The following is a 53,473-nucleotide window of genomic DNA, read 5'->3' on the forward strand; positions in this document are numbered from 1 at the left end:
CTGAGTATTCATTGGAAGGACTGATGTTGAAGCTGAAATTCCAATACTTTGGCCACCTGATGTGAAGAACTGACTCATTGGGAAAGACCTTGATGCTGGGAAAGATTGAAGGTGGGAGGAGAAAGGGCCGACAGAGGATGAGATGGCTGGATGGCATCACTGACTCAATGGACATGAGTTTGGGTAAACTCTGGGAGTTGGTGACGGACAGGGAGGTCTGGGGTGCTGCAGTCCCTAGGGTCACAAAGAGTCGGACATGACTGAGCGACTGAACTAAACTGAACTTCATGTGTAGGTCCATGGTTTTGGTGAATGCATACGATTATGAATCCACCATTATAGTGTCACACAGCATAGTTTCCTAAAACTCTATTCTAATAGAATAGTGCCCTAAGAATCCCCTGTGGTTTGCCTAGTCAGCCCTTCCTTCTTTCTCCCAAAACCCTTGCATCCAGGGGCACTGAGATTTTTAAAAGTTTCACCAGGTGAATTTATTGTAGTCAAAGTTGAGATCCACGGCACTGGATGGAATATTTTGACTAAGATCCACAGAAGTTGAGGAGTGAGGTTGGGATTTAAAAGAGTTGACCCCAATTTACTCCTGTTACACCTCCTCCTTTTGCTGACAATTATCTGATCATTCCAGCACCCAGTTGGAGCCATTCCATCATAACTCCTCCAGATAGATGAGTCCTGGGAGCAATGGAAGCTTTTACTTATTTGTAGAAGGACAATCAGCATACAAGAAGCATTTTAGGACCCTGGAGACAGGTAGAAGCATTTTGGAGGTTAGAGGGAGTGGGAGCCCTGCCTAACTCTCCTGCCTGCATTTGTGCAGAAGGCCAAGGTCACTTGGCCCAAGTGATCCCAAGGGCTGGGGTCCTGGAGCTGGACCAGAGCAGAGGCTAAGTGTGCCCCAAGCCCATGGTAATGTGTGCTCCTGAGCTGTGATCCTCTCATCTCCCTCCCACATCCTAGCTGCTATCACTTTGCAACTTAATCCTCACTAAAGAGGTAAAAAAAATCTTTCATTTCAATTTCATAAAAAAGGTAGAAACCTTTGGATCTCAGCGTTTTATCCCTTTGAAGGTTCCTGTTTTTGGCGCTAGTGTTAAGGAATCCACCTGCCAATGCAGCAGATGTGGGTTCAATCCCTGGGTCGGGAAGATCCCCTGGAGAAGGAAATGGCAAACCACTCCAGTATCCTTGCCTGGGAAATCCCATGGACAGAGGAGCCTGAAGGGCTACAGTCCATGGGTCACAAATAGTCAGACATGACTGAGCACACAGACACACAGACACACATCTTTGGTGTGTGTCCACTCTCCCCGTGGTCCTAACATTTCTCCCCTGGGGCTATCCCAGCTGAAGGTGGGCTGCCAAGCCCCTGCCGAGGTCTGAGTGGGAGGGCAGGCTCTCCAGAAACCTTTGTATAGTGTGCTGGCCTTTTGTCGCCTAAGAAATCACCACTTCACTGAAGACTCACACAGTCTGTGCTTCACTGGTATAATCCTTAACCCCAAATGAGTCACTTTGGCCCCACTGGTTCCCACCATCTGTTTCTGGGAGTGCCCAGGAGTGCCCTGCATTCACTTGCAATGATCCCCTGCTAATTTATTTTTCTTCTACTGGGTGACTACGGGCCAGCCCTGTGGGGTGGTGAGGAAGAGGAGAGCCTCTGCTCTAGGGCCCCAAGTGGGTACGGCTCAGCCCAGGCGTCCTTCAGAGATTTCAGTGAGAGCTGCTCTCTTTCAGGCATTATTCTCATCTCTCTTTTTTTTTTCTCTCTTGCTCTCGTTCTTGCTCTCACTCTCTCTGGGATGCAGAGGGAAGTCAGTGGAGGCCTGGGCTGGGGAAGAACCTGGCATCAGTGGTACACAGTGATTCTGGAAATTCTCCTCCACTTCTGTTGCTTCTGTTTTCTATTCCGCTTCTGAAATTCTACTCCACCTCTGTCACTGGTCTGATGACTCTCACTTTCTCTTTCCTTGAGAGTGTTCCCTTCTGGGAAACGCATCAGTTCCTCAAATAAACAGACTCTTGGCCTCTCCCCCTCCAGGTTGCCTCCCTGCAGCACAAGCCTGGGCTTGGACTGACTGCAGCTTGGGTGTGCCCAGCCCGGTCCCCAGACACACCCCAGGAATTGCCTGTGACTGAGAGGGGCTGTCAGCCCATCTGTTCACTGAGGCTGTATCTTCATCACTCCAGCAAAATGGAGGGCTGAAAAGTTTACTGAAGGATGAAATTAGATGGAGAAGACTTAGTAACGCCAGCTTCATTCTTCCAGCTGCTCTGACTGAAACTTTGGCGTTGTCTCTGCCTCCTCTCCCATCCCTTAGTCTGCTGCTGCTGCTGCTAAGTAGCGTCAGTCGTGTCCGACTCTGTGCGACCCCATAGATGGAAGCCCACCAGGCTTCCCTGTCCCTTAGTCTACCAGCCTGCAAATCCTGAGGGTTCTACCTTTAAAACACAGGCAGAGTCTGACCGTTTCTTGCCACCTATACTGCTTCCACTCTACTCCAACACCATTGTCTCTTTCAAAGCTCCTGACACCTCCCTTCTTCCACCTTTGCTGCTCTGTGGTCTAATCTGTGCAGCAAAGTGATGCTGCCAAAAGCAGATCAGATGTGTTATTCCTCTGCTTAGAACTTTCCCTCCAATGGTTTTCCACTCTTACCAAGCAAAGGGCTCCCTGCCCCACGTGATGTGCATAGAAGCCAATGCTATGGCACTGGCTTTTGAGAAAAGAGAGTGTTTTATTGCAAGGTCAGTGAGCTAGGAGACAGGAGGCAGGACTCAAATCCGTCTCCCTGATCTGGGGTTCGCTCACACCTCTGTGAGTTAGGGGACGAGGACTGGGATGCTGAAGCACTAGCAGAGCAGGTGTGGTAGGAGGGTTTTGGAACCTGGCCTTTCACAGTGAGGATGGTAAAGGGGTCTTCCTGGACAACAGACCCTTTGCTTCTGAAAGGGTTCCCATGTTCAGGTACCAGTTCTGTGAAGGGGAAGAAACTTTGGTTCTGGCTGTGGAGATTAATATTATCTCCTCTGTGCGTGCCTCACCTGCATGACTTGTGCTTTTGATCCGGTGTCTCTGAAAAGAAACTCAGTATCTTGTTAGAAACAGGATAAGGCCAGTTTGGGTCTGGTTGGCTTCCCAGCTGGTGCTAGTGGTAAAGAACCCATCTGACAATGCAGGAGATGTAACAGACTCTGTGATCCCTGGGTCAAGAAGATCCCCTGGAGGAGGAAATGGCAACCCGCTCCAGTATTCTTGCCTGGAGAATCCCAAGGACAAAGGAGCCTGGTGGGCTGCAGTCCACAGGGCTGCAAAGAGTTGAACATGACTGAAGTGATTTAGCATGCAGGCACTGTGGTTATGCAACTTCGCTGAGAGTAAAATCGGTCTTTACAATGGCTGCAAGGCCCTGTGGAATAGGTGACCTGGGGTTTCTCTGAACGACTATCTGCGCCTTTCCTGTGACCCATTCCACTCCAGCCCCAGGGCCTTTTGCTTGTTTCTTCCTTTGCCTGGAACACTCTTCTCCCAAATACACACAGAGCTCAAAGCCTTTGGGCTTTGCTCAAACAGTTAATTGTTCAGTTGCTGTGCATTGCATTGAATTCTAAATCCAGGTATTTGACTTTAAAACTTTGTTTCTCATTCATGAGTTAAACCTATATGTAAAAGGGGGAAATTGGCCCAAATCCGCACAGACAGTTCCCCCCGCCTTTTTTTTAATATATTCATGTAATTTATTTATTTTAATCGGAGGCTAATTACTTTACAATGTTGTAGTGGTTTTTGCCATACATTGACATAAATCAGCCATGGGTGTACATGTGTCCCCCATCCTGAACCCCCTTCCCACCTCCCTCCCCATCCCATCCCTCACAGTTGTCCCAGGTGCTTTGAGTGCCCTGTTTCATGCATCAAACTTGGACTAGTGATCTATTTCACATATGGTAATATACATGTTTCAACGCTATTCTGTCAAATCATCGTACCCTCGCCTTCTCCCACAGAGTCCAAAAGTCTGTTCTTTATGTCTCTTGCTGTCTCGCATATAGGGTTATTGTTACCATCTTTCTAAATTCCATATATATGCATTAATATACTGTATTGGTGTTTTTCTTTCTGACTTACTTCACTCTGTATAATAGGCTCCAGTTTCATCCACCTCATTAGAACTGATTCAAATGCATTCTTTTTAATGGCTGAGTAATACTCCATTATGTATATGTACCACAGCTTTCTTATCCATTTGTCTGCTGTTGGACATCTAGGTTGCTTCCATGTCCTGGCTATTATAAACAGTGCTGCAATGAACATTGGGGTACACGTGTCTCTTTCAATTCTGGTTTCCTTGGTGTGTATGCCCAGCAGTGGGATTGCTGGGTCGTATGGCAGTTATATTTCCAGTTTTTCAAGGAATCTCCACACTGTTCTCCATAGTGGCTGTACTAGTTGGCATCCCACCAACAGTGTAAGAGGGTTCCCTTTTCTCCACACCCTCTCCAGCATTTATTGCTTGTAGACTTTTGGATTGCAGCCATTCTGACTAGCATGACAAGGTACCTCATTGTGGTTTTGATTTGCATTTCTCTGATAATGAGTGATGTTGAGCATCTTTTCATGTGTTTGTTAGCCATCTGTATGTCTTCTTTGGAGAATTTTTCATTAAGATATGACACAATAATGCACACACACACACACACACACATAGATGCTATTTTGTATTTGGCCACATGTGGGCTATATCTTATGGCATATGAAAAAAATCTATCCACTCACTAATAAGTCTATCCCAAAGGAATATCTAGATGAACCCAGGGCAAGTTCTGACAACCATTTATGACTCCTGAGAACCAAGTGAAGTGTGAATTTACTTTGAAAAATAGCTGTTAGTAATGAAAATGTCAAGCAAACTCTGACTTTCTGCAACCAGAGTTAGATGGATTCACCTTTTCACAAAGCTTCAGCATGTAAAACAGGTTCTGATCTTTCACCGGGATAAAAATCTATTCAAGTCTCTCTGGCTGGAAGCCCTTGTAGCAGTAGCTCAGGGAAGAATTTAATGGATATTAAAGAATGATTTGGATGCTTCTAAATTATTCTCTGAACCTGGGTAGGGCTAGCCTGACTATTTGAATATGTTAATTTTCAAGTAGGAATATTTTGCCAGTTGGCTGCAACATGGAAATTTAAAAAAATTCATATACATATGTCAGGTATGTATTTCTGTGCCATCTCAACTTGTGACTGTCTATATAATACATGATCCATCTATGATTAAGCAAGAAGAAATTTAGAAAACACTGACTTGGTGCCAGCTTGAATTACAGATGCTAAGCTAAGGCAGAGTTTAAAACTCAAATTGTTTTGGAGCAAACCTATTTTTTACCTAGTAGTTGGGGGTTTGTATATGTTTCTTCAATTACTTACATCGCCTCAAAATCTGTGCTCTGACAGGTCTTCAGAATTTGGTGCTAGAATTTGAATTTATGATGGCTTATTTTTATGTATCAGGTAAAATGGAAAAAACAAAAACAAAAACAAACACCCAACTGCTGTGTGTTTGTATAACCTAAAGCAGTGAATAAACACCTGATTTAGCTTATCTTCACTTAGTGGTGCCCTGTAGTTACTCAGGTATTTAATCAGTCTTACAAAGCTGCACCTTAAAAAGGAAGAAAATTTTAAAGCTTTTTGCATTTGTTTTATACCCTTCCTACTACACATCAGACATCCTTTGATATAGCAGTCATGCTGCCAACAGAGATTTGTTTGAGAAAGAACACATACCATCCTCTTTAGGATAAACTATGTTAAATGAAAGGGCCAACTGCTTGCCTCTGACTAAGCTGAGAAGAGAGGAAGTTTAAACTGTAGTTGTTTTTCTAACCTCATCTAATTCTATCTCACCTCTTTTTTGTTGTTGTTCTACGTTTTTGGCTTTTCCCTATCTTCTTCTAAAGAGGGATGAACATGGGAGAGGCTTGAAGTAAGCTGAGAAGTCAGGGGTACTAAAAATCTGAAACTCGAAAGAAAAGGAGATCTGGCATGGAAATACTACCTTTCAGTTTATTTTGAAATCATCTCTATGCCCCTTTGCTTAGTTTTCTTTCAAATTCAGTTAGCATCATCATTTCTGTCACCCAGTATGTCCCAGGCCTATGTTAATCACGGTAGATGTTGAAAAATAAGACAGGACTCCCCTCTGTCCCCGCCGCCCGAGAGGGACTCATCATAATGTGGGGGTGTACAGGTAAGCAATCATTGCAACATAGTAAGTCACTAAAGTCACTGAAGACTCATGAAATTACAATTTTATTTTATTCCCATAGTTTAAAAATATTCTATAGTGAGAGGTAAAATGACAATTTCAACACACTACTAAGAATTAAAAATTCTCAGTGATTCCACACTTTTCACATGGTCCATCCCTGGGCTGGGAAGATCCCCTGGAGAAGGAAATGGAAACCCACTCCAGTATTCTTGCCTGAGAAATCCCATGGAAAGAGAAGCCTGCCTGGTGGGCTATATATATAGTCCATGGGGTCACAAAAGAGTGACGCATAACTTAGTGACTAATCAACAATATAAGTAAAGCTATGTATTCACAAGACCCTAAGACCATCCCAAATTTCTACAGTTTGCTAGGAGAACTCCCAGGACTCAGCAGATTGTCGTACTCATGGCTAAAATTTATTTCAGTGGAAAGGTATAGAACAGGATCAACAAAGGCAGAAGGTTCATGGTACAAAGTCTGGGAGCAACCAGGCACAAGCTTCTAGGGTCCTCTCCTAGTACAATCACACAGTCCCTGCCTAATTCCCCTGCAAGGAGTTGTGAAATGTTGTCCACTAGTGGAGCTCTTCAGACATTCATCATCCAGGGTTTTTACTGGGGGCTGGTTACATAGGTAGCCCGAAGAATTGATGCTTTTGAACTGTGGTGTTGGAGAAGACTCTTGAGAGTCCCTTGGACTTCAAGGAGATCCAACCAGTCCATTCTGAAGGAGATCAGCCCTGGGATTTCTTTGGAAGGAATGATGCTAAAGCTGAAACTCCAGTACTTTGGCCACCTCATGCTAAGAGTTGACTCATTGGAAAAGACTCTGATGCTGGGAGGGATTGGGGGCAGGAGGAGAAGGGGAGGACAGAGGATGAGATGGCTGGATGGCATCACTGACTCGATGGACGTGAGTCTGAGTGAACTCCGGGAGTTGGTGATGGACAGAGAGGCCTGGCATGTCGCGATTCATGGGGTCGTAAAAAGTCGGACACGACTGAGCGACTGAACTGAGAAGGTATATCCTAAAATTTCAGACTCCCAGAAGGAAAACAAGTGCTTAGCACAAACCATTTTGTTTTAACAAAGAGTGTAGGAATGGTGACCCATCTTTTGTATCAGAAATGGTGTGAACTCTCCTGAAGTCCAAGTTCCTAGATACCCACCAAGAGCCAACCTTTTAAGTAGGATTTTCAAAGGATTACAGTTGGGCCTGCTGAATTAGCTTTCCTACACTGTTCACATAACGTATATATTTTGTACAACATGCTCTGTTTATATATATTCTGCTGTTGCCTGTATGCAGTTTTTGAAGATAATACTATCATGGATATCTCTCCATGCCAGTTCATGTAGGTCTACTTCTTTATCACAGTTACACGGTCTTCCATTTGTAGACAAACAATTTCTTTAATCATTCCTGTACAAAGTGATATTTGGTTTGTTTGCAATTTTTGGTATTATAAATTATGATGCAAAGAATATCATGTATTCTCCATGTATTCATGCCTATTGTTTTGTGACATAGGCTTCCAGTTTCTGCTGTGTAAGCATCTAGAAACAGTATTCCTGGTATCATTCAATTTGGAAAGGAAGATCATTGTGTTGGAATTCTACTGGAAGTATTAGAATGTAGAGGGTTTATTGGAAAAGAGGACAGTTAGAAGACTATTAAAATATCCAGGTGATAACTGATCAGGGGCCCAACTAAACTGTGTCAGGGAGCTTGGAAAGGAGCAGAAATGGTGCGGATTTAGTTTTCTATACAACAGTCTCTGATTGTGGATGACTAGTGGAGAGTGAGAAAAGGGGAGTTCAGGGTGACTCCCACTTACTTGATCTGGTGGACGGCAACAATGTGGGATGCAAAAGAGAGCGATTAGAAAGCAGTGATAACAGTTCACGGAAGAAATGATGGGGACTCAGGTTTTCAAGTGTTCATTCCTTCACATATATTGAGCATCTTGCTATGTATCAGCCACTCCATTCAGTTAGTGTTGGTGCAATTTTTTTGTTTTTTTTCTTTTGCTAAAAACATTGAGAGAGAAATCTTATGAAATAAAGATTTCAACTAATTTGGCCATTAACTAACATCATTGCTATTCTTTTGTAAATGATACAAAACTTAAAAAAAAAAAAAAAGCTATAGAGAGATTGATGGTGAATCAGGTCCCAGATGTTTGAAAAAATGTGCACACACTTTTGAGTAAAAATCTGAGGAGGGAGGGAGGGGAAAAAGAATCATGAAAGCAAATAAGATCCCTTTTGTGTCTAGGTTTGAAGCAGACCCTCTCTCACACACCCATTTCAGACAAATAGCTTCAACAAATGTGAGCAGGAAATCCTCCTTCCCCGGCTTGCAAAAAACATCCCCCACCTCTACAGTTTAGAGTATCACTTGTGTGGGCCTCAAGTGGGGTGTGAAAGAGAGAAGCCAGGAAGCAGTTCTTTTTATTCTTCTCACTGAATTGCTATTCTAAATTTGCGCTCCCCCCTTCCATCCCTCCCTCCCTACTCCATGACCCTAAAGTGCAGCTTCTCATCTCCTGAGCCCAGATACTTACCAATTATAATTTGAATGACAGGGGGAGTTTTATTTTTTTTAATGCATCCTTCAGTAGAAATTGATGTGTTTTAATACATTTTATTTCATAACTTTTTTGAATTATATTGAATCAGCCTTCTGAATAAGTTTATTTGACTAGGCAGAAAAATCGCATTCTGCATCCATTTGAACCCAATATACATAAAAAATGTGACCCAATACATTCAAAAAAATTTTTTTCAAACTCTCTGAAGCTTATATGAGGAGGGATAGGGAGTCATATTTTTTTCTTCCTACCGACTTAAGTCTCTTTGTTTTAAAGATTCCTGTAAAAAGTCATTACATTACCCAAAGAAGATACACAAATGGCTAATAAGCACATGAACAGATGTTCATCACTAATCATTAGGGAATCACAAATCAAAATGAGATGCCACCTCATCCCCAATAGGATGGCTATTATTGAAAAAAAGAAAATAACAGGTATTAGAGAGGATGTAGAGTAATTGGAACCTTTGTGCACTGTTGATGGGAATGTAAAATGATACAGGCAGTGTGAAAAACAACATGGAGTTTCTTCAAAAAATTAAACCTAAAATCACTATGTCATTCAATGATTCTACTTCTAGGTAGAATTTTTCTACCCCAAAGAACTGAAAGCAGGGGTTGAACAACCATTCATACACCAATGTTCACAGTAGCATTATTTGCCATAGCCGAAATGTATAAGCAACACAAGTTGAAGTTTTAAATTCAACACAGATGAATTTTTTAAAAAGTGGTATGTATGTACATTCAGTGGAATACAAGTCAGCCTTAAAAAGGAATAGCATTCTCACACACATGCTACAACACAGATGAGCCTTGAAGACATTAAGCCGAGTGGCATAAGCCGGACACAGAAGAACAAATAACTGTGTGATTCCACTTACCTAAGGTACCTAGAGTAGCCAGATTCACAGACACAGTAAAATGATGATACCTACAGGCTGGGGGAGGGGGAAGTGGAGAGTTACTGTGCAATGAAATGGAGTTTCAGTTTGGAAAGATGTAGAAGTTCTGGATGGTGGTGATGGTTATATAACAATGTGCATGTACTTAATGCCACTGAACTGTACATTTAAAAATAATTAAAATGGTAAATTCTTTCCTGGGTATATTTTACCACAATATTAAAAATAAAGAAGTCAAGCAATATGCTGCTGCCTGGGCAAATCTGTATTTCTCTCTGTAACATCTCTCTGATATTTTTCCTCCCTTTGAGGGATTTTCTTTTCCCCTTTTTCATCCCAGCTTCCTCTCTGCTCTACTGTATTTAGCACTCTTCCTCATTTACAAAAATTTCACTAAAGACAGACTGTGAGATGGTCAATGACTCCCTATAGGTAGCATTTGAGCCAGTATTATAGCTTTCCCTGGTCTGGTGGCTCATCAGTAAAGAACCTGCATGAAAAAGCAGGAGACTTAAGAGATGTGGATTTGATCCCTGGGTCAGGAAGATCACCGGGAGGAGGTCATGGTGACTCACTCCTGTATTCTTGCCTGGAGAATCCCATGGACAGAGCAGCCTGGCGGGCTATAGTTCAGGGGGTCACAAAGAATCAGACACAACTAAAGTGACTTAGCAGACATGGTGTATTTTCATTATAAGGGTTATCTCTAATGGGAAATATAAGGTCATATTTCCTGGCGAAGATGGCCCTCTGAGCCCCCTACGATCTGTATACCTTGGCCCCTGCACCTCAGAGGACTGATGGACTGGTCATGGATTCAGTTGGGAAAACGAAAGTCACTATAGGTATTTCAAACACAGTGAAATTTAATATAGGGAGTGAAGTTTCCTAGTTGTTGGAAGGGAAGGAGCAAAACTACAGATGGTGACAGTGATGCTACCCAGAGATCCAGCTCTGCAGTCAGTCGCTGTAACTCTGTAGGAACCTACTTGAGCCCACAGGACTCAAATAGCCTTGCAGTTCTTCTCAGGCCAGCAGGAACCAGCCACTGTCCTGCAGGGTTCCGCTGCTGCTAGCTCTGTCTCTGCAGGAGGGCTAGGCTGCCTCCCAGTCTGGAGCCAGAGAAACAGTTTCCCTCTCTGCCTCCTGCTCTGGTGCAAAAGCCTTCCAAAGGCAGAGTCTAAACTGGAACCTTGCTGGCAGGGGGCATCTGAGAGACATAGTTTTCAGGCCTCTAGCCCTTGTGGTTTGGGGAGCACCGAGAGGTTGGTGCTGAGCACAGCAGGCAACACCCACGCAGACCAGTGTTGTGGGGGAGTTGAAATGAGCTCCTCCACATAGATAGGCTGCCCTGCAGTGTGAGTCTGCCTCAGGCTCCCACATCAGTCAGGCCTGTCTGACTGCTCTGGGATCCTGGGCCATAATAGCAAGAACTATTTACCAGGTCGTTCAGGAAGCAGAGAGCTCTGTGAAGGGCTTTAAACCTCACAGCAACAAGCCTGTAGGTAGGTGTCATAATTTCAGTTTCACAGATTAAAGGCTAGAGTTGGGGGTGGGGGTGGGAGGATGGGTGTCAGGTCACCTGGTCACTGAATGGGGGAGCTGGAATTCAAACCCAAATCTGAGTGACTCTTCTCTTGGGCTGAATGCTGAGCTTCCATTTCCATCTCACAGGACTGCTGGAGATTTGCCGAGACCCTGGACATACACCTCTGGTCTTCTGCTTCAGCCCTTATCCCCTGTGGCAAGCATGCCTGTGTGGTCGGCCTCCCTTTGAAACTCTGCACGATGGGTGTACACAGAATGGGGGCTGGTCAATTCCACCTCTGTCCTGTTCTGGCAAATGAACCCTGTCCTGAACTTTCCCCGAAGAGGGAAGTCAGAAGACTAGGAGGTGTTTCTGCCTCTGGGCAACTTTTCCATTGCAGCCTGCATTAGTTTCCAATGATGGCCGAAAACAATGGAAATGTATGGGAATTCCCTGGCGGTCCAGTGGTTAGGATTCTGTGCTTTGACTGCCATGGGCCTGGGTCTATCCCAGATCTGGGAACTAAGATCCTGTGTGGCACAGTCAAAAAAACAAACAAAGGAAACCAAAGGAAATGCATTCTCCCACAGGTTGGGAGGGCAGAAGTCTGAAATCGAGGTGTTGGGAGGGCCGAGCTTCCCACAGAGGCTCTGGGGTGAATCCATCCTCACCTCTTACAGGTTTTGGCAGCTCCAGACCTTGTTTCTCGTAAGGCCACGTGGCTCTAAGCTCCGCCTCTGTCTTCACACTGACTGCTCTTCTGAGTGTCCTTTCACTCTCCCTCCGTCTCACTCTTTCCAGGTGACCTGTGATGGCGTTTAGGTCCCACTCTGATGATCCAGGATGCTCTCCTCATCTCAAGGCCCTTCACTTAGCCCTCTTCACAAGGACCCATTTCCTGCCTCAGGTAATATTCACAGGTTCCATGCATTAGGACGTGGTCGTATCTTTGGGGGCACCATTCAGCCCACCTCACCTCCCTCCCAGGGGAGGCAGGATGAAGCACAGAGGAGCTTTGTGACTCCTCCTCTTGGGAGCACATCCTGGGATCTGGGCCTTGCTCCCTCATTCTGCAGCATCTTCCTCCACCTTCTGGGCCAAGCTACAGAAGAGGCAGAAACCTGGAGGCACATCCCAAACAGGAGGATACTCACAGACACAACCTTGCGGTCTTGGGAGTTGAGCACCATGAATAGACTCAGCCAGGCCTTCGTATTTCCAGCTCAGGCCAGGTAGCACTCTCTGGAGCTCCCAGCCTCGGGAGTCAAAAATTCCTTTATGGTTCTCACCTCAAAGAAACTGCTCACATCAGCCTTTCTCCTTTCTGGCCTTCTGCTCTGCACAGAAAAGGAAGAGAAGGTTCTCCAACTAACTTCCTGCCCTCTGGTTTCTTCTCTCTAGATTTATTTCACTAAAAAGCCTCATCAGTACCCCCTCCTTGATTGCTGAATCGAGTCACATGAACCCTTCATGTGGGATTGGCCAAACTCCCAGCTTCCTTCCTCCCACATCTCCACCCATCCCCTCTCCACCCAATATTCACCACATTTTCATTTCTGACTGTCTTCCCCAGCAGCTATTAGTGATGATGACTCAACGACATGCTCCTGGTCCAGAAAGAAAGGGAGTGATCCCTCTCGATTCTGGTACAGATTTGGGAGAAGGGGTTTCCTTTTTTCTAAAACCTCAATGAGCTGCTGTCTCTACCTGGGGTAAGTGCCTGGGTCAGTAGACTCACCTCCACTGTTGGGTCGATTCTGGGTGAAGCAGACCTGCAGATGGTTATCCAAGTTGGCTCCGCATCCTAGGCAGGGGTTCCTCACAGCTCTGTTCACCATTTGGTGGATGTTCTCATTCCCTATATCCTGGGGTCTGCCCTTCTGAGTCTCATCCATCCTCTAAACACCAGCTGAAGAGCTTCCATGTGTACAGCATGCCCAGTGATGTAGAACTTCCCACACAGCGTCTTTTGATCCTGAAAACAAACCAGTGTCACAGCTGGCTGGCTGGCCCTGGTCGCCTTGCACAGACGAAGAGGCTGTGGTGATAGGATTGTCCTGAGTCACCAGGCTGCATGTGGCAAAGCTGAGAGTCCAGCAGAGGAACTTGGTTGTGAAGGCAGTTTGCTTTCTGCTCCTGGACTTTTCCTCTTATTCTTTTCTTTTCTGTCTCTTTTCATCTTCTCTATGCCCCTGACTCAGCTCCTTACTACTTATCTTCCTCGCTATTCTAACTATTTCTGCCACTCACCTAGACCTGAACTTCAATACTAGCTTTGCTACTACAAACTTTGTGATCTTGTGCACATTTCTCAACCTCTCTGAGCTTTGATTTCTTCAGCTGAGCACAGTGGTAATACTAACTCCCACACATGATGGAGGTTTAAGAAGGTTATAAATAGAAAGAGAGAGAGAGAGACGAAGGAAGGAAGAAAGAAAGAACGAAGAAAAGAAAGAAGAAAGTCAGTCTCTGGCTCTTGGCAGTCAGCAGTCATCTCTGTCCTCCACTTTTTAAATTTTGTGGATACATGGCTAAGACTGTACACTTTTGTCCCCCATTCACCTGTGTCATCCTTATCATAGAACTGTTGGGTTTGATTTATCAGGAGACCCTGGCTGCGCTTCTGTGACTATGAGCCGTGGCCAAAAGAGAAGAACCTGATGGATGTGGCCGGCGTGATTAATAGCAGCCTGTCTGAGAGTGGCGAGTGACGGATCGCCCCAGCTCCACTTTGAATTCTGTGTTGTTACAGGCAGCTGTTTGGCCAAGCAGAGGCACGGTGTTCACAGCGCAGAGTCTGGCTGCAAGCTCTGGATTTCCTGGGTCACCAAACCCGATTCTCTGAGTGGAAAAGGGAAGAAAGCCAGGGCAATGGCACATACCCAGAGCAGGGTGTGAGCCCAAGGAGCAGGTGTGGCTGTGCTTCTCTCTCTGACGGGACAAGCAGAGCACAGACAAGGCCCACCTGTGCAGGTCTCACCCCACCCCCCACTTTCTGCAATGCCACTGTCTGGTGCTTTCCCAGGGAGAAATTCATCATCAGGACAGCACGCCAGAAGCACCCAGAAGAGAGATGTGTGTCACTTTGAGACGTTCTGCTGACCTTCAACTGTTTTCTGCAAATGAGAAAGCATTGTTTTGGGAGCCATGCAATTTCCTCCTATTCTGCAGCTCTCCAACCACCTCAGCATGAGGAGCTTTAAACAGAAAGAAACTTGCATTGTATCCCTGTTCCCTACTTAGAGTTAGGATTTGCTCACCCCATCTGCATGTCTTAAGCATTGCTGTCAGGGGCTGGAAATTAATCTTGAGGCAGAGCATTCACTGACTCCATTCAAGGGGAATGCAACAGTGAATATGTCTTGTTTTTGCCAAGCTGGTTATCCATTTCTTAAAAAATTCTTCTAGGACTGTAATCAGTCAGGAACAGGAAAGCTGGGGTCCTGGTCTGCTCCTGATCTCTGCCTAGCTCTGGAGTTGGAGGAAACCTTGCAGCTCCTATTCAAATTTTACACTTGGATGATGTTTCTCTTGGCTTCGACTATAAAGGCTGGTGCCCAGAGCCAATCTTTGGCAAAGCAGAGAAGTTTGAAGCTTTTTTCCCCCCCTAGAATATTCCCAGTATTCCTCTTAAACACTTTTGTCTTTAGTCCTCGCTGAGTTCTCAGACACTTCTTTCTTCCTGTACTGCAGCCACATGTGAGCTCTGAGACATATATTCTGTACATGTAAGTGGTTGATAATATGTAGAAGAGCACTTTGGAGAAGGGCACAGCAACCCACTCCAGTATTCTGGCCTGGAGAACCCCAAGGACAGAGGAGCCTGGTGGGCTACAGTCCATGCCGTGGAAAAGAGTGGGACACGACTGAGTGACACTCAGGGCAGCACAGAAGAGTGCCTCACAGAGTTCAAGTGTGTGTGCATCTCCCACAGTGCTAAGTTGCAGAGTTTGGATCAGCGGCCCTGGAATGGGGCTAAGATTCTACATCTCTCATACGCTCCCAGGTCATGCTGGTGTGTGGCTGGTCTGTGGGTGGAATTTTGAACTGTATGTTGAAACAACCTCCAGTCCTCCTCCTATGTTTCTCCTTTACCCTTACACTCCTAGCACACTCAAAACATTTCTGACATCAGATGTGTGAGTTTACCCCACACCAAGCAACTCTGTGACACCAGCTAGGTGTCCTACGATTCAGCAGAATTCTGACACTATCAACCAGCACATAGCATCAGGCCCCCACCAGGTTAAGAGCCCAGTTCCACGAGACGGCCCTCCTGCCCCAACTCTGGATTTGGATCACAAGTGGCAGGTCTCCAGGTTACCCACATCTTCTGTCCAACTGGTCTACAAATTGAAGGTTCCCATGAGCTCCTTCACCTTGGATTCAATGTTTTTGCAAATAGCTCATAGAACTGAGAGAAACACTTATGCGTGTGTGTGTGTGTGTGTGTGCGCTCAGTCACTCAGTCGTGTCTGGCTCTTTGCGACCCCATGGACTGTAGCCCACCAGGATCCTCTGTCCATTAGATTTCCCAGGCAAGAATATTAGAGTTGAGTTGCCATTTCCTTCTCCAAGGATCTTCCTCAGGTATTGAACCTGAGTGTTCTGCATTAGCAGGTGGATTCTTTACCACTGTGCCCCCTGGGAAGACTTTACTTATATTTACCAGTTTTTCAAAAGATATGATAAAGAATGCATATGAACAGTCAGATGAAGAGATACATAGGGTGAGGTGTGCAGGAGGGTCCCGGGTAAAGGCACTTCTGTCCACATGGAGTTGAGGTGCATCACCCACCCACCCCCTGCATATGTGGATATGTTCACCAACCTGGAAGCTCCCTGAATCCTATATTTTGGGGCTTCTTATGGAAACTTTATCACATTGGCATAATCAGTTATTAACTCCATTTCCAGCCCCTTCCTCTCTCTGGAGATGGGAAGGTGGGGCTGAAGATTTCAAGCTTCTAGTTGTGACTGGGTCTTTCCGGTGACCAGTGTCCTTTGGGGAGCCCACTCAGTCTCCTCATTAGAACAAAGATGCTCCTAATGCTCCTATCACTTAAGCATTTATGAGTTTCAGGAGCTCCATGTTGGGAACTGCGATGGGGGTGGAGTTGGGAGGGCGGGGGGTGGGGTGGGGCAGAGACCAATGTATAAATTTCTTGCTATTTCACAAGTTGCCAAGCTTTAAGCCAATTCTAAAGGGAGAAAATGGGAGTGGGAAAGATCCCTCCTTTTCTCTCTGGTTTAGGGAAGTGTGTGTGTGTGTGCACAGCTGTGTGTGTGTGTGTGTGGTTCCCACATTTCTTAGTGACTAGCTTTATCCTTGTGCTCTCTTCAGATCCTACATGATTATTGGTTTGCTTTATCAAAATTTTAAATTAATTGCTCAAGTATCAGTTCTCACTGATGCACAGTTATGATCAATACAATTTTCATTATTTTTGCCAATAGAAACTTGTATTTTCTCAAAATACCCTGCTCTCTCATTTTGGTAAAAATCAATCCATTTAAATTGAGTCTTACAACCTTTTTCTCTACAGTGTGTTTAAAGACAGAAGTGATTTCGGGTGAGTCCAGGATCAGGCCAAGGAGACGGCTCTGCTTATGTCTGCACCGCCGCTGGAGGCTATCACCTAGCAGACTGCCAGAAGAAACGATTTGTCTGAGAAACTGAAGAGCTGGAAGATGGGAACTCCTCACAGAGGGCATAGCACAGCTGACTCACCAGACCCAAGTCTAAATCTTCAGTTCTCAGTAAAGATGGGTCTTTATCCCAACCTTCAGTTCGGTTCAGTTCAGTCGCTCAGTCGTGTCCAACTCTTTGTGACCGCATGAACTGCAGCACACCAGGCCTCCCTGTCCATCACCAACTCCTGGAGTCCACCCAAACCCATGTCCATTGAGTCGGTGATGCCATCCAACCATCTCATCCACTGTCGTTCCCTTCTCCTCCTGCCCTCAATCTTTCCCAGCATCAGGGTCTTTTCCAATGAGTCAGCTCTTCACATCAGGTGGCCAAAGTATTGGAGTTTCAGCTTCAACATCAGTCCTTCCAATAAACACCCAGGACTGATCTCCTTTAGGACGGACTGGTTGGATCTCCTTGCAGTCCAAGGGACTCTCAAGAGTCTTCTCCAACACCACAGTTCAAAAGCATCACTTCTTTGGTGCTCAGCTCCCAACCTTATATTGACTCAATTTTCAGGTCCTGAGAGAAAGAAGTCTGTAAGCAAACATAACAGGGCTATTTTCATGAATGATTCTCTCAGAAAAGAGCTTGCATTGGTATCCTTTGAGCAGAAGGAATGCATAAAGGAGACTGGTCAATGTCAGGGTCCCCCCATGTTTACTGCACTAGCTGAGCTGTGCCTGCAAGGGGTGGCAGCTGTGCCCAGCAAAGGCAGCAGCAGAGCCTGCGGGATTTGGGAGCATCCTGCATGGAGTCAGAAGGGCAGCAAGGGTAGAGAGAGGGGGAAACAGAGTGGAGACCACACACAAGACCCGTGTGGGGAACTGAATGATTTCACTCATGAGCTACTCAGAGAAACTCTCTGGAGCCTTCCAAAAGTATCAGGGGAAGGGGTGCCTATAAAGGGGGATTTGCTGGGTGCTGAGGCTCCATGTCACAGATAAGAATTAAAGCCTAGGCTACACGCATAATTCAATCAAAATGCCATGTATTTAGGAGAAGGCAATGGCACCCCACTCCAGTACTCTTGTCTGGAAAATCCCATGGACGGAGGAGCCTGGTAGGCTGCGGTCCATGGGGTTGCAGAGAGTCAGACACGACTGAAGTGACTTAGCAGTAGCAGCAGCCATGTAGACATCCACTCTGTAATAAAATCACAGCACAAGACAGAATGAGTGGCTGTGGTCTACACTTCCATTTCAGCCTGAGTGGCTCTGTTTCTTCTTTCTTATGGGGTGTCCACATATGATTTCATTTGAGGAAAAGGATCCTGAGCTAAAATCCCTGAGTGGGCTGTTCTCCAAGGGCCATGGCCACCACTAGGACCCATGGCTCTTCCTCTGTGAGTTAGGAAGCAGTGGTAGATGCTATGATAAGTTTTAAGAACACAGCTTCTTGGACCTTCGAGGCTGTGGTCTGGGAGGGGGTACCTGAAGTCTGAGTGCTTCATACTTCAGTAGTTCTGAGTGCTGACAAAGTCCAATCCCTGTAGATAGCAAGGCCATCAGGACAGCTGTGGCAGTGTTTAGGGCAGGGAGATGATCCTTGCAATGAGGGCTGAAATTCCTGGAGGAAATGGAGGTGGGCAAGGCCCCAGACCTCGCAGGCTATTCTGAGCCAGGAATTAGGAAGATGTTGCTCAAATTCCCAGCGTTGCAGTGTTCACATTCAGTCTGTATCACCAGCTGGCCTTAGCATCTCTCAATGTCCCCAGGGAAGGAGGCCATTTCTAAACTAACCAGAACCCAAATCAGAGACCTCATTCTACCATGATTGAAGTGTTCCGAGTAATGGGATTTTGAATAAATTAGTTATTCATCATGGGAGAGGTATTATAGATAAATACCATTCCTCATTGCTATTCTGAGCTGTCCACCAGTCATCTCCTTTAAGGAGAAAAATAGAAGAATTAATGTGGTTCTGAACAGTGATCTGCTTAATGATTTCAAGGTTTTTATCTGGAGAGGATTTCAATAAACTACTTTAAAAGAAGTGGAATGCAAAAAAGAAAAAATGTGTGAAGGGCCTATATAATTGCTGAAAGGTAAGTTCTGTAAGGCTAGAAATCAACGGAAAGGGTGAATGTTATGGAAAGATTTTTAAGTACTTATTCAGAAGAAACTAAATAGAAAATCAATCAGGAAAATAAAAAATTCATAAACCCAATTGCTTCTAATTGGCTCAGAACATAGTACAGAATTCAAAAAATGTTTTCCTCTGAACAGCTCTGTCTCTCGAAATTATAACTCTTATCACAGGAAAGAGTATTCAGGTTACTTTTTTTTTCTATCAAAGAAAATTTATCAAGGCCAAAGCAATCCTACAAATGTCTCAAGCTGAAAAACTCTTCATTATGGATATTTATGGAGAAATTCCTACTAAAGTTTTACTCAAGCCAGAAAGAACGTATTTTTCTTTCAAGTCTTTAAAGATGTATTAAGCCCCTACTATGTACACAGTATTAAGCAGGACATCATGGGAAATGCACAGATTAATGAGCTGTGATTCCTGAGTATTCCCAACTTAGAAGGGGAGTCAAGTGAATGCCTAATTAACTTTAGGACAAATACTAATGCAATAAGGGCTTAATAGTAGAGACATCACCACATGGTATGAGAAAAATAAAGGGTATAGGTGATTTCCGACTTAAGAGATCTACACAGTTTCCCCCAGGGAGGTAAAATCTGTATCAAAAGGTTAGAGGATATTCCACCCAAAGGGAAGACTTGGAGCTAATGTCCAGCAGAAATGTGAGCTAGGCTTGGGGAGAGAAGAGTATTTTATAATAACTTAGAAGAGTTGGCACAAGGTGAAATCCTGAAGACCATGACAATTATATTTAGTACTATAAGCTCTGCCTCTGTATCTCAAACTTTGGTGGGCGCCCATAATTTATGTGCTGCCCTCATTTCTCTTGTTCGAATGAAAATCTCCTGATAAATATATACACTCCTAAGTATTACTCGGAGAAGGCAATGGCACCCCACTCCAGTACTCTTGCCTGGAAAATCCCATGGATGGAGGAGCCTGGTAGGCTGCAGTCCATGGGGTCGCTAAGAGTCGGACACGACTGAGCGACTTCACTTTCACTTTTCACTTTCATGCATTGGAGAAGGAAATGGCAACCCACTCCAGTGTTCTTGCCTGGAGAATTCCAGGGACGGGGGAGCCTGGTGGGCCGCCGTCTATGGGGTTGCACAGAGTCGGACACCACTGAAGCGACTTAGCAGCAGCAAGTATTACTGATTTCATAGGTGACCTCTACCAAGGAGTATCTGCTTTTTTAAATTAAAAAAATTTTTTTTGGTTTAGTTGCGACATGCAGGATCTTCGATTTTCATTGCTTTTGTTAGTTGTAGCGTACAAGCTCTGAGTTGCAGCACTTGGGATCTAGTTCTCTGACTGGAGATCGGACCTGCATTGAGAGTGCAGACTTTTAGCCACTGGACCACCAGGGAAGCCCTGCAGAATTTTAAAATTTTTATTATGTATTTGTTTAAGGTATAAAAGAACTCAAGATATGGAAGTATTCATGATTTAAATGGTGAAGACAAAATAAGAGGTGTCTGGTCCCCTTTTCTTTGTCATGAGCATTTTTCAACATTCCAAAGCTTGCTCAGTGTTTGTTTATAAAAGAGGGACATGAGGAAAGAAGCAGTCTTTTGTTTCTAAGGTATTAACTCCTTTCTGGTGGAGGAATTGCAGATGGTATTTATTTTGGGGGGTGGTGGGGACTGACCCAGGAAGGTCTGGGAGTTGTCTTATTATTGTGGAATGGGCACATATTTTATTTATTTTATTTTGTAATCAGATGATAATTGTTTTACAGTGTTGTGTTGGTTTCTGCTATACAAGAATGTGAATCAGTCATAATTATATATATATATCCCCGCCCTCTTGAGCCTCCCTCTGGGCACATATTTCAAAGACACCAAGCAGTCCTGAGCTTCAACTCCAGCTCAGCCTTCTGATTTTGTTTTTTAATTATTTATTTATTATTTATTTTGGCTACACTGGGTTTTCCATGCGGTTCAAGGGCTTCTCACTGCAGTGGCTTCTGTTGTTGCGGAGCCCAGACTCTAGGGCAGGCGGGCTTCAGTAACTGCGACACAAGAGCAATGAGCCTGGAGCAAGTTTCTCTGCTTCTTGGAGATGCCTGTGCAAGCTGGAGGTGATCACCGACCCTTGCCGAGATGGAGAGGAGGGTAGTGTCCCTTCACATCACACCAGGAGGGCTGATTTCACCTGACAGCAAAGTCATTCCCAGCACAGACGCAGAGGAGGGAGGGGCCGTGAGCGTCCCCGGGGCAGCTGCATTTTAGGCCGTGGGGACCTCATGCTCTCTAGCTCAGCAGGGCCCATGGTCCTCTCCCACTACCCTACTGACCCCCACTCCCCACCTTCCCCAGTTGTTTCTTCTGGTTGGTCAACTTTTGAATTTCAGAGGAAAATTATTTTTTCCAGGAGGCTTTCTCTCACCGGGTTAGGTTCAATATCTTCTCACTGTCAAGGCCATTTCTAGTTCACTAGCACTCAATGCCTACATTCCTTGCTAGACTGTAAGTGCCAGGAGGGTATCAGATCAAATTACAGCCTGGCTCTTGATTGATGGGCTTGCATGAAAGTGAAAGTTGCTCAGTCATGTCAGACTGTTTTCGACCTCATGGATTATAGAGTCCATGGAATTCTCCAGGCCAGAATACTGGAGTGGGTAGCCTTTCCCTTCTCCAGGGGGATCTTCCCAACCCAGGGATCGAATCCAGGTCTCCCGCGTTGCAAGCAGATTCTTTACCAGCTGAGCCACAAGGGAAGCCCAAGAATACTGCAGTGTGTAGGCCATCACTTCTCCAGCGGATCTTTCCAACCCAGGAATCAAACCAGTATCTCCTGCATTACAGGCAGATACTTTACCAACTGAGGGAAGCAAGGGCTTGCATATTCTTGAGTAAACAAATAAAGGAAAGGGGAAAGGAAGGGAGGGGAAAAGAGAGGAGGGAGGGGAGGTAGGAAGGAAAGTGAAAGTCATTCAGTTGTGTCTGACTCTTTGCAATCCCATGGACTATACAGTCTGTGGAATTCTCCAGGCCAGAATACTGGAGTGGGTAACCTTTCCCTTTTCCAGAGGATCTTCCCAACCCAGGGATGGAATTCAGGTCTCCCAGATTGCAGGTGGATTCTTTAACAGCTGAGCCACCAGGGAAGCCCAGGAAGGAAGGAGGGACCCTATTAAAATTCACTCCATTATCACTATATAAACCATCCAGAGGGCGAAAGGCTGGTGTATTCAGAGAGTTGTGGCAGCCGCTGAGGAAGAATTAGGAGAAGCTCTGATTCATATGCTGTGATCTTTCCAGGCAAACAAAAAGGCAGCACTGGGGCCACTCATTCTTTCAGATGTCAACTTTGCTCTCCCTGCTATTCCTGCAAATGTTTAAATGGCAACATCACGGCCCTGGGGCCTCGTGAACTGCACATGATACATTCCCACAAACTGATGCTCTTCTGCTTAACAGAGAGCTTCATAGTATCTTTTACCTGCTTTGCAAACTGGACCTCTTTTACTAAGTATGGTGGTGGATGAATATTTTCAGACCTATTGCTGGCCAAAACCTTGGCTTTCTCTGCCCACTGAAGCCGAATAAAAAGTACAGAGACAGAGTTTGGAGGTAACAGAAAGGTGGCTTTAATTGTCAGCTGGTAGAAAGGGGAATACCTTTCCACGCCCTCTCTTTATGAGGAGCCTTGGGGCTTATATAAGATGAAGGCTTGAAGTCAGGAGTCACTAATGATGATCAAAGGTGTTAGGATCTTGATTTCTTCCTCTAACTTTGTTTCAAAGACAGTCATAGGCTGGCATCAGTAACCCAGTAATTGAGTCTGGCAGTTTGGTGGCTCTGTGGCCTTCTTTTTGATTTAAAAAAAAAGAAGAACTATAAGTGGAAGAGTCTTGTAAGGGCAAACACCAGATACGGGATGTATTTAACATAGAGTCATTGAAAAATAGGTGCAAAGTGTAGCTCCTGCAGAGTCAAGGGGGCAGAAAAGCAAACTTAGTTACAGACATGTAGAGTTAGGAATAAAATAAAAAAGCTAGGAATGATCAGGCCTGGTCACTCTTCTCTTTATCTTCCTTGTCCTCAGAAAAGGGAAAAAAAAACCAAAACCCTCATTTCCCTCTCTCTCTCTTTTTATTTTTTCCTTTTTACTGCTACAGAACCTTTCAGAATAATATAATAGACTATTTCATCAGAAGACATTCTGCTTCTGTTTGTAATTCAAAATATCTTATGGGATCTAAGAATGGAGAAGTTGGATTATTCCTTGCGTTCTTATCTTGACTTCAGGTAGTTCTGGCGAGGGAAGGGATGAAATTAGAGAGATGTGAGGACACAGTGAAAGGAGCCTTTTGGGACTCAGCATTCAATCCAATTCAATGCAAGGAACATCTACGAGGTACTTATTGAGTTGAGTGATTCAAAGGACTAGCAGGTGTTAGGCATTGTATTAATAATTAAAATGTTTATGCAAGTATGGTGCTGGATTATCTCATTTAATATTATCAGCTCTAATGTTGGTATTGTACTACTGTTATCCTAACTTTATGGATGAGAAGCCAGGCACAGGGATGAAGTTTTTAAAAAGAAACAGAAACAGATCCGTGCCCAGGGCTACGTAAATGTTGAGTGGTGAGGCCAGGAATCCAACAGGGAGATCAGTGCTTCAGTCTGTGCAGTTGGCCACTGCTGGGAATGGGAGGGCAGGGAGAGAACCTGGAGATCCCATCTCCACCACTTAGAAGCACACGGTCCATGTAGATGTCCCAGAGCAAGAACCCAGACTCCACCATATTTTTTATACTTCTCTGTAGTTCTGGAGAGAAATTTATCCTGCCTTATACCTGCCACCCCTACAACTCTTTCTGTCCACCTGAACCTGCCATTGTGTCCACAGCTGACTGGACCGCAAAAGCTGAAGGAAAATGCACTTTCTAGGCAGAAGAAAAGAGCCTCTGAGAAGTCCCTGTGGTAGCTTTTTCCAGGGACTCAGAAAAGGAAGGTGTGCAGAGAAAGAGAGAGAGACAGCCAGTCAACAGAGAAGGAGGAGCGAGGGGTATGCATGACTGGCCTGAGACATGCCCAGTTTTGTAGTTCAATAACTTGGCACCCTTTAAAGCTTTGTTCTTTAAACATTTACTCAACATTTATTTACATGAGAGGCTGAGTGCTGCCTGGGAAAAAGGCAGAAGAGGAAGCTGTGCTCATTTATTTCACAATCCTAATTTAGCTCTGACCTCAGGCTTCACAGACAACTCAGCCAAGCAGAGGTTCTGTGGTTAACGAGGCTCTTCCATCTTCATACTGTACCTCTCAACCGACCTCAGATCTCATTCTAGCCATCAGCTCTTTTTCCTACAGTATCCCCTTTGGGTAGTCTCATCCTCTCCTTGCCACTCTTGAGAGTCATGATTTCCCTGCTCCCACTCCCAAAGGTCTTAAGCTCTATGGTGGCGGTTTAGTCGCTAAGTCGTGTTCAACTCTTGTGACCCCATGGACTGTAGCCTGCCAGACTCCTCTGTCCATGGGATTCTCCAGGCAAGAATACTGGAGTAGGTTGTCATTTCCTTGTAGTAATCCCTGAGCAGATACTTCTCTCTGTGTGTGTTGTTTGTTTTTTCAATTGGAGTATAGTTGCTCTGGACATGAACTTGGGCAAACTTCGGGAGATGGTGAGGGACAGGGAGGCCTGGTGTGCTGCAGTCCATGGGGCCAGCAAAGAGCTGGACATGACTGGACGACTGAACGACAATGCCAATAATAGTTGCTTTATAACGTTGCCTCCGTTTCTACTGTTCAGCAACGTGAGTCAGCCATATGGATACACAAAGCCCCTCCCTCTCTGGTGAGCGTTTGGCTCCAGGTTGTATTTTGCTGTCTCTCACAGAGGTTTCTCCAATGGAATTGCTTCAAGCTGGTCTTTAACTTGTCTCTGAGACAAGGATAGATGAATTGGAGAGTGTCAAGTTCGTGATCATTTGTGGTATTTACCTAAGGGCATTGGGAGCCACTGGAGGGTTTTAAATGGAGTGGTGTGGCCTGTGTTCTAAGCAGACTATGCTGGAGGCAATGGACAGAGTCCTACCTGGGCCTCGACTGGTGGGTCTGGAGAACTGAGGATGGAGGGGATGGATGGAGAAGACAATATTGACATTCCTCAGTTTTCAAGTCTGCCCAAGTCCTCAGCTCTGTTTTGTTTTGTTTTTTTTTTTTAATAGTAATCACTGTTGTCATTGTAATCACTTTTGTTATTATAATTTGCAGGGCCCTGTACTAAATGAAAGTGTGGAGCCCTTCTTTTAAAAGTTATCAGAAAGTTTAAGGTGATGATAGCCTGTGGGAGGTTCTTGGAGCTCAGGACTGAGAGACTACATGGGTCACACATCCACAAAACGCATCCTGCCAGAAGCCACACCATCTCTGTCCCAGCATATTCCACCAGCTGACTCAGTTATCCCTGCTTCATCATCTCCTTATTTGACTTTTCAGTCAAATATTTGGTTAAATATTTGACTCTATTCTCTTTTTCTGATTTACAGTTTCTGCTTACTGCCTTCTTTCTGAATGTCATTTGGCCTCTGTCTTGCTGCTGACTGATGATTTTTTCTGAATATCTCATTTTCAGACCCTACACACGACAGAGTCTGGTAATATTGACATGGATACCGTCTAACAGAGATCATTTTTGTTAGGAAGAACCCCATCAATAATTAGTCTCAAGGTCATAGGCTGACCCTGACTCAGGTGTCCACTTCTCGCCAGGCTGGCAGGGGCACATGAGCAGAAGGGGGTCTTGTAGCCTCTGCGCACTGGTGCCTAAATGCCTTTAAGATAGTTTCCGGTGAAGTTGAAAAAGAATAGTTTTATTGCTTTGCCAGGCAAATGGGGATACAGTGAGATTGTAACTGCCAAAACTATTTATCCCAACCCACAAGGGATCTGATAAGGAGTTACAAAGAAATAGTTTAAAGGTGGGGCTGCTGATAAGCACCAGGGTGTGTGCAGGGCCTGCAGAGCCTTTACTCTGGACCCAGGTGTTCTCCTGAGGAGTTTTCAAATTTATCAAAAAAAAAAGTGGTTTTCAAATTTATCAAACTGTGACCTGCTCTCTGGATTGAAGAAAGCTTCCTCAAGTAGTTAACATCATCCATTCATTGGGAGTTTTAATTCTGCAGAAGTGATCAATGATATTGTTAAGTGCATGTTTCCCTTGAGAGGGAACCAGGATCCTGTCCCAAGGCTGTACTACTGTTTCTTCACTGTTCCCCCTTTGTCTCTGCTTCTCCTCCCTTTCCTGAAAAGCAACTGTTTGAACCTGGCCTTTGGAACTTCCTTTTCAGTATTCTGGCCTGGAAAACTCCATGCACTGTATAGTTCAGTTCAGTTCAGTCATTCAGTCATGTCCGACTCTTTGAGACCCCCTGGACTGCAGCATGCCAGGGTTCCCTGTTCATCACCAACTCCCAGAGCCTACTCAAACTCATGTCCATTGAGTTGGTGATGCCATCCAACCATCTCATCTTCTGTCATCCCCTTCTCCTCCTGCCCTCAATCTCTCCCAGCATCAGGATCTTTTCAAATGAGTCAGTTCTTGGCATCAGGTGGCCAAAGTACTGAAGTTTCAGCTTCAGCATCAGTCCTTCCAATGAATATTCAGGACTGATTTCCTTTAGGATTAACTGGTTGGATCTTTTTGCAGTCCAAGGGACTCTCAAGAGTCTTCTCCAACACCACAGTTCAAAAGCATCAATACTTCTGCACTCAGCTTTCTTTATAGTCCAACTCTCACATCCATACATGACCACTGGAAAAACCATAGCTTTGACTAGATGGACCTTTATTGGCAAAGTAATGTCTCTGCTTTTTAATATGCTGTCTAGGTTGGTCATAACTTTTCTTCCAAGGAGCAAGCGTCTTTTAATTTCTTGGCTGCAATCACCATCTGCAGTGATTTTGGAGCCCCCCAAAATAAAGTCTCTCGCTGTTTCCATTGTTTGCCCACCTGTTTGCCATGAAATGTTGGGACTGGATGGCATGATCTTAGTTTTCTGAATGTTGAGTTTTAAGCCAACCTTTTCAGTCTCTTCTTTCTCTTTCATCAAGAGGCTCTTTAGTTCTTCTTCACATTCTGCCATAAGGGTGGTGTCATCTGCGTATCTGAGGTTATTGATATTTCTCCCGGTAATCTTGATTCCAGCTTTTGCTTCATCCACAGCCTGGCATTTTGAATGATGTGCTCTGCATATAAGTTAAATAAGCAGGGTGATGGGACAGTATGCAGCCTTGATGTACTCGTTTCCAATTTGGAAGCAGTCTGTTGTTCCATGTCCAGTTCTAACTGTTGCTTCTTGACTTGCATACAGATTTCTCAGGTGACACAGAAAGGCTTCTGTGTCCAGGAGCCCCAGAGAATCCTGCTTGGTTTCACTTCATAGGGAAGGGACAGATTTCTAGACTTCTCTCCAATAAAAAATTTAGGGTTGAGTCCTTGTCCAGGCTTTACAACTATAATAAATTATAAGAAACTTGATGGGATCTTTCTTCTTATGCTCAGAGGGCTTCTCTCTTACTGGGGAGAAGGGAGCTTAAAGTCTTGGTCATGTTGGGAAGTACTTGTTGAGGACTGTGATAAGAAATACACCACATAGGTTTTGAGTGCCCCCTGCTCCAGGGGTTTCTGGGGAGTGGGATCACCCACATGGCATTCCTGGCCCCATCACTCGATTGTCATATGTCTTTGGACATTTCTTTGTGCCTCAATGTTCTCAGTTGTAAAATTAGGACCATAAGAGTACAGTCCTGGTCTCAGAGAGTTTTGTGATATTGTATGAGATCACCTATTCCTGGCTCAGTAAATGATTTGGCCTAATAACTTCTACCATATATCTTTGTCTTCCGTTATTCCTAAATTTCTCCTCCCCTTGCTGAAGAGGCAAATCGTATCCCTCTCTCTCCAGAAGGTCCATGCTCCTTCCTGCTCCTGTAACTTTGCTCAGAGTGTCTCCACCTAAGTAAGTCTTCCCTCCTCTCATCCCCTCTTTCCTTTTAAGCCTCATCTATTATTTTCACAACGCAGACTCAGTCCAAGGCCTTCATACAGCTTCTCTTGATTATTTCAATCCCACATAGTCAAAGAGCTTAGATCTCAGACTGCAGCTCCTCTTTACAGCTCATAAAATTGAGGCTGACAGAGTCAAGCCTCTTTCTCTTTCCTAATCTCCTATTTACATCACACATCTGTACCATCCCTCATAACCCTTACCTACCACTGCCTCTGTCCTCCTGCTTCCTGTCTTAACAGCTATTCATTTTAGCTTTTAGATTTCAGTTCAAATGATTCTTCCTAAGCCTTACTCTCCCCAGAAAAGATCAATCCTATAGGATGTCCCTTCTCATAGCAACCTCCCCTTGGAAGACTTCATCAAAAAGCAATTCAGGGTTTACTGCTGTAGTTAGTTGTTTAACACCCATCTCTCTCACTTACTGGAATGAAAGTGTTTTTTGGAAATCATTTTCTTATTGGGTTCAGTTCAGTTCAGTCACTCAGTTGTGTCCAACTCACTGTGACCACATGAACCTCAGCACGCCAGGCCTCCCTGTCCATCAGCAAATCCCGGAGTCCACCCAAACCCATGTCCATTGAGTCAGTGATGCCATCCAACCATCTTACTCTCTGTCGACCCCTTCTCCTCCTGCCCTCAATCTTTCCCAGCATCAGGGTCTTTTCCAACGAGTCAGCTCTTCGCATCAGGTGGCCAAAGTATTGGAGTTTTATCTCCAACATCAGTCCTTCCAATAAACAGCTAGGACTAATCTCCTTCAGGATGGACTGGCTGGATCTCCTTGCAGTCCAAGGGACTCTCAAGAGTCTTCTCCAACACCATAGTTCAAAAGCATCAATTCTTCGGTGCTCAGCTTTCTTTATAGTCCAACTCTCACATCCATACATGATTACTGGAAAAACCATAGCCTTGACTAGGCGGACCTCTGTTGACAAAGTAACGTCTCTGCTTTTCAATATGCTGTTTAGGTTGGTCATAACTTTCCTCCCATGAAGTAAAAGTCTTTTAATTTCATGGCTACAATCACCATCTGCAGTGATTTTGGAGCCCAGAAAAATAAAGTCAGCCACTGTTTCCCCTGTTTCCCCATCTATTTGCCATGAAGTGATGGTACTGGATGGCATGATCTTAGTTTTCTGAATGTTGAGCTTTAAGCCAACTTTTTCACTCTCCACTTTCACTTTCATCAAGAGGCTCTTTAGTTCTTCACTTTTTGCCATAAGGGTGGTGTCATCTGCATATCTGAGGGGATTGATATTTCTCCTGGCAATCTTCATTCCAGCTTATGCTTCCTCCAGCCCAACGTTTCTCATGATGTACTCTGCATATAAGTTAAATAAGCAGGGTGACAGTACACAGCCTTGACGTACTCCTTTTCCTATTTGGAACCAGTCTGTTGTTCCATGTCCAGTTCTAACTGTTGCTTCCTGACCTGCAAGCAGGTTTCTCAAGAGGCAGGTATTACCATCTCTTGAAGAATTTTCCACAGTTTATTGTGATCCACATAGTCAAAGGCTTTGGCATAGTCAATAAAGCAGAAATTGATGTTTTTCTGGAACTCTCTTGCTTTTTCCATGATCCAGTGGATGTTGGCAATTTGATTTCTGGTTCCTCTGCCTTTTCTAAATCCAGTTTGAACATCTGAAAGTTCATGGTTCACATATTGCTGAAGCCTGGCTTGAAGAATTTTAAGCATCACCTTACTAGCATGTGAGATGAGTGCAAATGTGCAGTAGTTTGAGCATTCTTTGGCATTGCCTTTCTTTGGGATTGGAATGAAAACTGACTTTTTCCAGTCCTTTGGCCACTGCTGAGTTTTCCAAATTTGCTGGCATATTGAGTGCAGCACTTTCACAGCATCAACTTTCAGGATTTGAAATAGCTCAACTGGAATTCCATCACCTCCACTAGCTTTGTTCATAGTGATGCTTCCTAAGGCCCACTTGACTTCACATTCCAGGATGTCTGGCTTTAGATGAGTGATCACACCATCGTGATTATCTGGGCCGTGAAGATCTGTTTTGTACAGTTCTTCTGTGTATTCTTGCTATATCTTCTAATATCTTCTGCTTCTGTTAGGTCCCTACAATTTCTGTCCTTTATTGAGCCCATCTTTGCATGAAATATTTCCTTGATATCTCTAATTTTCTTCAAGAGATCTCTAGTCTTTCCCATTCTGTTGTTTTCCTCTATTTCTTTGCATTGATCGCTGAGGAAGGCTTTTTTATCTCTCCTTGCTATTGTTTGGAACTCTTATTGGGTGCCTGTTGTCAAAGTCAAGTTCCTGTGCTAAATACACAGAGGTCAAATAAATCAAAACATAGGAGGTTGGAGAGAGAAAAATTTATTATGAAAGCCAAGGAAGGTGAATGTGTGATTTGTGCCAAAAATACCCAAGCTCCCTCATAGTCTTCAAGGAAGAGTTTAAAGGTGAAACATGCAGGGAGGGCTATAGGCTGTTGATGAGGAAACAGCGTGAAATTCCAGGAATCTCAGCCATCAACCTTCTGGTTTCAACCAGTTTGGGGTTTCCAATGTGCTTGTTCTCAGGTGGAAGTTACCCATCCTGGGTAGGTGCCTTAGTTCCTGTAAAACTCAGAGATATGTGTCAGATTGCTGTGTTTATCCCTTGAGCAGGAGTTAGAACTTTTTTACTGCTGTGCTATTATTTCTTGAGTGCTTTTCCTTTGTCTTTGCACTCCTCACTTCCCTAATTAGTAACTATTTAATTCAGGGAAGGTGTGGGACTGAAGCCTTTTTCCTAGAAACAAGAAATGAGGGACACAGAAAGGCTTTTGTACAGGGGAGGGCCCCACAGGGTCCTGTGCATTTTCATGCCTACTACATGCATGAGAATGTGCTGGCTACTGGGGATTCAGTGTGAACCAGGCAGATTTGATCTTTATCTCCATGGGTTTTACATAAAGTTACCAAATTAAGAAGTAAGAACAAGTTCTTAGAACTTTGGGGATCTTTCATAGATGGGAAACAGTTAAAGAAAATGAACAGTATGAGAAAATTTAGCCCCACTAAACTGAAGCAAAATACTGAAGATATTTTTACAATCAAGGATAAGATAATAGAAATATCTCAAGTACTCTGGGTATAAGTAGAGTGAAGAAAAATATTTTGAAAATGAAATACTATCTTCTTTGGGCTAGATTCTTCTTTTGAAGCCCAAGAGTCGATCTTTATTCCAGTCTTAGTTGTCTAAATACTCCAATGCTTTGTGTTTCTCTGACTGTTTCATAAGAACAGTCTAGTTCCTTATTAGTCAAGAGGCAGAACCCTGAGCACCTGAGCCCTTATCTTGCTTTGTAAACTAATCTGAGTGCAAACAAAGTCCTTCTTTTAAAGTTCAAGAGTTTCTTCCATCTTTTATTTAAAGAAACCACAGAGTAAATGGATGGCTTATTACCCAAACACCCAAACTCCCTCATAGTCTTCCAGGAAGAATTTTTAAAGGCAAAACTGGGGGGAGGACTGCAAGGTGTGTGATTGGCTGGTGATGAGGTAACAGGGTGAAATTCCAGGAATCTCAACCATCTGCCTTCTGGTTTCAACCAGTCTATGGTTTACACTAAATTATAAGCACCCAATCCATTATTTTCCAGGCTTCAAATTGTCCATTTAAGGAAAACATCTTCTGCTGGTCGCTTGAAAATACTCTCCTTAGAGATTACAGTGTTCACTGCTGCTGCTGCTGCTGCTGCTGAGTCGCTTCAGTCGTGTCCGACTCTGTGTGACCCCATAGACGGCAGCCCACCAGGCTCCCCGTCCCTGGGATTCTCAGACAAGAACACTGGAGTGGGTTGCCATTTCCTTCTCCAATGCATGAACACTGTCCTTTAAATGTTAGTAGATTTCAACTCGGAGAAGTCAATGGCACCCCACTCCAGTACTCTTGCCTGGAAAGTCCCATGGACGGAGGAGCCTGGTGGGCTGCAGTCTATGGGGTCGCTAGGAGTCGGACACGACTGAGCGACTTCACTTTCACTGCCTAATGGGCATTTCTGTTTAGCTATCTCATAGACATATCAACAATCCCCAAATTGAATTATGATCTGATAACTCCTTTTTCCTTCTTTATATCTGTTAGTGACAACTCTGTACTAGAAATTTGAGATGCAATCTCTTATTCAAATGCAAATTCATGCATTTTTAACCTATATATCTGCTGAATTTGCCTCCCAATCCCCTCCCCCACTCTTTCTCCTGACATCCTTCCTTCCCAGCTGGCTCAAGTTTTCATCTTTTTCACACTTTCTGTACTTGAACTGTGCCCTCCTAATTTTTCTTAACATTGTACCTCTGTCTTTCTGAATCTTACACTCCCATTGTACCATAGCCATCTGTCTGCAGCTCCCAATTTTGTCAGTTCCATGTTTAAACCCCTTTGGGGGTTTTCTATTATTGCCAGCAGTTTTCTCAACTGGGTAGGGCTCTTTTGAAAGTTTGGGAGGGACAAGAAGGTCTTCATTGTGCTGGATTGTCTCTTCACATTGCAGGACATTAAGCATCTCTGTAAGCATGCTGCTATATGCTGATAGAAAATCTCATTGTGCTGAGGAGTGTTCAGATCAGATCAGATCAGATCAGTCACTCAGTCATGTCCGACTCTTTGTGACCTCATGGATCGCAGCACGCCAGGCCTCCCTGTCCATCACCAACTCCTGGAGTTCACTCAGACTCACGTCCATCGAGTCAGTGATGCCATGAAGTCAGCTTCTCCTCCTGCCCCCAATCCCTCCCAGCATCAGAGTCTTTTCCAATTAATCAACTCTTCGCATGAGGTGGCCAAAGTACTGGAGTTTCAGCTTTAGCATCATTCCCTCCAAAGAAATCCCAGGGCTGATCTCCTTCAGAATGGACTGGTTGGATCTCCTTGCAGTCCAAGGGACTCTCAAGAGTCTTCTCCAACACCACAGTTCAAAAGCATCAATTCTTTGGCACTCAGCCTTCTTCACAGTCCAACTCTCACATCCATACATGACCACAGGAAAAACCATAGCCTTGACTAGATGGACCTTTGTTGGCAAAGTAATGTCTCTGCTTTTGAATTTGCTATTTAGGTTGGTCATAACTTTCCTTCCAAGGAGTAAGTGTCTTTTAATTTCATGGCTGCAGTCACCATCTGCAGTGGTTTTGGAGCCCAGAAAAATAAAGTCAGCCACTGTTTCCACTGTTTCCCCATCTATTTCCCATGATGTGATGGGACTGGATGCCATGATCTTCATTTTCTGAATGTTGAGCTTTAAGCCAACTTTTTCACTCTCCACTTTCACTTTCATCAAGAGGCTTTTTAGTTCCTCTTCACTTTCTGCCATAAGGGTGGTGTCATCTGCATATCTGAGGTTATTGATATTTCTCCTCGCAGTCTTGATTCTAGCTTGTGTTTCTTCCAGTCCAGCGTTTCTCATGATGTACTCTGAATATAAGTTAAATAAACAGGGTGACAATATACAGCCCTGACGTCCTCCTTTTCTTATTTGGAACCAGTCTGTTGCTCCATGTCCAGTTCTAACTGTTGCTTCCTGACCTTCATACAAATTTCTCAAGAGGCAGATCAGGTGGTCTGGTATTCCCATCTCTTGAAGAATTTTCCACAGTTTATTGTGATCCACACAGTCAAAGGCTTTGGCATAGTCAATAAAGCAGAAATAGATGTTTTTCTGGAACTCTCTTGCTTTTTCCATGATCCAGTGGATGTTGGCAATTTGATCTGTGGTTCCTCTGCCTTTTCTAAAACCAGCTTGAACATCAGGAAGTTCACGGTTCACATATTGCTGAAGCCTGGCTTGGAGAATTTTGAGCATTACTTTACTAGCATGTGAGATGAGTGCAATTGTGTGGTAGTGTTACTGAACTGTAATTCAGCTGCTCAAGTATGAAAGCCAATGCTCAAGAGGTAAGTGCTGGTGGGAATGGAATGGTTGCTTTATTCTGAAGGCCAGTGACACAGGGAGATGGCAGACTTGTGTTCAAAAACCAACTCCAAAGATTTTGATCAACCATAAAAGTTTTTAAAGAGAGGATCATTTAGGGAGGAGGTCAGCATCTTCTTTATCTTACACGGTATACAGACTTTCTTCTGATTGGTCGGTGGTGAGGTAACAGGGTGGTGCTCCAGAAATCTTGTGCTCAGCCTGGAATTACCACCCTTCATCAAAGGTTTTATATTATACACACACACACATATACACATTATATATTATAATATGTATATTATATACATATATATACATAATAAATACATATATTTCTTGAGGAGGAGCCAGGGTCCTATCCCTGGGCAGCATTATTGTTTCTTGACTGCTCCTCCTTAGTTTCTGTATTCTCTCTCTTCCCTGATAAGCAACCCTTTGAATCTGCCCTGTGAAACTCAGGGAAGACCAAGGAGGCTGAATGGAGTGTGTTTCCTACAAACAAGAAGTGGGGCACACAGAGGGAATTTGTAACTGCAGGGCCCCACAGGGTTCTGCTCCGTTTAAGGAGGGGGCAGGATGCATCACCACACAATACACCATTTTGGCACATTGATTAATTGAATTAAATTTGTTTTGTAAACACCAGTGCAGGAAGGACATTCTGACCCTCTTTTGTTCTCCTGAAAACAGGAAATAAAATGGACCCTCCCTGGATCAGGAGGAAGAAAGTTATCTTTATACCAGACAGAGGAAGTTTAGGGCCAAGAAAGCTATATAAACAAAACTTCTCATTTATTTATCAGTTTACAATCCATGTTTGGATCACAAAACGTGGTCCACTGGAAGAGGGAATGGCAAACCATTTTAATATTCTTGCCTTGAGAATCCCATGAGCAGTATGAAAAGCAAAAAGATATGACACTGAAAGATGAAATTCCCCTGTCGGTAGGTGCCCAATACACTACTGGAGAAGAGTGGAGAAATAGCTCCAGAAAAAATGAAGAGGCTGAGCCAAGTGAAAACAACACACAGCTGTGAATGTGACTGGTGATGAAAGTAAAGCCCTGTGCTGTAAAAAGCAATATTGCATAGGAACCTGGAATATTAGGTCCATGACTCAGGGTAAATTGGAAGTGGTCAAACAGGAGATGGCAAGAGTGAACATTGACATTTTAGGAATCAGTAAACTTAAATGGACTGGAATGGGCAAATTTAATTCAGATGACCATTATGTCAATTATTATGGGCAGGAATCCTTTAGAAGAAATGCTGCTGCTGCTGCTAAGTCACTTCAGTCGTGTCTGACTCTGTGCAACTCCATAGACAGCAGCCCATCAGCAGTAGACCTCATAGGTGACAAAAGAAGCTGAAATGCATTACTGGTGTACAATCTCAAAAACAACAGAATGATTTCTGTTTCTAAGGCAAGCCATTCAATATGACAAATCTATGCTGCAACCACTAATGCCAAAGAAGATGAAGTTGAACGGCTCTATGATGACCTACAAAACTTTCTAGAACTAACACCAAAAAAAAAAGATGTCCTTTTCATCACAGGAGAATGGAATGCAAAAGTAGGAAGTCAAGAGATGCTTGGAGTAACAGGCAAATTTGGGCTTGGAGTACAAAATGGAAGTAGGACAAAGGCTAACAAAGTTTTTTGCCAAGAGAACACACAGGTCATAGCAAACACTCTCTTCCAACAACCCAAGAGATGACTCTACACATAGACATCACCAGATGGTCAATACTGAAATCAGATTGATTACATTCTTTGCAACCGAAGATGGAGAAGCTCTGTACAGTCAGGAAAAAAAAAAGACCAGGAGATGACTGTGGCTCAGATCATGAACTCCTTATTGCCAAATACAGACTTAAATTGAAGGAAGTAGGGAAAACCACTAGACCATTCAGGTATGACCTAAATCAAATCCCTTATGATTATACAGTGGAAGTGAAAAATAAATTCAATGAACTAGATCTGATAGACAAAGTGCTGAAGAACTATGGACGGAAGATCGTAACATTGTACAGGAGGTGATGATCAAAATCATCCTCAAGAAAAAGAAATGCAAAAAGACAAAATGGTTGTCTGAGGAAGACTTACAAATAGCTGAGAAAAGAGAAATGAAAGGCAAAGGAGAAAAGAAAAGATATATCCATTTGAATGCAGAGTTCTAAAGAATAGCAAGGAGAGATAAGAAAGCCTTCCTCAGTGATCAATGCAAAGAAATAGAGGAAAACATTAAAATGGGAAAGACTAGAGATCTCTTCAAGAAAACTAGGGATACCAAGGGAACCTTTCATGCAAAGATGGGCACAATATAGGACGAAAATGGTATGGACCTAACAGAAGCAGGAGATATTAACAGGAGGTGGCAAGAATACACAGAGTTCAGTTCAGTCGCTCAGTCTTGTCTGACGCTTTGAGACCCCATGGATTGCAGCACTCCAGGCTTCCCTGTCCGTCACCAACTCCCAGAGCCTACTCAAACTCATGTGCATTGAGTCGGTGATGCCATCCAACCATCTCATCCTCTGTCATCCCCTTCTCCTCCCATCTTCAATCTTTCCCAGCATTAGGATCTTTTCCAAAGAGTCAGTTCTTCACAACAGGTGGCCAAAGTATTGGAGTTTCAGCTCCAGCATCAGTCCTTCCAATGAATATTCAGGACTGATTTCCTTTAGGATTGATTGGTTGGATGTCCTTGCAGTTCAAGGAACTCTAAAGAGTCTTTTCCAACACCACAGTTCAAAAGCATCAATTCTTTGACACTCAGCTTTCTTCACAGTCCAACACTCACATCCATACATGACCACTGGAAAAATCATAGCCTTGAATAGGTGGACCTTTATTGGTAGAGTAATGTCTCTGCTTTTTAATATGCTGTCTAGGTTGGTCATAGCTTTTCTTCCAAGGAGCAAGCGTCTTTTAATTTCATGGCTGCATTCAATATCTGCAGTGATTTTGGAGGCCAAAAAAATAAGGTCAGCCACTGTTTCCCCTGTTTCCCCATCTATTCGCCATGAAGTGATGGGACCGGATGGCATGATCTTAGATTTCTGAATGTTGGGCTTTAAGCCAACTTTTTCAGTCTCCTCTTTCACTTTCATCAACAGGCTCTTTAGTTCTTCTTCACTTTCTGCCATAAGGGTGGTGTCATGTGCATACCTGAGGGGATTGACATTTCTCCTGGCAATCTTCATTCCAGCTTGTGCTTCCTCCAGCCCAGTGCTTCTCATGATGTACTCTGCATATAAGTTAAATAAGCAGAGTGACAATATACAGCCTTGACGTACTCCTTTTCTTATTTGGAACCAGTCTGTGTTCCATGTCCAGTTCTAACTGTTGCTTCCTGACCTGCATATAGGTTTCTCAAGAGGCAGGTCAGGTGGTCTGGTATTCCCATCTCTTTCAGAATTTTCCACAGTTTATTGTGATCCACACAGTCAAAGTCTTTGGCATAGTCAGTAAAGCAGAAATAGATGCTTTCCTGGAACTCCTGCTTTTTTGATGATCCAGCGGATGTTGGAAATTTGATTTCTGGTTCCTCTGCCTTTTCTAAATGCAGTCTGAACATCTGGAAGTTCACGGTTCATGTCCTGTTGAAGGCTGGCTTGGAGAATTTTGAGCATTAGTTTGCTAGCATGTGAGATGAGTGCAATTGTGCCATTTGAGCATTCTTTGGCGTTGTCTTTCTTTGGGATTGGAATGAAAACTGACCTTTTCCAGTCCTGTAGCCACTGCTGAGTTTTCCAAATTTGCTGGCATATTGAGTGCAGCACTTTCACAGCATCATCTTTCAGGATTTGAAATGGCTCAACTGGAATTCCACCACCTTCACTAGCTTTATTTGTAGTGATGCTTCCTAAGGCCCACTTGACTTCACATTCTAGAATGTCTGGCTCTAAGTGAGTGATCACACCATTGTGATCATCTGGGTCATGAAGATCTTTTTTGTATAGTTCTTCTGTATATTCTTGCCACCTCTCCTAAATATCTTCTGCTTCTGTTAGGTCCATACCATTTCTGTCCTTTATTTAGCCCATCTTTGCATGAAATGTTCCCTTGGTATCTATAATTTTCTTGAAGAGATCTCTGCTGCTGTTGGTAAGTCGCTTCAGTCGTGTCCAACTCTGTGCGACCCCATAGACAGCAGCCCACCAGGCTCCCCCGTCCCTGGGATTCTCAAGGCAAGAACACTGGAGTGGGTTGCCATTTCCTTCTCCAATGCATGAAAGTGAAAAGTGAAAGTGAAGTCTCTCAGTCATGTCCAACTCTTAGAGACCCCATGGACTGCAGCCTACCAGGCTCCTCCATCCATGGGATTTTCTAGGCAAGAGTACTGGAGTGGGTTGCCATTGCCTTCTCTGGAAGAGATCTCTAGTCTTTACTATTCTATTATTTTCCTCATTTTCTTTGCATTGATTGCTGAGGAAGGCTATCTTATCTCTCCTTGCTATTCTTTGGAACTCTGCATTCAAATGGGTTTATCCTTCCTTTTCTCCTTTGCCTTTCATTTCTCTTCTTTTCAAAGCTATTTCCTCAGACAGCCATTTTGCTTTTTTGCATTTCTTTTGCTTGGGGATTGTCTTGATCTCTGTCTCCTGTACAATGTCATGAACCTCCATCCATAGTTCTTCAGGCACTCTGTCTATCAGATCTAACCTCTTGAATCTATTTCTCACTTCCACTGTATATGCAGAGTACATCATGCCAAATGCTGGGTTGGATGAAGCACAGACTGAAATCAAGCCTCCCGGGACAAAGAACAATAACCTCAGATATGCAGGTGATACTACTGTTATGGCAGAAAGTGAAGAGGAACTAAAGAGCCTCTTGATGAAAGTGAAAGAGGAGAATGAAAAGTTGGCTTAAAAGTCAACATTCAAGAAACTAAGATCAAGGCACCTGGTCCCATCACTTCATGGCAAATAGATGGGGAAACAATGGAAACAGTGACAAACTTTTTCTAGGGCTCCAAAATCACTGCAGATGGTGATTGCAGCCAAGAAATTAAAAGACACTTGCTCCTTGGAAGATAAGCTTTGACAAACTTAGACAGCATATTAAAAAGCAGAGACATTACTTTACCAACAAAAGTCCATCTAGTCAATGCTCTAGTTTTTCCAGTGGTCATGTATGGATGTGAGAGTTGGACTGTAAAGAAAGCTGAGTGCCAAAGAATTGATGCTTTTGAACTTGGTTTTGAAGAAGACTATGGAGAGTCCCTTGGACTGCAAGGAGATCCAACCAGTCAATCCTAAAGGAAATCAATCCTGAATATTCACTGGAAGGAGTGGGTTGCAAAGAGTAGGACGTGACTGAGGATCTGAACTAAACTGAATTGATCCTAAGCCCAAATCCCTTTGCCTTGTCAGCTCCTCACAAATTTATTGTTTCTTTGTCTAAATGGTATAAAAGCTGCCTGCTTTGGTCAGTTCTTTGAGTCTCATATTTTTATGAGTTTCTATACATATGTGCAATTAGGTTTTACTCCTGTTGATCTATCGTATGTCAATTTAACTATTAGGCCAACGAAAGAACCTAGAAGGGAAGAAAGAAAGAGTCGTTCTCGTTTACAGTGACAACCAAGAAATGCAAACACAGATACCCAGACATGTGCTGCTACTTCCCCAGCTGACAATCTCCTCTAAGAAAAAACTCTGTATTTCTTACCATGGTCTGCAAAGCCCCCAGAGACCCAACCCGTACCTAGACTCCTGGCCTCCTTACCACACACTTGGTTCTCTGTTAACAGTGACTGCTGTGCTCTGCCACCTGTGTGACAGCTCTTCCAACCCCTCACCCAGCTGACTGCTCACTGCAGTCTTGTCCCCCCAGAAACCTTCCCTGAACTCCTCCCTTGCTTCTCTTTGCCGCTTTCCTCTTGCCCCCACCCTCATTCTGACACTGACTGGACGAGTTTCTCCTCTGGGTATACCCTGCATCCTGGGAATACTCTCCCAACACCCAGACTATCAGGTTACGCGGACCTGTTAATGCTTGATGGCTCCACAAAGGTCTTTGTGGACAGTGCGGAAGGAGACAGATGGGCTTCCCAGGTCTTTCTTTCAGGAAGCACTTGCTGTTTGTAAGGCTGTCCTAAGGCTGCTGAAATAAAGTCCCAGGAACTAGGTAACTTAATTCAATAGGAATGTATTCTCTCACAGTTCTGGAGGCCGGAAGTCTGAAATCAAGGTGTCAGGAGGACAACGTGCCCTCTGAAGGCTCTAGGTGGAATCCATCCAGGCCTCTTCCAGCTGCTGTTGGCTCCAGGCTTGTGTCTGCATAACTCCAATCTGTGTGTTTATCTTCAAGTGGCCTTCTCATCTCTGTCTTGTCTGCTCTTCTGCCCTTATATGGACATGTCATCAGATTTAAGATCAATCTGCATAATCCAGGATGATCTCATATCATGATCCTTAATTACATCTGTGATACCCTTTTTCTGAAAAAAGTCATAAGTGAAGAGGAACTAAAAAGCCTCTTGATGAAAGTGAAAGTGGAGAGTGAAAAAGTTGGCTTAAAGCTCAACATTCAGAAAACGAAGATCATGGCATCCGGTCCCATCACTTCACAGGAAATAGATGGGGAAACAGTGGAAATAGTGTCAGACTTTATTTTTTTAGGCTCCAAAATCACTGCAGATGGTGACTGCAGCCATGAAATTAAAAGACACTTACTCCTTGGAAGGAAAGTTATGACCAACCTAGATAGCATATTCAAAAGCAGAGACATTACTTTGCCAACAAAGGTCCGTCTAGTCAAGGCTGTGGTTTTTCCTGTGGTCATGTATGGATGTGAGAGTTGGACTGTGAAGAAGGCTGAGTGCCAAAGAATTGATGCTTTTGAACTGTGGTGTTGGAGAAGACTCTTGAGAGTCCCTTGGACTGCAAGGAGATCCAACCAGTCCATTCTGAAGGAGATCAGCCCTGGAATTTCTTTGGAGGGAATGATGCTGAAGCTGAAACTCCAGCTTCAGGTGGTACTTTGGCCACCTCATGAAAAGAGCTGACTCATTGGAAAAGACTCTGATGCTGGGAGGTACTGGGGGCAGGAGGAGAAGGGGACGACAGAGGATGAGAAGGCTGGATGGCATTACTGACTCGATGGATATGAGTCTGAGTGAACTCTAGGAGTTAGTGATGGACAGGGAGGCCTGGCATGCCGCGATTCATGGGGTCACAAAGAGTCGGACATGACTGAGTGACTGAACTGAACTGATGGGTTTAGGAGGTGGACATTCTTACTTTGTGGGACCATTATTCCCCCGTGTTCCACTGTCTAGCTATGGGGAGTGTGCTAAGCGAATAGCCTCTGGCTGTCAGCTCCTTCAGGTGCCAAGGAACCAGCCTGTAGGAGTGTTGTGTTAGACCAGGTTGCCTGATGGTTGCAAGTTGGGATGGGTCACTGAAAATTAGGCCATTTGTTACCTGGCAGTGATTGGAAAGACCCGCAGTCACATTCTTTCTCCTGTACTTTCATTACCTTACACTCGCTGTGACCTACTTTCTCTGGGTTTCTTTCAATAGGAGTCATTTACTGAGAACCTTTGAAACCTGCCACAGAGTGAGAAGTTGAAGTTGTGACAGAAGAAGCCTCATAGATATCCTTGTCCTCTTGGAGCCAGGCTGCTTGGTCGGGAAGACGGGAAGCAGTGAGAACACAGGTGGGATAATCACTAAGCACCATGACAAACCGTTAAGGAAAAGTGACAGCTTCAGAAAGGGAGCTGGGTCTCTGGCCATCAGCCGCATTTTCCTGAGCTGCAAAGAGGGCCGCGTTCTGAAGTCCAAGTTCTTTCAACACCCAGTCTGCTCTGTGTGCTGAGATAATTAAGGGATTTTTACGAAAGCCTTGAAACTTAAGCTGACCTGTGACGTATAGAAGAGGTCAAACAGGAGAAAGAGAAGGGAAGACAGTCCAGCCTGAACAAGAGGCTGGAGGGCCTGGGCATCTGGAAGGAGAGGGTGGGATTTGCCTCCCCTGGAGGAGGAGGAGAAATGGCCTGGGAGAGGCCAATGTCAGGAGTTGGATGTGAAGCTGAAGGAGACAGGGTGGATGAGACAGGGCCGAGGTGCGGGGCTCCAGGACCCTCTGCTGACAGTGTGCTGGAAGGGTTTCAGAAAAGGAAGGAGATGAGATTATAAAAGTGGTACTGGGACTTGCCTGGCGGTCCAGTGGTTAAGATTCTGAGCTTCCACTGCAGGGAGCAAAGATTTGATCCCTGGTGGGGAACTAAGATCCTTCATGCCACTTGGTGTGGCCAAAATAATAATAAGTGGTATTTGGGTGTTTTCTTTTTTTTTAAGCTGCACTATGTGGCGAGCATGTGGGATCTTAGTTCCCTGACCAAAGATCAAACCCACGTTCCCTGCATTAGAAGCTGGAAATCTTAACCACTGTACCTCCAGGAGCCCGGGTATTTGTTTTTGAAGAAAAGTGTTTGAGATTCAGTATAGACAAGAAAAGGGCTTCCCCTGCTGCTCAGCAGTAAAAAATCTGCCTACAAGGCAGGAGACACAGGAGATGTGGATTCAATCCCTGGGTAGAGAAGATCCCCTGAGTAGGGAATGGCAACCCACTCCAGTATTCTTGCCTGGAGAATCTCATGGACAGAGGAGACTGGCAGGCTATAGTTCATGGCGTCACAAAGAATTGGATATGACTGAAGCAACTGGGCGCACGCACGCCTAGGTAAGGAAAAGTGAGAGGCCAGAAACTGGAAGGTAACTCAAGACACTTTTTGCAGTCACCCAGGTTGGGGACTTGATGTGATTGGAATTCAGGCAGCAGTAACATGAGAAACCCATCTCAGTGTTTGCTTTATCAGCTGGTAGAACTTAAGACAGAGAAATCTTAACTCCAAAGTTAGGATTCTGGGGAACACCCAGAAATAAGAACACTTGGAGGTCATAGAGATTAAAAAAGACTGTGAGCTTGCTCTGGGACCTGTAGAGTTGGGTATTGTCAGGACATTCAGATAGAAATGTCTGACTGTTTGTTAGGGACGCCTTATTGCTGCCGTGTCACTGCAGCAGTCTTGTCCTGTCACTGCTGGGCTGTCACCCTCATGGGCTGTCTCTCCAAGGCTCCTGGGAAGACAGCCTCCTGTTAGCTCCACAAAGGCATCTCTGCTATATTGAATGTGACCTTTCTTTTAATTTATACTATCTACTCTTGAATCTTTTGGTGTGCTGGCATCTGTTTTCCACTCTCTAGTGGATGAAAAGAAGCATCAGGGGTGATCAGGAGAGTGTCCATTTACTCATTTGTTCAATAAATATTCATTGAGTACCTACTTTGTGCCAGTTATTATGCTAGGCACTGGGCATCTAAAAATGAGTAAAACTCCCCTGGTTCCTCTTGTGGTGGGAAAGATGCCAAATGAGGGTGAAGAGAGGAAAATGCAGGATTCTTCAAACAAAAAGCAGGGATGTCTGAAGAATGCTGAAGGGTTACAAAAGGCTTTTAAAAGAAGCAGCATTTAAGCGACACCCTGAAGAATGCTTGGGGGTGACCCGGGGCAATGCTGCAGGGCTGTCCAGCTCCAAAGTCACCTTGCATGGTGTGCTCTGTGTGAATTAGAGGAGATGTGTGAGGACGTGGCCCAGAATGAGGGTTGGGACATGTGCTGGGGGTGGGGGACAGAGAGGGGTGGTACCTCAGATCTGATCAGTGTTTAGACACTGACTCATCCTAAAGAAACTCCTAAGGCATTAATAAATACAAACCAGCATAGCTGTTTGCTAATTTTCATGAGAAATTAGAGTATATATCTTTCACACAGACCAGAGATTGACAGCTTTGAGGTGCTGACTCATGCCAACTAAACTCTCAAGGCATTAATATATGCAAGTCCGTACTCCGGTTTGTTAATTTTCTAGGAGAAACACAGTCGATCTGTCAAGTGGACCAAAGATTGACATCTCGTCCCTCTCCCTGCATGGGGGCCTCCCTGGGGAGCCCAGTTATCCCAGGGTTTCATGGCAGGCCTGGAATCAGAGGAAAGAGCAGTTAGTTACATGACCTGAGGACTTCAGGACCTCAGGCTATGTGTCTGATGTATCCATCTCTCGTCAGGACGAGCTCAGTGGATTTGTCGGGGGAAAGAGAAGTGGTGAGGGCCCGGCCCACCCTGACCTCTTTGCACCTCTCCACTCCAAAGCTTATTAACCTTCCCCACTCTGACAGTCTTCCTTGAAATGTGTGAATGTTAACTATAGCTTGGGATTAACTGCTTACTGCATCCCTTTGTTCAGTCGACTATGCTGTTGATGTTAGCGTTTCATGCCAGGGGCACTCCCAGTGTTCAGGTCCTCTGTGTCACCTCTCTGCTGTCTTTAGTGCATGTGTACAAGCTAATTTGGTATCTTGGACCATTGTAGTAATTGCTACATGGTTTTAGGGCACGATGAATGCAAATCAACTTTTAACCAAGGTAAAAAGCAAGGCAGGTCTTGGTATATACTTTAAGTCCTCTTACCAAGATTAGAACTCACACCTCCTGACTTCTGCTCTAGCCCCTCTCCCTGGCGCCTGGTGCAGGACTAGTTAAACATGCCCTGACACTGGGGCGGCTCAGGCCTGACCTACACTGGCTTTTTTTTGGTCTGGATACTTCGTGCAAAAGGTAGAAGAGTGTCCCCCCAAAAGAAGTCCACGTCCTAATCTCTGAACCTGTGACTATGTACCAAGGGACTGATGTGGTTAAGAATCTTGAGATGGAAGATTTTTGGGGATTATCTGAACCCAATATAATCACAAAGCTTCTTAGAAGAAAAGCAGAGAGGCAGGAAAGTGAGAGAAAGAGTTAAAATGACAGAAGCAAGAGGTCAGAGAAAGAGATTGGAAGATGCATCTCTGCTGGCTTTTCTGGGAGGGAGGAGACAGGAGCCTCTAGAAACTGGAGAGAGCAAAACAATGGACTGTGCCCTAGAGCACTTAGAAGAAATGCAGCCCTACTCCCATCCTGACATAGGGTTTCTAAAACAGAGAACTCTAAGATAATAAGTTTGTGTGCTATGACATCACTAAGCTGGTGGTAATCTGTTACAGATGTGATAAGAAAATGATACATTCAGCTTCTCCTGTCTCCAGGACCTACCTAGTCTTGTCCACCCTCCTGTGTAGAGCCCCTCACTCTGGAAAGTCTGCTGATGGGAGACTAGACACGCAGTGCCTGCGCAGAGTGGGGGTTACGCTTCTCACAAATGGTGCAGCATTTAAAGCTCTAGTTTACTGCTGCCCATACATAAGTGTTGATTCCATGCTCTGGAATTGCAGTTGCAAATCTGAAAATGCAGTTGCCCTGTCACTGCTTGTGCTGTGACACAACCCTCCTAGGTTGCTGGTGGAGCTTCCTTTGAAGCTAGTTCTTCAGATAAGCTCTATGGGAGCCCTCAAGCAAGATGAGAAATAGGTCCAAGATTCTCATCATGATGCAAGTTTCATATCAAAAATGCACAATCAATTGACTGGAACAGGAAATAATTAATCAGGACATTATAGAGCAGTTAAGTATAATTAATTCAAACAAAAGAATGTGAGTATGCAGTCTTAGCTACCAGAGTAATTTTATTTCCTTGCAAATTTAGTTCAAGATAAACAAACATCAGAATAATCTTTTCAGGTTTTTCATGACTCATGGGTTAATTTCCTCCTTTCTAGTTATCAAAAATATTATTAAACTCACACGACAATACCTCTAGGTTGATCATACTCTGTAGAAAAAGCTCCATGCTCCTGGTAAATGAGAAATTAACTCTGACATTAGGAATCAGTTTCCATGTGTGTATGTGTGAGTTTGTATGTGAGGGGATGGTGCTGAATAAAAGCTGGAGGGAAATTTGATTTCTTATCTAATATCTTAAAATCTAAGCACAAATGCATAAAACATTTATGTTGTGAAAACACCATCTGAGAAAGTGACTTATTCTCAAGGGTAAACTTATTGATATTGTGTAGGTTTTTCTTTCCTCTTATCTTTTTTTTGCCCCTAGAGCTGAGAGCTCTTATAAGGAAAGAGGTGAAAAATATAAGGCAATATGACCTGGCTGCAGCACAGCATTATTGTTCTCCTACCCAGTTTTTTTTTTTTTCTTTTCTTTCCTTTTTTGTCATTGTTGGGACATTCAAAAAGCCCATAAGACAGGCCTGTAAGCATGGCTTTATGTAGAGGTGGAAGAATTCATCATGCAGAAAGATTGGAGGGAGTATTTTCTCCCCTTTGTAGCTTCAGAGAGCACACTGAGCCCTGTTGAGCTAGAAAAATAGAACTGGGTTCATGTGATGGGTGATTACTGTTTGGAAGTGCAGATCCATCACGGTAACAATGGGAGAGGCAGGGCTTCCCGGCAGCTCGCAGGCCTGCAGGGCTTCTCTCTCCCTGATAAATTCACTCCCCAGATTAACCTAATCACAAAGTACAGCCAAAGGGCTGTCTGGTCACCTAAGGTGGAGCTTGTAATGTGCTATTATGTGACAAATATAAACAGGTTCTAATTTCTGATTTAATTCACAGTGTAATAATAAATCAGTCAAGCTCCCGAGAACTTTACTCTGATGCCTTTGATCTCTACCTTCACTGTAGGGGATGGTTATGGATGAAAGTTATGACCCATCAACAGGTTTTGAAATAAATTTAGTGTATTGCACGTGTGCATGCTAAACTGCTTCAGTCATGTCCCACTCTTTGTGACCCTATGGACTGACTGTAGCCTGCTTCTGTGCCCAGGAAGATTGCCATGCCCTTCTCCAGGGGATCTTCCTGACTCAAGGATCGAACCCAAGTCTCTCAGTTTCCTGCATTGTCAAGTGGGTTCTTTACCACTCAATGCTACCTGGGAAGCCATTAGTGGATTATAACCAGGATTTTTTTGTAAAATAAAAGAATAGAAAAGAGAATATCAAAGCATATCACACAAAGTAAGATGATGGTGTTTAGTTTAGTTAGATGACATTTAGTTTGAAAGATGAGTTGTGTGCGTCTAACTATATATCTATATTACAGCATGTACATTCACCTCCACATCTGCATGTTTGTGTGTACTTAGTTATAATGAAAATCTATTAAACAGTGGCCAAAAAGGTTTGAAAGCATTTGCTGACTGTGTTAGACATTTGAATGCCTATTTCACCCACAGAGAGATGCAGGGTAGAGCATCTACTAGCATAACAAAGCTAGTCTACACTGGGAAAGAGAAATGGACAGAGCTAGAAAGAACTGATGGTGCAGAGGCACGCATGCCGATTGTGACTGCTCTGGTCTGGGCAGCTGCCCTTGACCCTGTCGACGTTTCCAGGAGGTCTACTCACCCACCGGGCTCTTTACCAGGGTGCCGGGTGCCTGCGAGAGCCCAGTTTCCCCTGTTGCTCTGTGTGCACACAGAGTGAGTTTTCAAATAGCAAACGGGACTTAATATGATTGATTAACTAGGGGAAATGAGCTTACACCCAGTATAAAAGTAGCTTGCTGGGGCAGAGGGAAAGACCTGCTGCTTGAGGTCACCACTCTTTGTGCTGCTCCAAGTAATGGAAATGCATAAGAAATGCTGCCCTGTTGAGCACATAACACGTGATCCTTGAGCAAGAGCTAGAGGGACTCTCACACTGCATGTTTATGTGTACATTTAAGTATTCTAGCAGCACACATAAAACTATAGCAATGATTATTTTATAGCAATTCCTACAACCCTTGGAGTTCACCCAAGTTCATGTCCATTGAATTGGTGATGCTATCTGGGAGCTGGTGAAGGACAGGAAGGCCTGGCATGCTGCAGTCCATGGGAGTCACAGAAAGTGGGACACGACCTAGCGACTGAACAACAATGACGACCACAGCCCCCATTCCTCCTCTCTCTCTTTTGTAAAAATACAAGTTTGTATGACGCTGTTTTTGTTAAGGTAAGGTTGCCCAGGTACACAGCTCTCATATCCTTGTAGACAGCTGTCCTGGAGCCCCTGTTATTTGGGCCAAGCCAAGGGAATCACTCTGAATAGTAACCGACAGGATCTTCGACTCAATAGTAACATATCCAGTGTTTCAGATTCTTGATTTTTGATGTATATTTTTGGGGGTAGTTCTAGTAAATGAGAAAGTCATCTCAAAAGTGATGATATGACCTATGCAATTATCATCATAGCTCATGGCATCCAAAGATAGAGACAGTCAGGTATGATGAACCTCATGATGGAAATACTACAAACCCCAAACTAAGTCTGCACAAACCTCCAACTCTGAACACCATTTTATAAGAAATCGGGGAGAAAAGGAAGCTTATTAACAACATCACGGGCATGCCACCCGCAGAGCCAAACTGTGGGGAATTCAACCAGACAAAAGACCTGGGTTCTTCAACAATAACAACACAACCAACAGAAAAAAGTATAAACCTTGTTTGGATCCTGGGGCAAACAAACTACCACAAAAGGAAAAGGGAGAGGAACTCTTAGCATTAAAAATTTGCCTGCAATGCAGAAGACATAGATTCAATCCCTGGCTTGGGAATATCCCCTGGACTAGGAAATGGCAACCTGCTCCAGTATTCTTGCCTGGCAACCTGCTCCAGTATTCTTGCCTGGGAAATCCCATGGACAGAGGAGCCTAGCGGGCTACAGTCCATGGGGTCACAAAGAGTAGGACACGACTTAGTGACTAAGCAACAACAACGGGGAACTGTAGATACTAAATGGATATGAGATGATATTCAGGAATTGTTAGTGATTTCAGGAAGTGTGATGATCCTGTCATCATTGTTTTTTAAAAGCATACGTCTTGGTTGTTTATAAATATATACAGATACATTTATCAGTGAAATGCCCTGACATCTGTGATTTTCTTCAAAATGACCTGGGTTGGGGAGGGAGTGGAAGAGAAAACAAAATCACCTGAGTTGAAAATCCTGACATTGGGTGATGGGAGTTCACCACAATACACTATCTACTTTAGGTATACGTTTGAAACTTTTTCTAATTAAAAAAAAAGTCAGTGTCTATTTTGTTGAGATATTCGTCCTTCTCATAAACATATTGAAATCATACTGCCCGCTATATATTGGGGATATAGAAACAAATTAGTGTTCTGGCTAGACTTGTCATCATTTCATATTTCCTATTTCTAAGATACCATTGGTTTTAAAACACACAATTATTTTTACTGCAGCTTTTGATATCTCTTGATTTAAGGTCAAAGCCCACTTGGGGTGGGGAGGAGAAAAGACAGCCCCATTAAATGACATATTGACTTTGAGACACCCAGCTTTCAGACTTTCCAAACTACCTATCTTGGAATCAAGGAAGGATGGTGATTCTTATTTTCTTTCAGTTCTAAGGAAATATTTGTTTGTACAACCTGAAGGTTTCCTAAGAGGAAATGTTACTGTGTTCAGTGTAACTGTAGGTTTTTGTCCTTTATATATTTCCTTCCCCTCAGTGTGTCAGAATCCAGCCATCAAGTTGAAATAGGTTAATCTGGTCTTAGCAGACATGTCTCAGTCATCTGGAAGAAGATATCAGCACAAGAAGGAAGTATGGGGACATTCTTTAGAAATTGTGTTTGCAGTTGGTTTAAAACTCTTCCAAGAATTCAAGGCGAATTCAACAGTATGAGACCAAAAAATGTTTCCACAGCACCGTCTTTGCAGGCACAGCTGCAGAGAACAGAGGAAGCTATGACCAGAAGGAACTGATCCTGGGTGGATCAGTTAGTGACTGAGTGACCTTGGGTTGTTTCTTACCCTCTCCGACCCTCACATGCCTCAGGAATAAAATATGTCTGGAGAAACTACTGTTGAGTTCTGGAAGTAAATAGAATAACAACATACAGAAGAACACCTATGCAGTATTAGAAGTTAGAAACTCAAGTTCTGACCATTTTCCTGGTCAGGCCCCTGTATACTCTGGATGGAAGATGTTAGCCCAGCCTTCTGACTGGTGCTTGTTGCTGAAGAATTCAATTTGGGAGGTATCTTAGCTCAGGCTGCCATAACAAAAATACCACAACTGGGTAGTTTAAATAACAAACATCTGCTTCTCACGGTTCTGGATATCCTGTGAAGTCCAAGATCTGGGGTCCACCAGATTTCCCAGATCTGATGTCTGGTGAGACCCAGCTTCCTGGTTTGCTGAGGCCTACACTGACCTTCCCCTTTTTTGAAGGCACTAATCCCATCATGAGGGCCCCATCCTCGTTATCTAATCTAACTCTAGCTGCCTCCCAAGGCCCCACCTCCAAATACCATTATAGGGGGATCAAGGCTTCAACATACAAATTTTGGGGAGACACGTTCAGTCCATAGGAAGTGAATCAGCTGCTTCCACACTGACTTGGAACTTCAGACATAGAAGCCTTGGAACTTTCTTCAGATCTGGCCCATGGTCAACAAACAAGCTCCTCTGTGGCTCCTGTGGCCTCATCCAGGGATGCTGAGGACTGTGTATTTTCTGGGTACCTAGCACAGAGTAGGCACTCATCAGATAAGGATTGAGTAGATGACTACCACTGAGGCAAGGCCACCCAGAGTCCACATCTGGGGCTATAATGTTGCTGCACCCACACCAGTGCTACTGGGTTGCTCTTTTGCTAGGACATTTATATACCCTCTGTGCATCATGACTGCATGGATTTGGCTTCTGCTCTCAGTTCTATTTCAGAGCTGGGATGAGTATTTACTCCCTTCCCAATGCCCTCTAGACTGGGGTCCAGGCAGCACCAAGCAGCCTTACCTAGAAACCTGGGTGAGCTTGTGGCCTATCCTTGTCCACGCCTGCTGAGGGCTCCAGCTCCTGGCTCTCAGCAGTCAGCCTCAGGTGGTGGTAGCTGGCAGTGGCCATCCCATGGGCAGCAGGTCCACAGCATGCAGAGACCAGCTGGCTCCTCTCCCGGCACCACCCCATCTGCTCAGTGAGGGTGACACCAGGAGAGGATGGGAGGAGCTGGCCAGCTTACAGCCTTACAATATGTGTATGTTCATGTTGCCTTTGAGCTGGGAGAACAAGGAAGGGCTGGGTTGGAAGGGCATCTCACTGTCCCCAGAGAAAGGGCAAGGAAAAGTTCCCTTCTCAATCCCCTTTCTAGACCAGCTGATACTGGGATGCCACCCTTGGGGTATGATACTTACCTGTCTGAGCCTAAATTTCCTCATTTGTGTGAAAGATGGAGAAAGTCATCAGAGAAAGCCCTGTTATTAGTATCAAGCAAATGAACTATGGATTAATTTCCTAGATTCCTACCTGCCCAAAGGCTGATGGATGAGACTTGTCAAGTTTGCTGCTGCTGATGACAAAGCAAGGTCTTAAGATAAGAGGACTCCTGCCAAGGTTAGGTGCCAAGCCCACCCCACCATGACCTTACATACCTCTGGAAGAGGAAGGTCTGGAAGAAAGCTGCAGACTGTCTGCAGATTTCCATCTTCCAGGTTTTCCAGGGAGAGGAGAAGAAATTCAGTGTTTTTGTGAGTTAGGCAGGTAGTGGAAATGAATGGAGTATGCTTGGGGTCTGCATAGTAAGCATTAACTACCTCTCCCACTTTCACAATGATGCTTTCTCTACTTGCTGGTAAAACAAGTGGTTCTCTGTGTATATGTTTTGTTTTCTCACTTTTTGTGAATTTGTGATCACAGGGAAATTATTCCTCTAGTACAAACAAATTCTAAACTACAGGATCACATTGCACCTTATGGAAACCCAGGAGTTGTGCCACTGAGCCCTTTGTTGGGGGGTGGGCATGGGAACCAGTGTGGCCAGATCTTGCAGGCCACCCTGGCAGAGCTGGTCTCCCCAGTTCACAGAGCTGCTCCCCCAGGTCAGCCAAGGAGCTGGGCACTGGCTCTGCAGAGACTCTGGCTCAACCTCCCAAGGTCTCTCCCTCCATCCTTTCGGCTCAGGGGTTTCCACTATCTTGAGATGAAAAACTACACACTTCTGACTCAGGCGAATGATTTGCTTTTTCTGATAGAATGTATCCTGGGGAGGGAAAGAGTGGCTTGAAGATTCTGGTCCTGTGATCTCTAACCTGTGATCTGCTGTTTCATCCTAAATGACGTATTCTTTTAAATGAAGACCTTAAACTTTCTATTAAACAACAATCAATTTTTTAAAAAAATTGTTAAGAAATGGGGAAATGTGTGAATTTAGTTTTTTTTCCTTTTCTTGCTTATGATGGGGGTGGGGGAAGTAACATGATTAAACTCTTAGTTATATTCCACTAGACAATTTTATATACATTATCTCAAATAATCCTCAAAACATTTCTGGAAGGCATGATACCTATTTAAAAAAAATTTTTTTTTTCTATGTTACAAATAAAGGGAATCACGGCTCAGAGAAAGTGAGAAACTTCCTAAATATACAGCCCAGCTTGGAGGATTGTGTCTGTCATTGCAGCTGTATCCTTAGGCCTTTGCATGGTGCCTGGCTGGGAATAAGTGCTCAGAAGAGTTGCCAATAATGTTATTTCCCCTGTGGAAACCGGTGAGCAATGAGACCTTCAGGAAAGATGAAAAGAGACCTTGTAGGATGAAGAAAAGAAAGAGGTTTGCATAATTAATACTGAAATAAGAAATGACTTTGATTTATACCACTGCATCTTTCTTCCAAGGATTTTGAGGTATTGGACAGTTATCTCACTGTCTCTTCACCAGTCCTGGCAATACTCTTGCCAAGTGAGAGGACATGAAACACGGAAGGATTTAGAAAGGGCCACACACAGAGCCCCGGGGCAGACACAGTTACTTCCTGCTCTGTGTGCCTGCCTTCCGGCCCCACTGGAACCTTCAGGGCACCCCCTCTTCAGTACCTCTGCGGAGAGGGACTTCTGCCCCCTATTCCATTCCATCACCTTGGAGATGACCTCAGCAAAGAGGAATAACTCGAATTCACCTTGGACTCTTAGCAGGTACAGAAAAAACGACTTAGAAGAATTGATTGTAGAGAAGTGTTTACCAGCAGTCTCCAACTTTTTGGCAGCAGGGACCAGTTTTGTGGGAGACAATTTTTCCATGGGCTGGGCGGGGGTGGGGGACTGATCTTTGGAATGATTCAAGCACACTGCATTCATTGTACACGTTGCTTCTATCATTATTACATCAGGCTCCCTCTCAGATTACCTGGCCTTACATCCCAGAGACTGGGAACAACACAGATGAGAAATGACCTCCCAGATTTTCTTCCCCAAATCTGATCTGTAATGCTTTCTGTAAGACCTAAAACATTGCAGGAAATTGAGTTGAACTAAAGCAAAACCTCATGTAAACGCAGTGCTGAACATTTCTGTGTTGCTTTTATTATTAGAAAAAAAAGAACGTACTAATAATTTTAGCTATAGCTTTAAGCTTTGCTTTATTAAGTCTGAAATGGTATCTTTTTATCAAAATGACAAAATGAAGGTAATAGAGGAAGGGGCTTTACAG

General features: G+C 44.1%; 1 long non-coding RNA gene across 1 annotated transcript; it reads right to left on the reverse strand.

The window, feature by feature from the left end:
• Positions 1–34,133: 34,133 nt before the first annotated feature.
• LOC133229694 (uncharacterized) lies at positions 34,134–51,808 on the reverse strand. The gene is made up of 2 exons (XR_009730623.1): positions 50,332–51,808; positions 34,134–44,058 (listed from the first exon to the last, which is right to left on the reverse strand). It is a non-coding gene; the product is annotated as an uncharacterized LOC133229694 (long non-coding RNA).
• Positions 51,809–53,473: the final 1,665 nt, after the last annotated feature.

This window comes from Bos javanicus, chromosome 1, assembly GCF_032452875.1.
Source record: "Bos javanicus breed banteng chromosome 1, ARS-OSU_banteng_1.0, whole genome shotgun sequence".
In the NCBI taxonomy this organism is placed as follows: Eukaryota; Metazoa; Chordata; class Mammalia; order Artiodactyla; family Bovidae; genus Bos; species Bos javanicus.